This window comes from Cibotium barometz, chromosome 55 (genome assembly GCF_041138505.1).
Source record: "Cibotium barometz isolate CiBa-2024 chromosome 55, ASM4113850v1, whole genome shotgun sequence".
NCBI lineage: Eukaryota > Viridiplantae > Streptophyta > Polypodiopsida > Cyatheales > Cibotiaceae > Cibotium > Cibotium barometz.
The window spans coordinates 5,433,635-5,505,723 of record NC_141100.1 but is presented as its reverse complement, the minus strand read 5'-3'; the positions used below and the strand labels follow the sequence as shown (position 1 = coordinate 5,505,723).

Sequence of the window (72,089 nt, the reverse complement as noted above, 5' to 3'; positions counted from 1 at the left end):
CACTACTCTTGGATCCATGTTTCATAGTAATTTGCCATTTTATTTTATATTACATCTACACATTGGATTATCATACTCTTAAGTAGATAGTGTAACCAATACACAGTACTTTGCATAATACATAGTACACATTACTTTGCATAGTACATAGTACAAATTTCTTAAGTGGTAACTTCTATTGTGTTCGTGTTCATGGGTTTACTTTTCAAACTATCTATTCCCCTTTTGCATATTATCTATCATGGGTAACACAGTGTGACCAGTACATACTACACAGTACTTTGCATAGTACACAGTACACAATACACAATAGATAGTACATAGTGTGACCAATACACAGTAGTACACAATAGGTAGTACACACTATGACTAGTACACAATACATAATAGATAGTACATAGTGTGACCAATATTGTAAGATTCCTCCCCAGCCCCTAAAGATGTCCAGTTTCTTCCCCTGTAATCAATCCCCTTTTTAGAAAAATAAAAGATCTTGTTTTGACCTGTTTTGGCTTAGAGAGAGAAAATATTCTAGAGAGAGATAACTCAGTTTTTAGATATCTTTGGATGGAAAAAATATCTTTTCTTATTAAACTAAATTCGCCCAAAACTGAAGTTTAAAAAGAATTTCCTAAGGTGCATTAGAAATAAATTATAATCTGCTCAAAAGACCTTAGCTTAAGGGTCCAGATTTTCTAAAAATTTTGGATTAAGGTTCTGAGGGGCCAATAAGATTAATCCAAATGTGGGGAGGAGATAAATTGAAGAAATAAAGAAAAACCCCCCCAAAAATGAGTAAATACTCACATAAGATAAAGAGTGGCCAAAGAAAATAGTTAAAAAACTGATTTTTGACACCTCAGAGTGGGGATTCCCCCTCATGAAGGAGGCACCTTTTTTCTCATCATTGCTTTCCATTTTAAATCAATAAAATGAGATATTTTATCTCTCCTCTCTCCTATTTCATGTCTAGTTCCAAAAAGTAAGCTGAACTGACCCAAAAATGGTCAACAATTGACCAAACTGATCTGGAAAATTCTAGAATCAGTTTGATTGGTTTAAGGCTCACTTTTTCCTATAAATAGAAGCCTCCCCCTTTTTAAAAGCTTAATAGTGTTTATGTACTGTTACTCTACTCCTTCCCAGAGCCAATTACATTGAATTCACTTGATAATTCAATTGTTTTTGACTAAATCCTCTCCAAAAGAATTGGTGGCCACTCTTGATCCAAACAAGAGTAGAACCCTCAATCCCTCAAGCCAAAGGAAAGCTCACAAAACTCCATGTAAGCTAAAAAATCTGCTTTTTAATTTCTAATCTATGGTTTTCTGATTTCTTTGCTTTTTAATTTCTAATCTATGGTTTTCTGATTTCTTTGCTTTTTTTAGTTGATTAAAGTGAATCTTGATGTTATGCCTTGATGAAAAGGCTACCCCCTTCTCTTCCTTAAGAATTCAGACCTTATTTATCCTAAAATGAGTAACAAATAAATTGATTTAAACTTTTCTTATTGTTTACTCTTTAGAAAGTGAAAATTGAGTAGATTAGAGTACTTTACTTCAAATTGGGATTAATTTTAAATTGATATTAGAATGTAAAAATTGAGAAATGGTCAGCCATACAAAGGAGGTTATGGTAAAATTTTCTTAAATTTTGTGGAAAATAAAGTTTATCTTTATGTTAATCTAAAAGAGTAATTCCCACCGTTTGAAAAGAAATATTTTTATTTACTCCATGTACATATTCACCTATGAATATGCATGGATATCATTGATATTAATTATTAAAATTTAATTTCTATGCATAAAAAGATGCATATTGGAAGTCTTTTTATTATAAAAGTGTTGTTTTCATTAAATTTAATTTCTATGCATGGAAAGATGCATAATAGAAATTTTTTTAATTCTATGCATGGAAAGATGCATAATAGAGACTTTTTATTATAAATGTGTTATTTTCAGTGAATTTAAATTCTATGCATAGAAAGATGCATATTGGAAATTTTTTTATTATAAAAGTGTTATTTTCATTAGATTTAATTTCTATGGATGGAAAGATGCATAATAGAAAAAAGAAATATTATAAAAGTGTTATTTTCATTGAATTCAATTTCTATGCATGGAAAGATGCATAATAGAAATTTTTTATTATAAAAGCATTATTTTCATTGAATTCAATTTCTATGCATAGAAAGATGCATAATGAAAATTTTTTTCAATTATAAAAGTGTTATTTTCATTAAATTTAATTTCTATGCATAAAAAGATGCATAAAAAAATTCTTTTTATTTTAAAAGTGTTATTCCTCTTAAATTGATTCTATGCATAAATAGATGCATAAAAGGATTTTCTTTTATATAAAAGTGTTATTTCCATTAAGTTGGATTTTATGCATAAATAGATGCATAAAGAATTTTTATATCAAAATTGGATTATCTTTAATTCTATGTTTAATTTCCATGAGTATTTGATAAATGAATAAGTAAATACTCTAAGAGAGAAATTTCTATCGTTTCATATTCACTCAGATTGTAAAGAGAAAATTCAGAAAATCTGTCGAAGTCAGAATTTCAGATAAATGATTAATTTATTCCTCATCAGAATTCGTGATTAATTTGGAATCAGTTAAGTGAAGATTCAATGAATGAAATTTGGTAAATTAGTAATTGAAATATCACCCCCTTTTAGAGAAAGATAGTTCAGGAAGAAGAATCTTATCAAACTCGAACCCAGAATCAGACTATGACCAAGACCAAACTCTTTTGTCAAATTTGAGGAAAGACGATGTGACCAGTTCAGGAAAATACACTCAAATCTCCCACCAAATCTGAAACTAAGTTAAGACCCTTCGAATTGATCTCTGAGGATCAAGGTTACAGAATTCGAGGAATTCTGTTTTGAAATTCAGTATTACGATTATGAAGTTCTGGGACTAATGTAAGATATACTCATTGTATTCAAAAGAAAATCAAACTAAAAACTTGCATAGAAACCCTGTTTTCTTAAAGAACTGTCTTACGCCATAATGCTGGAGGAGCATTTGGTATGTGTTTTTCTAAGGGAAGTTCGGTTGCAACAGCTGGTGGGGAGTGTTTAAAGGATAGCTCACACGGCAAAGCCTGCCCAAGTTGCAACAGCTGGTGGGGAGTGCTCAAAGGACAGCTCACACGGCAAAGCCTACCCAAGTTGCAACAGCTGGTGGGGAGTGTTCAAAGGACAGCTCACACGGCAAAGCCTACCCAAGTTGCAACAGCTGCTGGTGGGGAGTGTTCAAAGGACAGCTCACGAGGTAAAGCCTGCCCAGGTTGCAACAGCTGGTGGGGAGTGTTCAAAGGACAGCTCGCGCGGCAAAGCCTGCTCAGGTCTTGACCAGCCTTCGTACGGTTAAAATGGTGTGCTTCCGGTAGTACGATGGACGAGGGCCGATGAAGCGGTCCCTGAGTGAAGTGTCAGGACACCTAAGGAGGATCCTGGAGGGTTCTGACCAGGCGATGCACGGGCTCGCGGTACCTAAGACACCCATGCGTATGTCATGGAAGATATTGTATGATGGACCAATGATTATTGTAATCTGTTACTGGATCTCGTTGTTGCTGACCAATTGGTCTCAATGGAGAGTCCAGAGTGATACTGTTTTTTTTTAAGAAACAAGGATTGGATGGAAATTTTGAGCTATGACATCTGTAATCAATAACTGTTTGTCAATGGATTGCTTTATAAGTTAAAGTTCAAAGAGGAGTGTGTGCGGTATCTGTATTCAAAAGCAAAAGTTAAGAAAGGCATTCAATTATGGGTGGGTGAGTAATTGTCTGGTTCTACCAATTCCAGTGGTTGGGCGGTGGCTAAACCATGGCTAGAATCAGTAGAGTTTTAATAATGAAATTGATTAATAGGAATACGCTTAGAACTCGAGTAGTTAATTAAAAACTTGAAGACTTCTCAAATGATTAGATCAACGACTGTGCCTAATTTCAGTTAGGAAAAAAGCGTTGATTTCTTCAAGTTAAGTCGGTACTAGTTTTCCTTCTATCTGGTTATTTTAGGTGAAGGATAGTTTAGTCCCTTGACCCCGTTAGAAAATTCGTTAAGGAAATCAAAAAGGTGGAATCGTCCCCGTTTTCCGGGCAAGGGAAATTTTCTCGATTTCGGTTTCGGAATGACCACCAGATTAGTCTCGTGTCTGGACATTCGAGGGCGAGGCCCCGAAGTGGGAAACCCTGCCCCGTGCAAGAGGAAGTTACTTTCACTGCTATCAATCGAGAATCCAGTGCATGGAGAGGGCAGTGGGATCTCACAAATATGCACAGTACACATTACTTTGAATAGTACACAATACACAATAGATTGTACACAGCACACATTTCTTAAGTGGCAAAGTACTATAAGGTGGAAAGCATATAAGTATGTCCATGAACAAACTACAAGAGGTGTAATAAAGAAGAGGGTCCAATTTGTTTACAAGGAGATGGATCCATCCATTATAATTTCACAATTCTAGCAACACCACTAATGATTAGAGTCTGAAGGCTTAAGGTTCAAGTGGCACTAGATTTCGTCAGATGGGTGATGCACCTCAATTCAAGGGAGCTCGCTCTTTTTACTTCATTGGGAGATAACACTTTCTATTCACTATTCCTCTTCTCTTAAGAATCTCTTTTGCCATTATACTTTGCCTTTAAATTGTGTTAGTGAGTACTTTCTTTCAAAGTGCAATACAAACATGATACCATTTTAGTACATACTTCACCGTAGAGTCATTAAGATATAGTTATATTTCATAGTACACACAGTACATAATCCACAGTACACAGTACAAAGAGGATAATAGACAGTACACAGCAATACACATTACCTAGTACAAAGAGGATAGGAGATTGCATAATACACAATATAAATAGGATGGCAAACTACACAGAACACAATACAAAGTTTGTGTTGCATAATACACAATATAAATAGGATGGCAAACTACATAGAACACAATACAAAGTTTGTTGTAATTTGAACATAGCACACACTTCTAAACTGGTAACACTTTCTAAATCTCTTATCTATTCAATTTTTTTGCTTTGGAAGGTACTTCTCTATAAATAGGTCTTTGCATGTGCTAGAATTTTTTCGGAAGTGGCCATGGCAAGAGTGAACATGATGGCACATGTGCTGTCATTAAGCATGCACTCACTATAGAGCAGCTTGATGTCAATGGCACAAAGCTACAAAATGCACATGACATTGTGAAGTGGTTGAATTGGAATATGGGTGTGATGATAGGATGAAGCAATGGATATTTGTTGAGGTGGAGGTTGAGGTGGACGATGTGATGAACAAGTGGGCATGCCAAATAGCCAAGGGATCATATACGATTCATTATGTACTTGGTTTTAGTAAGAAATATCCAACAGATATACTTTTTAGAAGACTCTCGTGCTTCTTTTCTTTCTTATGCTTCTATTCTTTTTGCATGGATGAGGTCTGGGAACAATGTATCACATTGGATCATACTGGGTTGTCTTGGAGTAGTTTAAAGAAGCTAGAACCTACCAAAGTGGAGAATTGTGCTCCCATTGACGAAGATGACATCTTATACTCCACGGAGAATGAGAAGTTGGTAGATATGGTGGAGTTGGGAGATATCAGAGTGCACCATCAAATGCAGACAACAAGTACTACTACATAGTCTTATGTAAGCAACCAAAAAGTGTCCTCACACAACAACTAAAAGATGATTGGGGTAATGTTTTCATTTTACAAATGATTAGTGCATGATCAAATGCAGACAACAAGGACTACTACATAGTCTTATGTGAGAAACCAAAAAGTTTCCTCATAGAGCAGCTAGAAGATGATTGGAGCAATGTTTTAACATCGATGAGTGTTGCATGGTGTGTATTACCAAAAACTGCTGTTAGGTATAGTAGTTGTGTTATGCTCAAAGATGCTCCAACTTCTATTGTACATGCTAATGCAGTGGTTGGAATAAAGTTTCCAATGATACAAGTAAAGCACAAGGTTAACGGGCATGAAATTCTATATCATGTGCCCCCAGAGGTTTACACTAGGATCCTAGAGAATTTATACTTTTAAGGGTTGAGGATTTAGGGAATACTCCTTTATCATCTTATTTTTAAAAGCACTCATGTGCTAGATTTTAAGACAATTTTATGGTTCTATGTATTGAATGAATGTTCTGGTGGCTATTTCATTACAACACATATATTACAACTTAGGTAGAGTGCTAAAAGACTCTACTCAGAACTCTAATTTTTACATGTTTGCATGTAAGGTGTTTCTTTCAAACACCAATATCTACATCATTCTAAACAACACAAGGAGAGAGTGACACATCTAAAAAAAATGGAAAAACAGCATTTAGCTAGACTAAATGCTATAGGGATTTATCCATTTCTATCTAGAACAAATGATAAATTGTATCCTTCCGATGCTAACAAGAAAGGCATTTAGCTGATGCAATATGTCACACGCACGTGTACACACATATTCATGACAACTCAAACTAAAAGAATATCTAAGATTCAATAAAAAATTATGAGTTCCAATTAGTCAAAAGGGTTATGTATTTTGTTACTATACTTGAATAATCTTTATATAGTAAAGAGAGGCTCATCCAAAAAAAAAGGACCAACTAGGGTTGAATCCCCTTCACCATATAGTATACTTTTGGAGATGCTACAAAGTATGTGAATGCCTGAACAAAAGATCCTAAGATAATGTTTAGTTACAATCAAGTGGTAAGTATGTGAACTGCTAAACAAAAAAGCCTAAGATAATGTTTAATTACAATGAAACGGTAAGTTCTTATAAAAAGGGTTCCTCTACCAAAGCATTCTCTTTCCTGCTCTGCTTCCAAAAGCATCTTCACTCTGGACTCGGATTCTAGCCAAGTACAGGGCATAGCCTCCACAAACTTTACCGCGAGACTTTCCTTTAGGAAAGGTTCCTTGTACTCTTTCAAGTTGTATATGACATCTTTCAATAACATGGTAGGACTACAAGATTTGGGTGTTGGAAATGTAGCAGATGTTGTAACCCCATTTTGCATAGATAAGAATGCAAAATAGTCACTATACCATACAGATTGCTACCCACCTCAAACATGTAGGACTTTTATGGTTTCATTCTTACAAACTCTAGGACCATGCCATCATATTCTAGTAGCTACATCAAGTATGGCAAGAGAAGGGTGAAGACTTCATCATTATCTTTCTCCCCTTCATAAATGTTAGACAATATGAAACTGTGTTTTGGGTTCAAAATTGTTTTCTCCATAGTGTCATCAACTAGCAGTGTGTGCATTAACGAATCAAAAGCAAAACCATGTTTCGTGATCACTGTGTAAGGTTTAAGAAACAAAAGCTTTGGTGGTGAGGACATGAAGGTGTGTGTGGCCTTTGAGCTGTGCACACTACTGCACTTGTGAGAAGTTAAATAAAAATGGTGGTTCCCTTCCCACCTACTAAGAAAACTCATTTTGGATGTGGTCCAAGAGGGGAAGAAGATTTTTATCCATCATTGATGTGACGACCAAGTCGCTACATCAAACCTTGTGAAGAGAGTTTCCAAGAATTGAATAAGGCCAAGCTTCAAGGACACCACATGATTTCCCACGTTTTGTAGTGGACCTTGATACTGCACTCTTGAACTAGCGTTTGACCAGTAATCTATTTAGGTCAAGGATCACCAGAGCTTCTTTACTTGTGACTTGGCACGTTCAACACCTATATGTAACCCAAGACTTGTAGATGATAGAACACATAAAAAGCTACAAAGAAAACTTAAATAACAATCTTCAAAAATAAATGTATCAAAAAATAAATAATGGTTGGCAAATGCATGACACTATGCAACAACAAAAAGTGAAGTCTTGTAATGCAACATCATTTTTTTCTTCGACCTAGTCTTTATAATGGTAGGGTGAGCATTTTCTTTCAACATAGTCTTTACAGAGCTAGGGGAAATCTAAGATTCCATACCAGTCTTGTACTAGTTACAAAGGGGAATTCTATCTTCATATAGTACCTCCTTTGATAGGCCTTGATTGTTTTGCATTCTTATCTATGCAAAATGGGGTTATAGCATCTGCTCCATTTCCAACACCCAAATCTTGTAACACTTCCTCCTTACTTCTGCGACGCGACTGATTGGCCAACCCCTCCACACTACTCAACACTTTCACCACTTTCCACCTTTAAGATTTTTAGTCTTGTGGGTGTAGCGAACATATCAACCTCCTTTCTTACACACAATATCTTTGTAGATCTACAGGGGTATAGCAAACATATCAACCCCATTGCTTGCACATAATATCTTCACTATCTTTATAGTATAATCTCCATGGTCTTCAACAAAAGCCATGTCATTTCGTTGTGATTTGTAGAACGTATCCTCACATGCTCCATATCAAGAGTTTCTATGCTCGAGTTTACCTATTTGGGCTTTGTTGTTGCAGTAAGTTCCATAATGCCCCACACCAACATCCTTTGCACCACCCAAGTCTGCATCATTCTCCATCTCAAGAGTTTCTATGCTCAAGTTCACCAAGTTCCACAATGCCCCACACGAACATCCTTTGCACCACCCAAGTCTCCATCATGCTCCATGTCAAGAGTTTCTATGCTCGAGTTCACCTATTTAGGCTCTATTGTTGCTGCAGTAAGTTCTACACTGCCAATAACTAAGTCTTCCTCTCTAACCATTTTATTGTCCTGTGCACCCAAGTCTTTCAAAGTCAAATTTTCAGCCAAGGCATCCCCACCACCTCGATGCATCGACAACTTGGTCGACTGGATCCACCACCTTCATGGATAACTCCACAACTTGCTCGACTTGATCTATCTCCTCGCTATCCTCCAAATTAGACAAGTGTTTCTCCTCATATTCTTTATGATCAACATGTGGAGCTAAACCTGACAAAGAAACAAATGATGCAACAAATAAATCTTGTAAACAAACAAATCACAACATGAAAAATAGTATATAGTACACACTTTTAAAGCATAGGAGACACATCTTTAAAGCATATGTAGCACATAGTGTAGGTAACTATACCTTCCCCCGTAAATTCCATGATGTTCTTTGCTTTGCTTACACTACCTTTCTTACTCTTGTATGGTGAGAACGAATAGTGGCACTCTTCTTTAACTTCTTTAGAGCTAGCCTTCACTTTATTTCAACTGACCCCACCTTGGTCAGAGCCACCTTCTTCTTTTCCCTGCCTTGTGATGTAGCTGCAAAAACAAGGCAAACACCACAGTTTAGAAGATCACCAAAACACATCTAAGGACAATTCACAATCAAAAATAGAAAATAGGTTTGAGTTGTGTACAAGCATCCTCTGTTTTCTCTAGTGTTTGCCACCAAGCCTAAGGGACCTGTAAACCAAGAAAACCAAGCTTCTTTAGTCTCTGCTTATTCATCTGCTGGTTGTTTCTTGATTTTTACAAGAATATCGTCTTCATCATATGCACTATCATCTCCATCAACCTCATCAAATGATTTCGCTGATGTCCCCTCTATTGATGTGCATGCACTTGCTTATTCACATCACTTGCTTATTCACATCGAGGATATGAACACTACTTGGAGTTTGCAGATTTGCACTAAATATTACAAGATGCATGTTTTCCAAGCATACTCTTTGGTTTTTTGTTGGACGAAATTGGACCTGCATAGTACTCCTCCATTGGTGAGACAAAAAAAATTATATAAAAGTTACAAGGTAGTAGAAACATATAAAACAATATAATGGAAAACACAAAGTAGGCTATAGTGACAAAGAGGGGATAAATAATTTGAAGTAGTTAAACAAATAGTACTATAATAGTACACAAACCATACATTAAGTCCTACTTTATGATTCTTAGTAAGCCATATAGTGCTATGTATAATATTTATCCCAAAAGTACCAAATATATTTACCAAGTATGCACAGTAATAACATGAACATGTGCAGAGTATCTTAATTCACTAGAAGTACTAAAAATTAATGCCCAAAAGGTACCAAATTCATAAAAAGTGATGAACATTACTACTTCTCACTACAAAGTTACATGAAGTATTTAATAGTCTTACAAAAATAGTACTAAATAGTATTCAATAGTATTACAAGAATAAGTACTAAATAATACACCTAGGAAGAAAATAAATTAAGAAGTAATACTTAACAATATTGCCCAAGTAATAACAAGGTTGCAAGAAGTTGTCAATAGTACTACCAGAATAAGTACTAAATAGTACATAGGAAAAAAAACCATATTAAGAAGCAGTATTAAATAGTATTGTCCATAACATAACAAAATTGCATGAAGTATTCAATAGTACTACATCTGAGAAGAAACCAAACTAAGTACTAAAAAAGTGCAACAATATAATGTAGGACCTCTTCATGTGGTTGGTCGCATAGTACTTAATTATTTTCAAAAAAGTACCAAACATAGTATGGGAAGAAACCAAACTAAGAATAATACTTTTTTAGTACTATCATAATAGTACTAAAAAGGTGTAACAATACAGTGCCAGACTTACTTCATGATTCTTCCTAAGCCAAATAGTTTTAGTACTTTTCAAATAGTACTTTTCAAAAAGTACCAAGCATAGTCTTTTACATGAGCAGTGGGCCAAATGCGTGTCCTATCCATGTGACTTGGATTCCCTATGAGAAGCAAAGTTGGCCAATCCACTTTCACTCCATGCTTATACGTTGATGCACGTGTTGTCACTATACCCACTTCATTGTTATACACATTATTAGTTTAGTATATGGAGGTATACAGATCCATAAACTCCCTTTTCCAAGACTCCTTTAATTTGTGGAGAACATAACCACCGCATTATCTCTTTTCACCTTGTCCCACGTGTCAACCTCAGGGGGTTTACTTCAAAACATGTAAGTCTACTATGTGAAATCAATAGGAGGAGTTTTTTAACGAAGATTTTGAGAATAAATTTATAGAAATCTATTTATATAAGGGGGTTTTAAATTGACATTTTGGAAAAAAAAACATAAGTTTATAAAGGAAAAGGGGTCATTTTATTAAGTCAAAATTCATAGAAAAGGGTATTTTTTAATACCCTTAAACACATGTTGTATATAGGTCTTCCTAAAAGCATAGCCCTGGAGGTGTCTACCATCCACACTCTCAGTGTAGGAATGTTCTTTAGCTTTTCCCTAGGTACGAAAATCCAATTGAGTGGACCAAAATCCTTGGGCCACAAGTTCTCCTCACTAGCCTTTGTGGCCTTCTTGTGTTGACCAGATTTTGGGGTGCCCGTGCTCATGCCTTCTTTGAGCCCCAAATCCAAACCCAAAATAGAGATTAATCAAACAACACATGTAATTTTAGATAAACATCAACCTTTCAATCAATTTGTAATAGTTAGTTTGAAGGAAATTATTTTGAGCCTGAATCGTTAACAATGAAGGTATGACATTGAATAAGAAACACAAGAAGCTCTCTCTCTCTCTCTCTCTCTCTCTCTCTCTCTCTCTCTCTCTCTCTCTCTCTCTCTCTCTCTCTCTGTGAAGCAAAGAACATCAACACAGACATGCAACAACTACCCTCCCACTTAGAGCATACATGCTAACACTACAAAACCCTTTTAAAAACTCTATCGGTCCACACACAAAAAACAAAACAATGGGAAAATTTTGAAGGCTTTCCTTGTAATAGAAGAGTAATATATGCAATTTGGAAGCCTATGGTAGTATAGAAGTAACATACAAGATTTTGTTTATATAGGAACAACACACATGTAGACAATTTGTAGCACCCTAAATCTACACACATGCACTAATTACATAAGATAGAATTTACATAAAACCCTAAACACATAATGAAAAAAAATTAGGAAAACTATGACACGAGTTGAATTGAGGTTGAATTATACATTAACATTGGGTGTGATGGTGAGAAGAATTTAGATAAAAGACTAAACACATGATGAAAACAAACCAAAAAAAAAAGTCGAGAGAGCTTGGTGATTGGGTGTCTTCTAAATGAATCGTTTACACTCAAGCGGTTGAATGAATTGCATCTCAAAAGTTGCAAAGCATGCAGTGTAAGAGAAGAGTCTCCCTTCACAACATCATGCACATAGAGTGGTACACTCACGCAAAAATTTGAAATGGATTGAGGGAATGAGTGGCGGTATCATACTATGTGACTAACTTGAGTAAAGGTTTGGTGGGAGAATCAACTTACTAGATATGCATGGGTTTTCACCTAGGAAAGTTACAAATTTAAGGTGTTAAGTATAGTATAACTTTTGCCAATAGTATATACACCCTTCCATGCTTACACCCTCCTCTTCAGCGCATATACTAGCAATGAGAGCATGATCCATAAAAGAATAAGATGTATGATAACCTACATGTGTCTTGCTACGTAAAGGAGTAGCTAATTTACTATCTTGCAATGTTTCCACACCAACCATTTTGGCATACCCTTGGATGCATGTACGGCTACCCTTTCCTCATCCATTGCATCATCCATAATCACCTCACTTATAGGTTAATCTATGGGCTGAAATTTGAGTTAATTTTCAGTCAGTATGGGCTATGATTTGCAACACCTTATTAAGCATTCATTTTCTCCACATATGAATGTGTTTAGGATTGTACAAAGGTAGCACAAAAGGTAGAAGCATATCAAAGATATCCTATGAGTATACATTTTTCTGTTTTTTTATATAAAAGCATGGGCTAAGCTGAGTTCTTAACAAACACAACATCTCTACCCGCCAAAATTTGCCTTATGGGCTAGATGGCAAAGTCTGTACCCTTTGCTTTCTAAGTTATATCCCAAAAAAATGCATTTTACTACCTTATTATCTAGCTTATTACATTGTTGCTCAGTCACACAAAAGCATAAGAAAGATAACCAAAAACATTCAAATGAGCTAGAGAGGGCTTCTTGCCATTCCAAACTTTATAAGGGGTAATTGTCTATAACACCTTGGTGGGGCATTTATTTAGCACATAAGGGGTATTTGTCTATAGCACCTTGGTGGGGCATCTATTTAGCACATAAGGGGTATTTGTCTATAGCACCTTGGTGGGGCATCTATTTAGCACATAAGTGGCACATATAACTACCTCTAAGAAAAAAACATGAGGTGAATCCTAGCCTTTAACCATGCATGAGATATGTGTTCTTCCTCTCAGCCACACCATTTTGTTGTTGAGGTGTGTAAAGCACCATGCATTGGTGTTTTATGCCATCTTTTAGTCTTATATGCATGAAACTCTTTTGACATATACCTCTCCCCTCAATCTTCATGAAGAATGCAAACTTTGCATATAGACATGACAACCCTAATTTTCAGGCTTAAAATGACCTTTTTTGTCTCATTTTGGCATTTTTTTACATTTTTAGTAGTCAATTAGGCTATTTTTAGCATTTAAAATAATTATTTTTAGAAAATTAGACCATTACCATTTGTGGGTGTCAATAGGTTTTCATACCTATTTTTAGGTGTGCCAACAATTTTTATTAAAATTTGATGTACTGTGAAAATTATTTTTTTTAATTATAAAAAATGTGAAAATGTGTTAATTTAGTGTGAAGGAGGCTTTGTTTTTCAAATGAAATGGTGGTTTGGGAGCATGAAAAACGTCGCCTACTTCCTGGGAGTTTGTAGAGCATTCCTGATTGATTTGGATCATTATTTAGGTATTATGCGCACTGTCGATTGCATTTCTACCTTCTTTCTCCATTTCCTATGAGTTTTCATCATCTTGCAAGAGGGTGGATTAGTGCAGTAATGAGGGACTGTTATTAGTCAATCTTTGGAGCAATTAGTGGTCTATTTGGAGCAAATGGATAGAGTTAGAAGATAAGGAGTTTTTTCTCTGGAGTCCCCAGTGCAGTAGCAATCTAAGCAACGACTCAAGCCGATCAAAATTATAGATTCTTTGAGGTATTCTTCTTATTTTATGCTTAAATGAATGCATAATTAAGGAATATTAAGTATTATACTGATAAATTATTGAAACTCTTAATATCAATGATGTAATAGAGTTTAATAAGCATATTTAAAGTATTAATTATAATGAGGTTAATGATTACTTTAATCTCTTTTATTATTTCTCTATGATATTCAAAAACTAGTTCAAAACACAGTTATAATATGTTTGGGAAAGCAAGTTTTCCCCCAACTGGCCACATCCAACTGGCCACATACTCCATTTCCCTTGCCAAAGACTAGAACTTTTTTCTGTGTCCAAATGGCCCTGTACATGATAAGCCAAGCAAGACAAGCTTTCTTAGGTTCCACATGTATGCCCCAAAGTGATTTGAAGAGGAAATATCACAGATAAGGTCAAGATTCTTCAGCTTCAAGAGAAGAGAGAATATCTTGTAAACGTGGATCTAAGCTATGTGCTGAAGCTCCAATACCTCTAGAGCCTAGGATAGAGACCCAGAGGGTCATTGCTCTTTGCTGATTGCCTAGGATAGTGAGAGAAGTCTCGGCCTGAAAATGGCCTCTATTTGATGTCAGCCCAACTTTTGTAACTTGTCTCGATTTTCTTCAATAATAAAAATGCCATTATTGAAAAAAATATGTTTGGGAAAGCTTAATTTATTTTTTTCCACAATTATTAAAACGTTTTTACTAATTAACATGATTAATTTTAAAATTTTAAATAACTATTAATAATTACTAAATAAACTTTTCTATTTACCAAAAAGTAAGAGAAGGTTTCTTTAATAAAATAGAAATTTTGTGAAGTGTTAAACCAAGGAAATTAATTTCTAATTTGTAATTATTGAATATTCTTAATATTTTGGTTAAATTTTTGATGAAAAATAATATCTCATTATGGTTAAGAAATCATGGAATGATATGAATTGAAAATCATGTATTTTTCAATGAGTTTTCTCTATGTAAAAGAAATTTTATAGTGGTTAAGTTTAATTTATATTTATAGTATTAAATGGGATTAATTAGCCATTTATTGGAGGGTTAATAAGTAAAGTTTGAGAAGGAATTTGTGAGTATTTTATGAAGATAAAATGCTTGTATGTGTTCTTTGAGCTTGTAAAGTCTAAGTTTGAATGATTTTGATTAGGGAGTAGTTGCTTTTTGTTAATGACTTAAATGATGAATCTTTAGAGGATTAATAAATCACTAATTAAAAGGAATTAGGCCATGATCACAAAAGAGAAAGTTAATATTTTGTTATGAGGAAAGGATTGTATAAAGTATGAAGTGTGATGGGATTTATTTGTTAGTGTTTCTTTGTTGAATTAAGTTGTTTTTATGAAGGAAAGTGGTTATTTGGGTTAACTATCATTAAAAGGAAGATCATTCATTCCATACGAGTAGGATGTGTATTATTTGAGTAGTATGGGGTCATCCTTAGTGTTTGAATGATAATGTTAGCATTATGATAACTATTTATAGTGAGAACTTTTTGACCAACTATTTTCCACATCTCCCTAATGATCTACAATTAGAAATATTGGATTTAGGTAGGGAGAGTTGGTCATAACAAAAGTGTGTGGAGAAACTTTAGAAGTGAATTTAGAGTATTTAAAGCATTGGGAACCCTTTGCAATAGAGCCTAGCCAGGTTTATACTTCATTAGTTACATACTTCTAATTAGCAAAGAGAGTGATTTATAACTTCGTGTACAAATATCTTATCATTATGATTGGGAATATTAGGGATGTATTACTCTTAGATTTTGAAGACATTAGCATGGCTAGCTATATGCAATAGGTTACCAATTAGTATTTGTCAAGACGTTGAAACTGCAGTTGAAGAGCTACGAGAAAAAGGAGAGAGAAATTATGCCATAGGTATGATATTTAGAAAATAATTAGGAAGGGATGGATCTATCCATTACATGGCTTGAATTACATGGAGTCATAGGGCCAATAGCATACTATAGAGGGCTTATAAATATTTTTTCTACTATAGTGGGACCTCTACAACAATTACTAGTAGTGAGTGAAGCCTCTACGTCCCTACCAACCATAAAAGAAGTGGTAAGATACTTAGATGAAGAGATAGAGTGGAGTTAAGAGGGACATTAGGAAAAAAGGGAGCTCATTTTGGGGCCTTTTAGAAAAGAGAGAAAATAGGCTCTCAACCAATCAGGAGTGGGCCAACGTTACATTGAGTGAAGATTCAACAAAAGAAGATGAAAATAAGAAAAAGAAATAGTACTGTATGTTCGTAGAAGCGTGTCACATTAATAAGGTGATCCAATTTGAATCTTTAAAAAAATTATTTTTTGTGCAAAATTTGGTGATTCTGACACCGCAGACGCGTCCGAAACGGTCCAAAACCCCAAAAACGGCACTAGAAACGCTGGAATCGGACAAGAAGGTACCAAATCGCGTTTATCTGCAAATCCACTTTTGGGGCCTTTTTTGGCCGTTTTCGGGCCTCCGGATGTCCGATTCTAGCGTTTCCAGTGCCGGGAAGAAGGTACCAAATCGCATTTATCTGCAAATCCACTTTTGGGCCTTTTTTGGCCGTTTTCGGGCCTCCGGATGTCCGATTCCAGCATTTCCAATACCGTTTTTGGGATTTTGGGCTGTTTCGGACGCGTTTGCGGTGTCAGAATCACCAAATTCTGTACAAAAAAGTGTTGCTCTTAACATTGAATGTAAAGCATGTGAAAGAATATATTTATTCCTTTTCACACTGACATTTCTGACGCAAGTATCCATATTTTCTTGCTTTTGTAGAGAGAGAGAAAAGAAAATAGTGAATTTCTTACAGGGCCCCAAAATGAGCTTCCATTTTTCCTAATGAATTAGTTAGAGATTAGATGGATGAGTGGTGAAGGTAGTAGAGAAGTTAGAAGAAGAGAAAGAGATGAGCGACAAAGATGGAGAGACGAGAGGCGTAGAAAGCGTATAGCAAAGCGGTTGGAAAGGTTGAACAAATTACTAGAGACAAGATTTAGAAGACATTCCTTGGCTAGTGTAAACTTAATCTACAAGGACGTATTACAGGGAGCACTCCCTCCAGCATAAGTGAGAATGATCCACATTATTGGGATCGAATAGTTTCAAGTCATGATAGTATAACGACATCGACTATATAAACCCAATCAAAGAGGAAGTAGAAAGTAGTGCAGAGAAAAGAGAGGAAGGTGAAAGTAGTGATCCAAATCAAGCATCCAGTGGTTTTGAAAACACTCTCACCGAATGGTTCAAAGCCAATCAATTGTATGTGGATGCAAATAGCTTATTGTATGTTGATTTTCCTTGCAAGTGGGCGTGCGAAATTTGGCTCTTTGCTCATGGACTAAAAGGAAAAGGGGAAATATGATCAGACGTATGTATAATGTTAGTCCGAAGTGCAGGTGAGCAATATTACTTACGGATGCTACTCACAATGTGCAAAGGAAGCAAATCTTTTGAGGATTTGCGAACAGTGAATGGACATTTGTATCCATATTTTAAGGCTGCATGTGAAGCCAGGGGGATGCTGGAGAGTGATGAGGAGTGGTACATGTGTCTCCATGAAGCTACAATTCAGAATACAGGATTCTAGTTGCGTCAATTGTTTGTCATTATTATAATGGTTTTTCGTGAGCCTATATACCCTAGGCAGCTTTGGGACGAATTCTCTGCCAAACTTTGAACACTTTGAAAAGATTTTTTCCATTTATTGCAGCAGAGAGGGTGTGTCAATGTTGGTGTTTGTCATTCTATAGCAAAGAATCAAGCTTTATTGCACATGCAAGATCTTTTACACCAGTATGGAAAGCGGTTAGCTGATTTTAAAGGGTTGCCTATTCGAGATAGATCAAGTGTTGCCACTGTCAACAATGGTTTACTGATGGAAGAGATGATGTTTGATTTTGTTCAGCAAGCTTATTTGTCTGTTTCCATGGAAAGGAGTCTTAATAGTTGTCAATCAAGAGCGTTTGGTACTATCCTTAGAGTTGTTTCTTTGAACCAGGGTGGTGTTTTTTTCCTTGATAGACCAGGTGAATCAGGCAAAACTTATCTTTACAATGCCTTGCTATCTCGATTGCGTGGAGAGAAACACGTTACCTTGGCATGTGCATCGTCTGGAATAGCCACATTGTTACTCTCAAATGGTCGTAGCTCACTCACGTTTCAAAATCCCATTGGTACTCAATGTTTCTAGCACATGTGGAATCAAAGCTAATAGCTCATTAGCGAAGGTGTTGAAGCTTGCAAGGTTAATAATTTGGGAGACGAGCTCCAATGATGTATAGGTACGCATATGAAGCACTGGACATGACATTGAAGGACATTATGCAAAGTGATACAGTGTTTGGTGGAAAAGTTATGCTCTTTGGTGGTGTGGTGACTTCAAGCAAATCTTACCAATTGTGCCAAAGGGATTGCGCAAGAATATTGTTTCAACGTTATGACGGTCACATATTTGGATATATATGAGTGTTTTAAAGCTCACCCAAAACATGCGGGTTAGACAGAGTGCTTATAATGGTATAGAACATGAATTTGTCAAATGGACTTTACAAATTGGGGATGGCACTATAGGTCAGCCAAACAATGAAGGCAGAGTGGTAATTCCACCACAAATGTTAATCCATGATGGCAACTCTATTTTGAGTTTGGTAGAATGGGTATACAAAGATCTTCAGAGAGTTGAGGATTATGCATGCTTCTTCAAAGACCGTGCTATTCTTGCACCACGAAATTTAGAGGTTGCTAAGATCAATGAACTAGCCTTGAGTTCATTGCCTGGTCTTGAAAGAGAATACCTCAGTGCAGATTCTGTTGTTTCTTACGAGAATGATGCAATAATGTATCCAATTAAGTACTTGAACAGTTTGAACTTAGTTGGTGGTTACCCTCCTCACCACACTTACTTCTAAAGATTAATGCCCCTATCATTCTGCTCTGCAATTTGGACCCTCGAGATGGGGACTTTGTAATGGTACCAGATTGATATGCAAGCAATTTAACTCAAAGGTGATAGAAGCATAAATAATTACAGGTACAAACATTAGAGACATAGTCTTTATTCCCAGGATAACATTTATGCATACTATGCTTCAATTGCCTTTTGACATGAGAAGGAGGCAATTTCCTGTCAGGTTAGCTTTTGGTATGTCAATAAATAATTCCCAAGGACAAACATTGAGTGTATTGGGACTTTATCTGGCCACACATGGACAATCGCACGCTGCTATGTCATGTGTTAAATCATCCGCCGATGCAATGAAAGTGTGTGTAAAGAATATTGTGGAATATGAAAACGGCACAAGAGGTTCAAATGAAGTCTTCACAACCAATGTTGTCTACAAGGAGGTTTTGCAAATGGCATGCCGAAGAATGTAAATGTAAATGACAGCTTGCAAATGTTAGAGACTACATTTGTACATATCTTTGTACAATGAAGTAAGCATTTGAATGGAGAATGTTTCCAAAGATGTGCAAGTGTAGTCTTTGTTTTCTTTTGGATTGCTTTTATATACAGTGCCATTATATTATTCGTTGCTTGGCTCAAGCTACTGAGCACACACACACATCCATATGTGTGTGTGTGTGTGTGTAGAGAGAGAGAGAAAGAGAGAGTGTGTGTGTGTGTGTAGAGAGAGAGAGAAAGAGAGAGTGTGTTATATTTGATATCAGGGGTATATTGCTTAGGATGGATGTGGCAAGGAGATCATTTTCGTTCGTTTATGGGGTGATGGACAAGTTTTTTAGACATTTTGCTATAATATAGGTATTATCGTTTTGCAAGATCTATTTAATATTCATGGCTGAATTGTAGACCCTCTATTTTGGGAAGGATAAGCAATAGCATCTCTAATTTATCGAACTATTAGAGAGCACTAGTGTTTTACGGCATATATAGAAACTTCCTTTTTATGTAGCTTTTGTGTTTTGTTTAATTGATTTATATTTTTATTGGAACATTCTTTATGCAACAGGGAATATCTTTACTTTTTAGAACCCAAATTGTTGTTGGGTTTGTATGGTCGAGACAATTACGAGACGAAAGCTTTGGGCTCCTTGGAATTTACAATCTAACATTGCAGAAGGTTGCAAATCAACTTCATGTACGTGTAATGTTTGTAGATTATGAAAAGCCTGATAAGTTATATTTTCAGTGCATAGGCACTGGACAATACAGAATTTTTCAATTTGCTGTTTACAAGCCTGTTCAAATGCCGTTCACCTCAAATATTGATCCACCAAATGAGTTTTTTAAGCTTTTATCCTTATCCTACTTTTTTTCGACGAGAATTATATCTTCAATGCTACTGTTTTTTTTGGCATACATTTTGCCAGATGGAGGCGCGGGGTATAGACTACCAAAGGAGAGAGAATCCAGTGGTCCGAAGATTATTTTAAAGCCGTGTTCAAGTGTGTTAAGATTGTCATCATTTTATGGGCTTGTAATGCTAGATGTATATTTATATGCCAAGCTTGGTGCTTTAGAAGCTTCTATATGGATATATATGGCAATCATGATGTGTTTAGATAGAAGGTTGGCAAGTTGAGAACAATGTATACATATATGTATGAGTGTGAACAATATCTATGGATATTATGGGTGCGTGCACATACACAGACACATATTTACATGTGTATGTGACATGCACACATGCGTTCATAGCCGTACACACACATACACATATCTTCTAGTTATAGCATGTATGGTTTCAATGGATTATACGTACACGTACACATGCGTACATGTATATACATACATATATCTTTATGCGTGTTTGTGTGTAACTCGATGTGCCTAGATTCTAAAAGGAAAGGAAGGGTGATTTTACACATATTTCTTTTGCCTATAACTACATGGAAATTGCTTCCTTGGAAATGTAAAATGCTTCCTGCCCGTCAGAGACGGGTCGTGACACTAGTGTAATAAAGCCTTGCAAGAAGCTTGTCCATGCCTATAAACAGCGCACAGCGCTAATGATTGTTTTTTTTTTAAGAAAAGAAATTTGTCTGTGTTGTCGCCATCGCAGAATTGAAAAGGAAAGAGAAAACTTCCACGCCCATATTGCTGAAATTGCAGCCGTTCGTAGGATGGTGGAGAGAAGGGGGAAAAAAACCAATTTCTTGATTTTTTTCCTTTGATTATAACTTTTTATCTTCTATTTTTCTACAATAAGGGCTTTTCTCTCAATTGATTTATAGCCAATTTCCCACCATTGATTATGGTCATAGCAATTCTCAGAATAGAATTTTCATCTCCTTATCTTGTTGATTCCATCCATACATATGGATTAGAGAGAGGATTACGATTCTTGAAGGTGGTTTGGAAGAGTGGTTTTTATTTTACAAAGGTGGTTTTGATTAAAAAGTGACATTCAACCTTACCCCTTGATCCCAATTTCCATCCAAGGGCTCGGAAAATTCCCATGCTTTTGTCCATGGGTTGTTCACTCTTTCACTACTCTACCCTTTGGGTTTGGGTTTTGGTGAGTTTCTCCCTATTCTCCAAATCAAAGTACCCTAAGCTCTGATACCACTTACACAAGATCTTGAAATACTCGTGAAGAAATAATCAAAACTCATAAATACTTCAAAAATATAACCATACAATTGATTTCAAATTGACTAGATTGTGCATAAAATAAAATAACAACAAGAGATAGAGTAGAAAGTACTTCACCACACAAGAGACAAATACTGGGTGCAATCTCTCCCCTCAAGCGTGTAGCTCCACTTCCACGACTTGATTATTTTATAGAATTGTATTCCATAAAAATAGTCCAAGAAGCTAATAATAGTTGTGCATACAATTTTTGGCTTACTTTTCCACTTTTGGGTTTTGCTTTACATATTAATAATCATATCAAGGTTTCTAAGGTTTGTACATATTAATAATCATATCAAGGTTTCTAAGGTTTGTACATATCAAAAACTTTTCCCAATGATAAATACTAATGGGCCTTTACACAAAATAATCTTGTGCACACTTGTACATAAAATAACCTAGCCACACGAAAGAATATAGATGACATTAAATAACCTAGTCACATGAAAGGCTATAAATTATTAATGAAATTCTTATATATGATTAGCAAATAATCTCCATCTTCACGCCACCACTCAATCCACCATCCATACGACACCTCAATCAGTACCCTCGTATACTGTGCCACCTCAATCAGTTCCCTCGTATGGTGCGACACCTAGATTGGTACCCTCGCACATCTCGGAACCTATATGCATAGACACAATCCACATTAGTTAAACAATTAATTGAACACATCAATTAATCCCAACGTCATCATGAGATATAAGCAACCATAATATCAAACTACACGTACCGAAACAGGCACGGCACACACAAGCATCCCCAATATAAAATAAGGAATATAATTCCCAGTATACAAGAGTAATTCTCATAACAACCCTACGGAGGGTTAGAAACTATGTTGAGCAAACTAGGCGGGTTAAGGAAGTATGTTAGGGGGGATAGCTCTGGGAGCTAATACAAAAAAAGGGGATTGTATCTTGATGATGAATTTGGAATAAGAACACACAAGGAGGTGGTATAGGAATGGTCGAAAAGAACCACCCAAGGAGGTGGTGATATAACAACTTATGATGAAACCTTTGGTGAGTTTACTAAAGTAAGAGAGAGGCTCAAATAGGACAAGGCTAACATGTTTTCCTCCCCAACAGGTTAAAAAAAATCTTGAGAAAATCTCCTAGAGAGGTGCACAATAATGAAGCCACCTAGAGAGGTGCACAATAATGAAGCCATCTAGAGAGGTGGAAATCAACATATTGAAGAGGGTTTTCCATAAAGGGTGCAAGCCAAGGTTAGGGAACCAAGGCTAGTGGTGGATCCTAACAACTGAGATCATGGATAGGAGGGAGATGAGTAGATAAAGTTCACCAGATTCTGTTTCTACCTTTCCCTGATTAGGGCTCCTTAGGGAGGGAGTTTCCTCCTTTTCCTCCTCAAGGGTTTTCTTTAAAGAGGAAATGGGGGAGGAGCTTGAACAAGGAATAAGGAGAACAAACTTCACACGATTACTAACTGAAAAAGTAAGGAAGTAATTTTTTATAAAGAAGCTTCCAAAGGTAGGGGGTGGGAATACTAAAATTCTATAGGAAGAACTAATGACTCTTACCCATGAAGGTAAGAACATAACAAATATTTTTCAAATCTTCAAATAATATTTTCCAATTGTTGAAAGGAGTCTTAGGGGGGCTCTTTGTGTACAATAGGGCCCAAAGGACCCATCATTGACAAGAAAGTAAGAATCTCGCTAGCATATGACTTGCTTCTTCCTTGATTTTACTAGGGGACATTGCCTATCAAGATTCCCATGGGGGACATTGCCTATCAAGATTCCCATGCGGGGGGGGCGGGGGAGGACTACTTCAATTGATATCCATTGATTAGGAAGGCATTTTCTAACTTGTCCATCACACTTGAATTTCCTGGGATCCATTGGGGCACACTTCCACTACCTTTTGAATAGTCACATCGATCTTTGTTGAAACTTGTCTGGGAGCTTACCATATTATAAGCAAGGAAAAGGTCAAGTTCTTTGAACACCTTTTGGCTTGACAAAACCATCATTATAAGATTTTCTTCTTAATTATGTGGCCTTTATATACATTGTAGGAACATCCTTGGAATCTCATCCAAACACTCTATCCAACTAAAAGAACTTACTATATCATAAGCAAGGAAAAGATCATCTTCTTTGAACACCTTTGGCTTGAGGAAACCATCATTGTTGTAAGCTTTTCTTCATAATTGTGTGGACTCTATTCATATTTCATAGACATCCTTGGAATCTCATCCAAACACTCTAAATGAACAAGTCATTAGGTCATTTAGAATCTTGCTCTTGTAGTCTTTTGAATAAAGCTACTCTAAGGGATGGCAACTCTAGCTCCACACTAGCAAGATTGCTTTTGTTATATCCATACACCGATTGGAAAGGGGCTTGGCATGTTATTACCTTGTGTGAAAAGTAATGCAGTAGGTTTTCAAAACGGTGTTCCTTCTTCCCAAAGATAAAAAATCATCTAAGTAAACCTCAATATGATGTAAGAAGGTCAGGAATGTAGCCACCATCACTCATCACTCTTTAGAAGGTTGTTGGGGGCCACATAATCCAAAAGGCATCATCTTATAAGAATAATTCCCCCATTTAGTGGTAAATGTGGTCTTGGCTCTATCGTGTTTGACTATGAAACTTGATTGCACCCACTAAACCCATACAAAAAGGAATACATCTCATGGGGCCAGAACCACCACTGTGTGTCTAAGAGTTGGTCCATGAAGGGAATAGGGAAGTGGTTTTGTTTTGTTTTAGAGGTAAGCTTCCTATTATTCGTCCCATTCTTCTTTGGCGCTACCACAATTGGTAAGACCTATGCTACATAGGATAAATGAACTCTACCTCTCGAAGAGCTTATGGAGTTATCAACTTTAATTAGCATGGAGTATTGTCCCAGCCTTACTAGCTTGGTATCAGGCTCTAAGTTGATGTGGTGTTGGTAGAGGGCTAGGAAAATTCCTCTCAAGTCCCCATATGACCAAGCAAACACATCATGTATCAAGCTCTATGTTAATATGGTGTTGGTAGAGAGAACCAATGAAAAAACATCATGTATCAAGCTCTAAGTTAATGTGGTGTTGGTAGGTGGCTAGGCATATTTCTCTCAAGTCCCCATATGACCAAGCAGACACATCAGGTACCCTTTCTAGTAACTCTGTGAATGCTTATATCTTTTTGGAAGTTATAGTCTGACCCACCCTTGAGGTTCGTTCTTTACCCTTCTTAGCCTTCAAAATCAGATCTTGATGTCCTTCCACTTCCTTAATAAAAGTACCTTTGAATAGTTGACATGTTCAAGAGGACCTTCTTACCTTCTGTTTGGGTGAAGGACCTTCTTTATCCATGGAATCCTAGCCTTTTTCTTTTCTTCTACTTGGTCCCTTCACTTGGCCTTTCTATGTTCCTTCTCCGAGACCTTCTTCATCCTGGAATCCTAGATTTTTCCTTGTCTTTCAGTTCGTCTCCTTCACTTGGCCTTCCTCTCTTCCTTTGACTGGCTAGTTCTCTTAACGTTGGCTCGGAGGTAAGTTATATTGGCAGGTCATTCTCTTTAGCTGACACGTGTGACTAATAGATGCCATATATAAAGTCAAAGGTTTGAGACCTTAGTAAAACAGAGTATTCTTTGTCATCTTGCCAGCCTTTGTCGCCTTTCTCTTGCTTTGTCTCTAATTCATTGGTTCATAACTATAACCTTGTGTCATTTTCTTTTTATTCCCAACAACCTTCTTTGCCTTACTCATAGGTGAGAATCTCTCTCATTCCACTAAGAAGGTTTAAAGGTACTCCAACTCTTGCTTATTCTCAAGGGAATATTCTATCTTCCTTCCACATCCTAGGTAGATATATCTTCCTTTCACTTCCCAACAAGAAATATTTCCAACCAAGTATTCATAGTGTACCTAGAGATGGTTGTGGTCAGTTAGGATCCTCTCCAGTATCTTATTCTTATTGAGCAAGTAGGGAAATGAATTGTTTCTAGCACTACCTTGTCCACTAAGTCCCAATAAGTTTTGCTAATTGGATGGCAAGAGGTAAGGATCATAATATTCCACGTATTTTCTAAGTTATACACATCTATACAAAAGACCCATTCACACTCCTTTGTAACCATAATACTTGTTTCTACTCTTATCTTATCTTTCTTTACTTTCTCCTTTTTTTTAAAAGTATACACTATAGGTCTCCTCTACTAACTTTTCCACAATTAATGATTTGATCAGGAAGGTCTACCCATCCAATAATGTCAATAGAACAAACTAGGCAAGATGAAGGAAATTCAAAGTCTTGTTTTCTTACCGGTTCCTTCAAGTAGTAAGAATTATTAATTTCTCCTTTCCTTTGAAGTACACACTATAGGTCTCCTCTATCAACTTTTCCACACTTGCTTTGATAAGTGAGATTCATCTAATAAGGTTAATAGAACATAATAAGAAAATTGGTAGTATGAAGGTCACCTAACCATGCAAGAATAAGGTCAATTGAACATAGGAAGCAACTTGGCAGAATGATGAAGGAAATTCGGATTCTTTTTTTCTCAATGCTTCTTATAAGGGAGCTACTAGGAGATGATAATTTGTAAACAAAAGTTTATAATATCTAAATTTACTCAAGAATGTAATCTATTCTTTCCATGACTGGGAAAACAGTGATCGTAACTAAGGAATCTATTCCCCCGACCCAAAGCAGGGTCCAATGGCATCCACACAAGTGCATGTGACTAATATCATATGCTCTAATCCTAGGATCTAAAACCTAATCCTCTCAAGGAATAGATAAGCAAGAAAATCACTCCACATAACAACTTTCTTGATAAGATCAAGTGCAAGATTTTCTTATCTTGGTGTCCTTCTCTCTTATGCCATAGGAGACTTCTATATTAGGGGAAGCAAGAATCTTACCCATGAAGATTGGTTTTCTTCTTTTCTTCTTTCTTTCTTTCTTACTAAGTGTGTTTCATTCTTGTCATCAAATCCTCCTTTGGGCAATTTTCTATCCACTCTTTCTTGATTATTCATTATAGTGTTTCCTTGGTTGCACACCAGAAATGGTACTCTTAACAAGAAACATTTAATTAGAGAATGTTTTTGCCAAAAAAAAATATCTTATGATAGATGATAAATCAAGAGAACATTTTAATGATAGATAGAATCAAAGAATGGACCACAATTAGCAATAATGCATCTGTCTTTTTTATTAGTTTACCCTCCCATGGGCTTACTTTATTAAATTAAATTTTGATAAGATATTCCATTTATTTGTGTTTGTATTTCTTTAGCTCATCCATGCTCATGCCCTTGACTAGGACTCTTGCTAGTGCTAGTTGCGCACTTAGTTGCTAAGGCTTTAGATGATGCATCCCGTATCTCTTGGTGAGGGGGGGGGGTGACTTCTACATCACTACCTTGCATATTGTCTACTAGTAGACCTATTGCCTCACTAAAACACTCATGAAAGATGGTCTCTAGACCTATAGAGAGATGTTCATGAAGCCAACTTATTCTTAGGAGATAAATAATCTAGCTTTCTATGGGGTTTGTATCTCTTATGGGCATAGTTAGTTCTAGTAATGTAGTCATGTCTGGTCTCACCTTCCTCTTGCTTGAGGTTGTAGATTTGTTGCAATGGGACTCCATTTGGCTCCACTAGGTGAGAATCCCACAATGACCTCATAGCTAGCCTTTTCAAGTGGACTTAGTGCCGTAAACCATGATCTTGATTTGCCTCACCTAGGGACTCTCCCCCTATGCAAGTGATGACATCTAGTGTGTGTGTGGAAGGTAGAGCCCCCGAAAGGTCAGTACCAAGCCAAAAAAAAAAAAAAAGGTGTAGCGGACCTACAACGAATTAAAGATTTTAGGATTTATATTTTCTATTTGAAAAGTTCCTAATCCCACAAAATGTCAAGCGATTGATGCTCAACTTTTCAACAAAGGTTTGCTCCTGAAGTTGCTTAAGCCACAGAGTCACTCAAAAAACTCCTTCACAAGGGCATTAAATGTATGTCTTCAAAGAGGCAAATTTAAAACCAATCCAGTTTTCAAAACCAATTCTACTTTGAACTGATGCTTCAAATCTGGGTTTAGGGACAGTGTTGTCACAACAGGATGAGATGGGTAGCTTTTGGGAAACCCAGAAAGCACTTACCATTGTGTGATATTTTCAGAAATTACACTCCCTACATTCTTGAAAAACGAACAAATTACCATCTGGAATGGACCTTACAGAGAGACTCAACAAAACCCTGAAGGACACTATTCTACTCTCTGTTCTGCCTATAGGTGTGTTGTGCAAGCCTGACAAGAATCAGCCCAACGAAGGCTTTGTACAACATGGATTCAATCAACCTTGCCTCCAGAGTTTACTCTCTATAGAGATAATCCCAAGTTCAAGGATGCTGTGGATTGGTATTATAATTCCTTTGCAGCAAGATCAATCCATTGTTTGTTCAGCTCTACTAACAAGCCTTTCCATAGCTCAGGCAAGACAATTATTAATTCGGCAAATCGCAAGGATTTTCATAAGCGCTGTAGCAAGCCGGTTCATCCACTTGGGATCCCAATAAAACCCTTCTAATTAAGGAGTAAAAGGGCACTAATTGGATTTGTGTGTCCATAACTAGCCTTACAGCCGACGGATAAATTGCAGTGCCAATCTACCCTCTTCACTGTATCTCAACACAGCAGAGAGCATGGAGCAACCAAGTTGGCCAAATTCAGGAGCTCAGCTCATTCCAACCTTCAGACAAGCTTCAGGTTGGCCCTTTGAAGCTTCATTTCCCCCACAACCTTTACAAACCAATCAATAACACATGGTATAAGACTGAGTGAGTATATTAAAGAAACGCCTTGAGACCAACTCAATGAAATTTACAGTCCACTTTATTGATGTGTAGTGAACATAAAGAATCAAAGATCAACTTGATATCGGAGGTGTACAAAATTGAGATCTGGTGGACTGTTACATCTCAGCTACACCATGGCTGATGCATGCTACATCATGAGTGTTCTTCAAGTTCTGTCAAAATCATGAACAGAAAGAGTGGGGAAACCTCCCTCTTAAGAGAGCTGATTGAACACATTGTAGAGATGGAGAATTGATAAAAACCCATGCCCCCATAGCCAACCACGTGATGATGAATTGATGAACACCCATGATGACACAAGCCAATGCCATGTAATGATGAACACACATCATCACACGAGCCAATGATTTTCCAGAACATGGGGAGATCTTCAAGGTTCCTGCAAACCTTGATGCATCCTTGAATGCGAGCAGGAGCTAGCCATGACAATACAAGGATCTCTCATGCGTCTGCTTCGTTTGTTGCAAAAGCAGGGAAGAAGCTATGCAAGGCACTCCTCAGGATTAGCATAGAAGTAGTCCTCTTCTTTTGGCCGGTCAGGAATCACATTTCGCCTCGTTGGGGTGCCCATTTGTTGGCTGTGATATTCTGTCACAGCCGAGGAGAAATCATCCCACGTCAAGTAACCACTCTGATATTGATCAACCAGCTCCACGAGCTTTCTGCGGTCCAATAGTATAGTTTTCTTATAGCCCAAGAATCTGTGGATGTACCCCACATGTTAGTGGCAGTATAAAGACATAAAGTGCACAATCAGGGCCCCAACAAACACTACAAAGAAGGCCATTCTTTTTACTACCTGCGATGGCCTTCCACAACCTTGGCCATGTTTCCATCATAGGTGGGCACAAACACGTCACTTTCAATTGCTACCAGATAATCCAGAGCAGCCATCTGAGAAGAATGGTTTTGGAAGGGCTTCAGATCTTCTGGACCCAAAATCATCTCTTTCCGAACCTACAAAAGCACATTACCTTGTAAATAGCAAGCAGCTTTGAAAACCTTGCTGGAATTCACCATAAAACAGCATGGAAACATATAAATAGAACCATCATGGTTAGTGTTAACCAAATTGTCGGCAATACATGACATAGACAGACAGGCTTATAGTGGAATGAGAATTAGGGATGCAGATAGACAGGTTAGGTGCACCCCTGTGATGGGTTCCAAGTCCTTACAGCAGTTGCTACGAGGACAACAAGCTGGGAGCACTGGGGCAAGTTTGGACAGCAGAGAGGGGGCAGACCCAGCATGATCATATGAACAGAAAAGGAGAGTTTGAACTTTGAGCACCCTTAGGCAGCCCCAGTCAGGCAGGCACCCAAAGCCTGGCCAGGACTGTGGGCATGTGAAAAAGACTTAAATGAGGGGCAAATAGGGTGTCTCTTCATTCTTCAGTCCTGAAGCAGGAACTGCTCCATGCAGCTCCCATGCCACGCAGGAGACACTTGGCATTAACCATTCTCTAGTGCACGTGTGCGTGCGTGCGTGAGAGGAGAGAAAACATACAATGTTTGGATAAGCTTCATACAACGGAGCCATCCTCCTCTCACTTCCATAAATCTCACCAGCTGCAATATATATCTGTGTGTTATTCTCGAACCCTAGTGCTTTTAGAATAAGCATGGTTTCCTCCGGGGTTAGAGGACATAAGCCATCCAATCTTTTCTGTTCAGAATCTATAACTTTCTCTTTCCACCAAGGATATGCATACCTGAAAGCACCACCACATGAAAATAAGGACACTATGTTCAAACCATTAACCCAACAGAATATAATGTGCATAAATGCAGACCTCATTTTTGTCAGCTCATCTGCCTCTGCATCAGTACACCCATGAGTGCAGCCGGAAAACGCCAGCATGTCCATCTCATACCGCAAATGGAGCACCAAAAAAGGCCCTTTGGCTTGCAGGAACTTCACTAGATTTTGACCCAACTCTTCAATACGAGGAGTGAACTTGAGAGCTTCAAAATTGACTTTACAACGGAGTTTCTGCATCTCTAAAGGCAGGCCACTATTGGCCAAGCGTGTATCCGTTTTGCTAAAACGGAGAACTTTCTGCTTCTTCACCAGGGGAAGTATCTGCAATATGGAGATTGTTAGAACCCAAGTTTGGTAGGCTCAACACACACCACCACATTAGTACAACTAACAGTTGTTGTAATTTATATTTTGTTCCAATGGCAAACATGTTCCGACTCATCCTCGGGTACACCGCCTTCACACAAACAATCAAACCCATCCAAGCACACATCCCTCAAAGTGCTCCCATCCTTACTAACCTGATTCAAGTAGTATGACTCATTGGACCAGCTAACTGGAGGCATGGACATTATGTCACCTGCCACAATTTTTTCATGAAATTTGGAGGGAAGCTGTTTGAGTATCCTCACTTCATCCCGTAGTGACTCTATAAAATGGCTGGTGTCAAAAATGTCTCCAAAATCACTGTCAAATCAAAAAGCTGGTTCAAGATATGAAGACATAATCAATTATGCACTCCAACAAAATAAGATTAGGTTAAAACGAATCTTGCATGCATCTCTCTCTCTCTCTCTCTCATTGGGGCTTAAAAACAATCCAACAAAATTAAGACACAACTAGACGGGAACTTGATAAGTCTGCATGCATTCTATCCAGATGTGTCAGTACCCTAAACTCGATTAAGCAGCAATCCATCTCCTTAAACATAACTGACAAATCTGTGGCAGCACCCTAAACTCAATTAGCTTACGATTTAATTTCTTCATTAAAACATAAACAATCAAACACAAGCTAACAAAGCTCTCCTTGGGGAGTGTGCAGTTCAGACTTCGAGAAGCCTGTCATTCACGAAGAGTTATTCTCTCTATTTAAGGCACCAAAATGCTCTTCAGGATTTATTAATTAATTTAAGTGGGCGTAAATTTAAGTGGCCGCCAAGTTCGGACTCCATTCCACGTGGCCTTTTGCATGTCTTTTTTTGTGGCGGTCGTCGTCGTTGCCCTTCTCGGAGGCACGTGCTGATGTTTGTCGTTGTTGGTCGATGGTGGTCCTGCAGAGGCGCATGCTCATACTTCTCGTTGCCGGTCGATGGTGTTCCAGCAGCTGCTTCTCGTTGTTGGTCGATGGTGGTCCATCATCTGCTCGGCTCCTCCAGATGCTTCTGATCATTTTCGTTGGGATGCTTTGTGCTGCTTGTCGCCTTCTCCCAATTTGTTCTCCGCTTCTGGATGGCACCCACTTTTCGAGGAGACGGCCTCCCCGTCCTCCCCTTTGTTCTTCCCTTGCTTTTCGTGGCGCCTGGCTAGCTTCTTGCACCTTCTACAATTGCCCATCTTTTGTTCTCCATGCAGCGTGGCCTCCGGATCGATGTTTCTTTTCTCGTGCTGTTAGTGGCTTCTAACAAACTTATTGAGGCCTCGATCACGATAGGCATTGGGAATGGTGACATTGACGTCTCGAATTAGGACCCTCTTTAAGAGTTTGTAGGCATGGAGTGCCTCAAAGAAATGTTCACATTGGAGAAAGGTGAAACACTCAACCACCTTCATTTCCAAATGGTGGTCACCATTTTTGAGAAGTATTGGCAAACTCATTAAAAGATATATGCAATGGGATTTCTTTAAACCACAAGGAGGATTAGTTATGTGTAGAGGATTGCGTCAAGTGCGCATGCATGCACACTTTCAAGGCATGTTGGGGTTCTGCATGAAAGATCTACACAAAAATCATTGAAAGTTCTTCTACCATAATGTTTCGTGTGAAGAAATTACTCATGCCTGGGAGTTGCCGAGATTGCAACAACCCAATGCCTCTATTATCCTGCACAAACTGTATGCCCAAATAGTAGTGTACGAGCCCCAAAATAGACATGTCAAATGTCTGTTGCAGTATCTCTTTAAAAGCTGCAATTTTGTCATCATTTGATCCCATGAGTAAGAGATCATCTACATAAAGACTGATGACCAGCAGATCTTTCTCTTCTTTCTTTACATACAAAGTGGCTTCAGATGGACTGTTCACAAATCCTTGAGTGAGTAGGAAAGCATCTATCTTTGCATACCAAGCTCGTGGAGCTTGTTTCAAACCATACAAGGCCTTTTTCAGCCTGCATACTTTCCCTTCATGATCATGTTCTGCAAAACCTATGGGCTGATATACATAAACTTCCTCCTCGAGGTCCCCATGTAGGAAAGCAGTCTTGATGTCCAACTGGTGAACAACCCAACCACGATGTGCAGCCAATGCAATGACACACCTTAGTGTCGACATACGGGATGTAGGAGCAAATGTCTCCTCATAATCAATGCCCTTCTTCTGTGCATAGCCCTTTGCAACTAGACGGGCTTTGTACCTGTCAATGGATCCATCTGCATGTCTTTTCAACTTATAGACCCACTTAGTACCAATGGCTTTCTTGCCTTTGGGCAGATCAACCAAATCCCATGTTTGATTCCTTTTAATAGAATCAAGCTCATCCTACATGGCTTTGTTCCAATGCACATTGTCTCGTGCATCCACAAATGAATCAGGCTCATCATCATCCTGTAAACTAGCTGCCATAACCATATTCAAATCCATGATGTGTGCATGCTCATTGGTCCGTGTCTCCCTACGAGTACGACCAGCAAGAGGACCCTCTAGATGGCTGTCCTGTAATGTCCTCAAATACCATCTAGGTATGTGTCTAACCTGTGGTGCCTGCTACCCCATATTTGGTTCAGCTTCTGGCTCAATTTGCTACTGAACTTCTGCACCACCTTCATGATTTGCTGGTTGTTCTGTACCCTCATGAGTTGGATCACCAACTGTGGAATGAAACTCCATAGGTAGTAGACCTTAAAACACATCATTTTCAGCCTGATTTGCATCATAACCAGCCATGGATATTTCTAATTTTTCATCAAAAATCACATTCCGACTAGTGAATATCTTCCTGGATAGTGGGTCATATAACCGGTAGCCCTTGCTCTCACGGCTATACCCAACAAAAATGCATTTTGTGGCTTTATCATCCAACTTCCTCCTCAATTCTTTTGGTATGTGTGCATATGCAAGACACCCAAAAGTACGAAAATGTGATACCGAAGGCTTGCGGCCATGCCAAGCCTCAAAAGGAGTAATGGAAACCAATGCCTTTGTGGGACATCGATTCAAAATATGACAAGCACACATGACAGCTTCCACTCAAAAGATATGTGGTAGCTTCTTTGCCTTTAGCATACATCTCGCCATCTCCATGAGTGACCGATTCTTCCTTTCTGCAACCCCATTCTGCTGTGGAGTATAAGGAGTAGTATACTGATGTTTTATACCTCTACTCTCAAGAAAGGAATTCAACATGTGTGACATATATCCCCCCCCCTCGGTCAGAACGGAGAGTCTTAACCTTGCATCCTGACTTTGTTTCAGCAAGTGCTACAAAGGCTAAAAATGCATCATATACCTGTGATTTCTATGTCAAAGGATAGACCCAGCATATACGAGAGAAGTCATCAATAAATGTAGCAAAATAGAAGCAACCTCCTAATGACTTCGTCTGCATGGGACCACAAAGATCACTGTGTATAAGCTGCAACTTTGCAGTTGCTCGTAGAGCCTGATCACGTGGGAAGGAAAACCGATGCATTTTTTCCAAAATACATCCTTCACAAATGTGATCTGGTGGCTTCTCCATAAGAGGTAGGTCTGTAAACATGTTATGTCGCTACATAAGCATAAGACTACCAAAATTTACATGCCCCATGTGAGCATGCCATAACTCCGCATCAACCATAGCTGGAGTAAGAGTGAATGCATTATAAGCAGACTGATCCATTGGCTGAAATGCATCCAGCTGATAAAGTCCATGACATAATGTACCAGTAAGCATCAAGGTCAAAGCATTAGCTTTGTCTCTGACCATGCATTTGTCATCATCAAAGTGGACTTGCATACCACAATGTGCTAAAGAAGAAATGGACAACAAATTCTTCTTTATCCCTGGTACATATAAGGCATCTGTGAGGCGAAGAATAGAGCCATCAATGGCTGTGAGCTGAATCTCCCCAATGCCACGAACTGGATATGAAGCATTGTTGGCACACTGAACACTTTTGCCAACAGGGGCAGGGCCAACATGACAAAACAAATCCCTACGAGATGTGATATGCTTTGAAGCACCACTATCAAAATACCAAGTACATGCATGCTCTGTCATACTGAGTGCCTGTGAAGACCAAGAGGCATCATAGCTGCATGTATAGAAACAGTAATCCCTGTCCTCAACAAAAGAAGCAGTCTCTCGAGGAGCTTTAGAGGCATCATTTACAGACATGCTAGATTCCTTTGCCTTCTCTTTGACAATCCTCTTTCTATACTCTGTGATGTAGTGACCTGGCTTCTTACAGTAATGACATTTGCCCTTCTTCTTGGGCTGTCCATCACCTTTCTTGGTATCTTGAGATGAACCACCATCACTTGAATTCTGATTTGAACTCTTTGGCTGAGATTTGCCTTTCCCCTTTTGACCTGTAAGTAAATGCTTGTTCAGTACTTGTGTTCATATTCATATTCTTCCTGATTTGCTCTTCTTGTAGCAAGAGAGCAACAAGTTCCTGATACTTAAGGGGTTCAACAGCATTCCTCATGCTGAGGTTCAAAGAGGTATGAAAAGCCAAGTAAGATCTTGGCAAAGAGTTCAAGATGGTGGACACAAGCTGTGTCTCAGGAATAATCTCATCCACATTGATGAGTTGCTCTCTCAAATCCTGCAGCCTGTTTAAGTGGCTAGACATATCATCTCCTTCATGCATTTTCTGATTTTCCAGCTCTCTTTTCAAAAACGAGATCCGAGCCTCATTACGAGCAGCATACATCTGCTCCAAAGTCACCCATGCATTCCGTGAAGAGCCAGCTGAACGAATATGAGGTATAATAGACCTCTGTAGTACTGACAATGCAATGAGTGACAAGGCTTGTACATCTCTGGCATCCCATGTCTTCTGAGCATTTGTTCTTTGAACAGGCAATGGCTGACCTGGTGCCTGTACCTGTTGTCCTCGTCCACGAGCACCCCCTTGGGGAGGAGTGTCTGGAGCGAATGGACCTGGACGTGGTTCATCACCACTAACAAAATCCCAAAGACCTTTTGCCACGAGCACATTTCTCAGCATAAAACTCCACAAGGAGTAGTTCGTGCCGAACAATTTGTCTTCCTTAGAAAAATACGTGAATACATCACTCTGCTGTTGATTTGCCATTATGCCAATGCACAATGTTGTACCTGTGTATCAAAAAACCCAATAGCAAGAACCTTGAAAGCAACTGTACTCCACTGAATACAGCTAACCCAAATCTCAATCCTCTAAATGTGCAAAACAATGCACCACTAACTGAGTAGAGTAGCACAAATGGCTTACACAATGCCAAAATGCCCAAAAAATGCCCAAAGTTACTGCACCCAAAACCTTGCAAGAAACCTGTAGAGATTTCTTTGCAAGAAAATCTGCTTGTATCTGCCAGAAGATTTTCACAGAGAAAAATGCCCAAATTTCAAAACTTGTAAAGCTTACCACAACTGTACGGAGCAGGTTCTGGTGTCCTGTAAGAAACAAGTACAGTCGACTGTACTGTGCAAGTACACAGCAATTGCACTCGTGGTACTGTACGGAAGTAGGTACCAGTGCTGTATGGAAGCAGGTACGGAAGCTGCAGTCGACTGTTGACTTCAAATATGCGCAGCAGGTACAGTCGACTGGTACTGAACAGGTACGCAAACAGGTCGCCTGTACGGAATGATGCACGTGCACGTCGCCTGTACGAACAGCTGTACGACTGTCTGTGCAAGACAGTACTACTGTCTGCGCAGGTGTGTACCGAGGTTGACGGCGCTGTCTGCGCAAGACAGTACTACTGTCTGCGCAGGTGTGTACCGAGGTTGACGGTGCTGTCTGCGCAAGACAGTACTACTGTCTGCGCAGGTGTGTACCGAGGTTGACGGCGCTGTCTACGCAGGTGTGAAACAGTACGGGCAGGCACAGTGTACAGAGCAGGACAGTAACCTGTACGGTGCTGTGTAGCTGTCGGCGAGCTTGTACGGACAGCTGCAGGGTACGGGCTGTTGCAGGCGAAGCTGTACGGGCAGTTGCAGGCGAAGCTAATGAAGATGGCCTGTACGGATGGTGGTGTGGAACAGTACGGGCAGGGCAAGGGGTTGCTCTGATACCAAATGAAGGCTTTCAGCTATTAGGGTTAGGGTTTGGAGGTACTGCAAACACAAACGTAGAGAGCAGAGAGAGAGAACACGACTCTTGTTGTATTCAGTATGATAATGTGAAGTACAATAGCCACATAATGAAGTGGCCTAAAAGATGTGTTCACATGTCCGGCCATAAAGTGTGCCGGGTGGACCAAAACACTTATAAACTGTTATAAGTGAAACTAAGCTAAACTGGGGGAAAAAACCTCCACTAATTGAAATAAAAAGTACCCCAGTAATCTACTGATGATCACTAGCACTCCTCTGGGTGCATACACAGCATAAAACCCAGCAATCGTGACAATGAAGAACATGAAGCAGGAACCAATCGTCAAAATCCAATTGTGATAGATGCTGAGGAAGGAGCGTCATGAAAAAGAAGGCTTCAGCAACACATACTTCTCAATGCAACAGAAAAACAGCGAGGTTCAAGCAAGCAATCATCAATGGCGATGACTATGTCCCTTTGTCACCTAATATTCGCAGATATACGGGTGTTCCAAGAGAAGATGCTTGTTTTGTCTAGATTAACAGTTTGTAGTGTGGCTTTCGATGTAAAAATGAACAGTCTATTTGTCTTGGAGTGCTCTTCTATCACTGTAAATCCAATTATGGATGTATATATAAATACACGTGCTCTTGTAGTCACAATACCTAACTTCTTCAAGTTGATATTCCTTCTTTTTCGTTCGAAAAGGCGTGTGGCTTCTAAAATTTAGGCTGCTCTTGGTAAATTATATTTGGTAATCATTTGTTGTACACTTAAACCTTTGTATAATAAGTGGTTCTCCACATGCCAAGAAATGCACACCAAATAAAAACATGAACATGCACACCAAACAAAATATTGTTTTGCATTTCCATTAAATATATTCTGTGAGTTTTTCAAGAATAAGAGTGTTTTTCCAAGGTTTTATTTTTGCATGTAATGATTAATGCTTGAAAAAGTTAAAGAACTGATGACCCTTGCCAATGAGGTGATAGTTCAAGTGGTGAAGGTGTTTGCCTACGACCAAGACGTCCTGGGTTCAAAACCTCCCTTGGTGCTTCCTCAGCGGCATCACCTACGGGTGGATAAATAAGCGCCTATGGGCAGTGAAATTTGATAACTATGGGAGAATCTTGGGCCAAAGGCTAGTTGAAAAAAAAAAACGATGACCTTCCTATAGTACAGTCGAGTCAAATTTTTATGAAAAGCATATAAATATATAATATAGGTCTTCAATGTTAATAATAAAATAATTTATGTCAGCGTTTAGTTTTTTTAATCAAATTTCCATAAATTAAATTTATATATATTAACATACAACGAACTACCTATCAAACAAATAGACGCTCTACTAACAATCTCTTGCAAGAGGTGATTGCTTTTGTAACTTCTTCTGTTTACTCTTTATATACAATTTATTTCTCAATAATAAATCTGTTTTAGTTTTGAAAAACTACACTCCTCAACGTCGGAAAAAAAAAAGATCGTAGGAAGAAGTCAACAATGGAAAGGTAGTTTTCCACGAAAAAAAATCAAGAAAAGACAAGTTCAAGAAATTACACCAAACAATCTATTAATATGTGTGTATATGTATATATATGTGTGCATATATATATGTGTGCATGTGTATATATATACACACACACACACATATATGTATGTGTATGTATATATGTATGTATGTGTATACATACATACATACATACATACATACATACATATATATATATATATATATATATATATATATATATATATGTATGTATGTATGTATGTATGTATGTATGTATGTATGTATGTATGTATATATATACAACTGTAATACGCGAAAGCTTCGGAGAAGGATCGGTACTTCAAAACTCAGAAATCAGCACTCTTTTCGCGACGGAATTAATGCACAAACTGAAAGGACATGTGCAAAAAATAGAGAGAGAAGAGGGAGATGGAAAGGACACAGTATTGGGTCCCAATTACCCTCTATAGGGCCCCCACCACGGATGGTGTATTTGCTTCATTAGAATGATGTAAATCTGAAAACAAATACAAGAAACTTGACCTTTTCTTGGCTGGAAAATCCTGCCCTTGACCTTCAGAAGTCCACCCCTTTGCTTGGCAATCTCCTTGGCTTGACTGGCCCTTGATTGGCTTGAGCACTGGTGAAAACTAAGATGAATGATGGAATTATGGCTCTCTTCTATTTATACTACCCTTCAGGGGCAGGCGGCCAGCATAAGGGCAGGCGGCCAGCATTAGTTATGTCCCATGACTGGATATTCAGCAATTAATGCTGAAAAATCCCAATAAATGCTGGAAAAATTCCCATAATTCCTGTGCATCACTTCCTCGGTGGCTGGACATCAAGCGCCTGCTTCTTAAGGGCTGGGCACATCTTTTGCCCATAATCCCAAAGCTGGGCAGCCTGTATGGGCTGCCCTATACCTGCCCTACAGCCATTTAAAGGCTGTATGCTCCTGAAAATAGCCTTATCTTTGCCCAAGGGCTGTCCCACAGCCCTTACATGGCTGGTGGGTCCAGCCTGGGCCTTCCTGGCCCTCATGGGGATGGTTTCACACCATTCCCATGCCCAAACTAATCTCCGGGGTAGCCCTATGGGCTGGCCCCTTGTCCTAAACATAATCTACTCAGTGATCTGGACCATACCAGATACACAGAACCACTGACATCATTCTAGAGGGAGACTCACAGAGCGGACTAGCACTGTTTCATGTGCACGACAGTGCACACCTGACCTTAGACTCTTGTGCAGGACAATGCACACCTAACCTCGGACATCTGAGATGGATCCCTGGCTAACTCGTCCCGGACTGGGCTCACATGGGACCAATTCACCATCCCAGGTCCTACACCTTCTGTACAGAAATGTCTACATGGCATCCAAGTGCGGGATGCACGTGACATCCTCTTCTGCTTAACTTGACGGAAGCTGCATAGCCTCTAAATAATCCGTTAATAATGCCGCATAGTCTTCGAAAAATTCTTTGTCGAGCCATACCGCTTCATGAGTTCCTCGGTCCTGAAACTTCGTGAGGAACTGTCGTAGTCTTCGGCCTGAGCCATACTTGAAACGGTGCAGAAGGATCTGTTCTGGAACCATTACTTCTGCTTCATCAACAATGTCTGGTTCCGCTTCGTCTTTGACCTCTGAAGGGGGTGGACCTGCATATGGCTTTAACCAACTGACATGAAATACATTGTGCATAGTCCAACTCAGAGGTAGCTTTAACTGCATAGACACCTCATTAATCTTTTTCCGGATGGGAAATGGTCCGAAGCTCCTGAAAGACAACTTTGGACATCGCTTGCCCACTTGCTTCAATCTTTGCTTCATAATCCGAAGATACACCCAATCCCCTTCCGAAAACTTCATGTCCCTTTGGTCTTTATTGGCCTGTCGAGCGTAGGCCTCTTGCGCTTTAGCCAATCTGTCTTTAACGGACTCTAGGATCTCCTGGTAAGACTCCGTCACTCTGTTCGCCTCCGGTACTGAAGACGAAGTCCAAGTTAACAACGACTGGAAAGGCCTTCCAAACGCTGCCTCATATGGAGTCCTGCCAATAGCTGAAGAAAAAGAGTCATTCAAAACAGCTTGAACTAAAGGCAAAAACGATTCCCACTTACCTTGCTGATCGTGGACATAACACTTCAGCACATCAAAGGCCAACTGGTTGTATATCTCTGTCTGGCCATCTGTCTGTGGGTGGAATGCACTGGAAAAATTCAGCTTAGTACCAAAATTATCAAACAATGCCCTCCAAAAATGACTGGTAAACTTGGCATCTCGGTCTGACAGTATGGTTCTAGGAATCCCGCCAATCGGGTACCAATGCCGAATGAATAACTGGATAACATTCTCGGCGGTCACATTGGCCGTGCTCACCACGAAAGCTGTGGAGGCGACGGCGGCCTTTGGAGGCTTCTTCGGACAATCCCGAGAAGTATGTCCATCTACCCTCCTTGTACTGAGAAAGCTCCTCAGCACTCAACTTGCCACCTGTCTTGCCTGCCTCCGCTTTCTGGTCTGGAGTAAGCTTAGACGCATTGTTCGAGTTCTTGGAGCCAGAGGCTCCCGGGCTCTGTCCTGGGGAAGATCCCGTCTGGTTCTAGCTTTTGCCCCCCAAGGCGTTAGCCTTGGGAGAAGCCGGCTCGGAAGTTTTGGGCTTGCCACCATTGTGTTTCATTTTTGCACTCTGCACAAGCGAGAGTGCGTCCTCAAAGGTGGCTGGCCTAAACATACGCACCTCCCATTGGATTTGCGTATCCAGGCCATGCAAAAACTGCCCTTTCTTGTCCGAATCAGATAAGCCTAATTGTAGACACAAGGTCGAAATTTTATTGGCAAACTGAAAGACTGGTTGCGCATTCTGACGCGCTCCCCTGAACTCGTCTTCGAGTCGCTCAAGGTAGTGGGGCGGTAGAAACCGCTGCTTAAGGTCGCGGACGAACTCGTCCCACACATAAGCTGCCATACCTGCTTTGGTGTGGGCATGAGCCCACTGAGTCCACCAAGGAATGGCCTCACCTTCCAAGTACCAACTAGCTAAGATCACTTTGTCAATATCTGTTTTCCTAACTGCGGCAAAGTAAGCTTCATATTGATGTAACCATGAATAAAGAGTTGTGGGATCGAGTTTACCATTATACTTACTGAAATTCATTTTCTCGAGAAAATGATTCGAGGGTGCCACCGGTGTAAATCTGGCGTCCAAAGCTCTGAGGTAACGCTCGTGTTCCACACATCGCAAGGCGTCGTCTTCTCATTGTCGGATCTCCAATGCACGCATCTGCATCTCAAGCAAGGAGTTTGGCTGCGGCTGTGACCCAGCGAGAGGGTCCTTGTGACGAGGATCTGGTATCTGGGATACGGAAGGAGAGGGAGGAGGAGATGGAAAACGCGACGCTAGAGAGCGAGAACGCTCCTCCAGAGCCAAGATCCGCGCCTTCTGCTCATCCAACTTGGCTGTCTGGTCTGCGATTGCTCGCATCATCTGCTGGAACATGTCTGTGACACTCAAGCCGGGTGCCCTGGCTGGGCTGCCTGGTGCACTCTGGTTCCATGGTTCTGGTTCTCTCTCGTCGTCGAAACTCGCCATAGCGGGAAAATGCAATTCCTTTCCAGAACGCAATCTGACCATCCACTATCTGTGTGGGAGACTTCCGGAGGCTTCCGGAGGCTAAAAACCAACCGTCCTTCGAGGGACAGGAGTCACTCCGAAAGGGGTAGTCCACCGGTGTCTAAAAACCAACCACACGAGCGAAAAAAATTTCTAGTTTTCTTTGCTGAATCTTTGTCCTTGAAGTAGGCTCTGATACCACTGTAATATGCGGAAGCTTTGGAGAAGGATCGGTACTTCAAAACTCAGAAATCAGCACTCTTTTCGCGACAGAATAAACGCACAATCTGAAAGGAGATGTGCAGAAAATAGAAAGAAGGGGGAGATGGAGAAGACACAGTATTGGGTCCCAATTACCCTCTATAGGGCCCCCACCACGGATGGTGTATTTGCTCTATTAGAATGATGTAAATCTAAAAACAAATACAAGAAACTTGACCTTTTCTTGGCTGGAAAATCCTGCCCTTGACCTTCAGAAGTCCACCCCTTTGCTTGGCAATCTCCTTGGCTTGACTGGCCCTTGATTGGCTTGAGCACTTGGTGAAAACTGAGATGAAAGATGGAATTATGGCTCTCTTCTATTTATACTACCCTTCAGAGGCAGTCGGCCAGTATAAGGGCAGGCGGCCAACATCAGTTATGTCCCACGACTGGATATTCAGCAATTAATGCTGAAAAATCCCATTAAATGCTGGAAAAATTCCCATAATTCCTGCGCATCACTTCCTCGGTGGCTGAACATCAAGCGCATGCTTCTTAAGGGCTGGGCACATCTTTTGCCCATAATCCCAAAGCTGGGCAGCCTGTATGGGCTGCCCCACACCTGCCCTACAGCCATTTAAAGGCTGTATGCTCCTGAAAATAGCCTTATCTTTGCCCAAGGGCTGTCCCACAGCCCTTACATGGCTGGTGGGTCCAGCCTGGGCCTTCCTGGCCCTCATGGGGATGGTTTCACACCATTCCTATGCCCATACTAATCTTCGGGGTAGCCCTATGGGCTGGCCCCTTGTCCTAAACATAATCTACTCAGTGATCCGGTACCATACCAGATACACAGAACCACTGACATCATTCTAGAGGGAGACTCACAGCGCGGACTGGCGCTGTTTCATGTGCAGGACAGTGCACACCTGACCTTAGACTCCTGTGCAAGACAATGCACACCTGACCTCGGACATCTGAGATGGATCCCTGGCTGACTCGTCCCGGACTGGGCTCACATGGGACCAGTTCACCATCCCAGGTCCTCAACCTTCTGTACAGAAATGTCTACGTGGCATCCAAGTGCGGGATGCACGTGACAACAACTTATGCAGAATGATCAAAAGACAAAGTACTTGATGCAAGAGAGATGGAGAACAATACTAAACCAAAGTTACAAACTCTCATCCATGAGCTCTGGCAAGGAGCTTTGATGTGGCAATCTAGGTGTCTAGACTCTAGGAGGATGTGATGCACAACAAGGGTACATCAAAGCTCCGGCAAGGAGCTTTGATGCCGGAGCTTTGATGCGGCGATCTAGGTAGACTTTTGAAGGAGGATGTGATGCACAACAAGGGTGCACAATGCAGTCTAATCACAATGACCTCAATATGACTAAGGCAGCTGCCGAACTTGCCTATATAAAGTACCCAGGGTCGGTCCAGCCCGAGGTATACATCGGATGTATTTCAACACCCCCATCCCAGTTGGTCATGTCCACTCCCGGCTAGTTTAGGTGTGAACACACCTTACTCACGGGCATTTTTCCCCTGTGACTAGACACGTTTTTTCCCCGTGTGAACACACTTATGTTTGTTGGGCCCTTTGCCCTAAGCTACTTTATGTACTTACTTGTACTTTCATTTTATCATTATTGAGTACATCTTTTCCAGCACTCGTGTTTCTCTGTGCTTGAGGTTGTGTGCGTGTGTGTGTTTGTGCGCGCGCGCGCGCAAGCTAGATGCCCTCCTACCCAACATTGGTCTCAAAGCACGGTGCTACAAGGGTTAGGATTACCCCCATTGCCCTTGAGCTTCTCCACTTGCTTGAGCCTATTGCACACATTAGAGAATTAGGGTTGGGATTTCTGAGCATTAGGGTTAGGGCTTCTCCCTGCATCCTGCATTAGGGCTTTTGAGCATTAGGGTTAGGGTTTTCCCTATTGCCCTCTGCATCAGCCCTCAGCTGCCCTGCCCCTGCCCTCAGATCCGTCATCGCCCCTGCGCCGCCCTGCATCGTACGACGCTGCCCAACGCCACCCGTCGCGCCTCCCAGTTTTGCTACAACCGCCTTGCGCCGACTTGTACTGCGCCGACTGCACCCTCAGAACTGCACCACCCAGTCCACTGTCACCGCCTACCTCAGATCCCTCATATCTACGCTGTCGCTGCCTTTACCTTCAATTCTGCGCTGCCTGCTGCAGCCTATACACTACGCCGCCTTGCAGCTGCTGTCCTGTACTGCCCAGTTGTCCTTCCTGCAATGTCTACGCCCAACAACCTGCCTTGCACAGTACAAATCTGCGATTGCTGTTCATCCTGCACGTGTACCTGCACACTACAAAATTTGGGGCATTTGAAATTTTTCAAAAATTTCAGCCCTTAGAGATTTCAGGTTTGTGGGATTTGCAAATTTTGACCTAAAATTGCTAAAAATTAGTAAATTAGTTGCATTAATTTTGGGGCTTTTGACCATTGAGCCTGCAATTGCAACATTGGCACACATTGGCATTGATTGCAACAGATTTGGTGCATAATTGCACTAGAAATTTGGGGATATTGCAAAAATTCGCACTATTTGCAAGCAATTTTGGGTGTTACAGGCACATTTACTTGGCATTGGGACATTTCTCCCAATTTTTTGGGCATTACAGCATTTGGTACAGGTGACAATTGCTTTAGCAAATTTACAGGTGCAAATCCGGTTCAGATTTGGTCTAATTGGCTGCCTAAAAATTGGGGCTTTTCTACATTGAGCCCATTTTTGCAACATTCAACTAATTTACCTTTGATTTTGCCAAGATTTGAACACTTGCAGCTTTTACAGGTGTCAGCTGATCGTGTTTTTCACGGCACGTATACATTTGTGGTTTGCTGCAGTATATGTATGCCATAGTGGACACTTTGACAGATTTGCATCATCATGCAATACTTGTTGCAAATTTGGGACATGCATATGTATTTCTTGTGGTGAAGGAGTTCCCTTTCAGTCCATTGATTATCTTGCTATTTATCTCCCGCATTCTTACACTTTTGCTGGACATTGCCTACTTGTGGTGACTTGTGACAGATTTGTTGTGTTGTCATGGCCAACAATAATAATGACCTCTTTGGAATGCTCTCTCAAGTGCGTGTGTGAGAGCATATCTTGATACAGAGTTCTACACTCACTATTGGGCACTGATGACGTTAATGGGGATGTCGTAGTATCTAGTCCATACTATGCATAATGGAGTTGATAGTTATATGTTGACTACCATGAGTATATAACATGCACGTTCCTAAAAGGTGAATTCGGGCATGTTCCTAGGTTCATCTAGGTATATAATTCAATCGTATTAGCGGACATGCAAATTTCACATTGTGAAGTTTTTGTCCAGGTTGCGGCCAGTTGATATTGTGCTAATTCTTTCCATCTTTAGTGGTGCATTTGCCCTATCAGCTACTTATTTGCTGTACTAATTCTTTCTATTTGCTACTTCCCTTAGTGCTAGGTTTCATTATGGTTGAGTCTGCCCTGCATCTCCGGAGGTTTGACAGAAACTCAGTACGAAGGGCTTTGTGTGAATATATGCTCTTCTGTGTGTGTGTGTGTGTGTGTGTGGAGTGTGTGTGTGAGAGCATATCTTGATACAACAGAGTTCTACACCCATTATTGGGCACTGATGACGTTAGTGGGGATGTCGTAGTATCTAATCCATACTATGCATAATGGAGTGGATAGTTATATAGTCTTGTGGGTTGACTATCATGAGTATATAACATGCACGTTCCTAAAAGGTGAATTTGGGTATGTTCCTAGATTCATCTAGGTATATATACATACATACATATATGTATGTATATGTATATACATTTATATGTATGTATATGTATATACCTATACATACATGTGTGTATATATATATATATATATATATATATATATACATACATACATACATACATACATACATACATACATACATACATACATACATACATACATACATACATACATACATACATACATACATACATACATACATACATACATACATACATACATACATACATACATACATATATATACGTATACATATATGTTGGAAATTAATGATCCACCCTTGTAATTGTAACTTTGCACATTACGACGTGCTCTATTTTGTGAGGTTTTCTTTATGAGGAATAGCTGTTTTAGTGAGCACATGAGCGTTCGATAATTTCTAGTTAAGCCGTTGGATATTGGCCATATATGGCTGGATGGTTAGGAGGCAACTTACGTAGACTTACGAAGTAGGATGTGCCAAAGTCATGCAACAACAGGAGCACGCACACCACCCTAGGGCACTCAACAACGTTGGTGGTTGGGCTCCCATCTCCTAGTCGTTGCTCCCTCCCAAAAACCCGGTTGGAGGAGATATCTACGACAAGGTGCCACCACACCCTATATATGGCTCTTCGACTGCCCATGCTCTTGCATATGGGATAATCCACCACAACTTCTAGTCATGCAATAACCCGAGAGTAGCTACGAGAATGGCCTCCTCCAACACCCTCCTCCAATTCAAGCACCTTGATCAAACAGAGGTTAGGACCACACAGCCCGAGCTGTGATACCATGTCAAAGTCACGCAGCAACATCACACACACCACTCTAGGGCACTGAGCAACGTCGGTGGTTGGGCTCCCATCTCCTAGCCATTGCTCCCTCCCAAAAACCTGGCCGGAGGAGATATATATGACAAGGTGCCACCACACCGTATATATGGCTCTTCGACTTCCCATGCTCTTGCATATGGGATAATCCACCACAACTTCTAGTCATGCGATAACCCGAGAGTAGCTACGAAAATTGCAACCTCCATTGTGGTACACGATCACAGTCCTTTATGTGGATGACCTCATTTTGATGAGGCATCAGGAGGAGAAGATCCAACAGATGAAGGAGATGTTGAGTTCAGAGTTTGAAATGACAGACCTTGGGCTTAGCATTTTTGTTAGGACTAAGATTTGGCAAGAGCTAGATTGCATCTTCATTTCTGAGTAGAAGTATGCCAGGAGAAATATAGAAGGCATTTGGTATGGCCAAGTGCAAGTGAGTGGGGACCCCTATGAGGTTGATGCGAAGTTGTCTACAGAAGACATTTTTGTACTCGTGAATGGAGTACAAAATGTTGGTGGGGAGTTTAATCTTCTTGTGTAATCCACGGATGTGCATCAGCTTTGTAGTTAGTATATTGAGAAGGTTCTGAATCAGCCTGGGAGAACCATGGAAAGGTAGGGATTGTTGGGTAGGAGGGCAGCTGGCCTGTGCACACACACACACACAACCTCAAGTAGAGAGAAACGTGAGTGCTGGAAAAGATGTACTCAATAATGATAAAATGAAAGTACAAGTGTACATAAAGTAGTGTAGGGCAAAGTGCCCAACACACATAAGTGTGTTCACAGGGGAAAAAAACCTGTCCAATCATGGAAAAAATGCCTGTGAGTAAGCTGTGTTCACACTTGAACCAGTCGGGAGTGGACATGACCAACAAACCCCCCTCAAGTGAACGGTGTGAACGGGAAGCATGGTAATAAAGCTGTGAATGCTGCCTTGCACTATGCTCCACATTAAGAGTGATCAAGAGAGATCACGATGGCAAAGATGAACTGCAATGCCAATGGGAAAAGCGAGCACTATATGACGGGGAAAAGGAGAATCCACAATGTCAGTGTGCTAATGCTAGAGCACATAGTACATAAATGCATCACCTGAAATGCATGTCAAAGATCATGTGCATCAAATCAAGAGGCATCGCATAATACCCCCCTGAAGGCAAGCATCCAAATGCCAAGCTGAACTACATGTAATCCACATCCATGACAACAAGAGAGCAAAGCATAGCTTTGTAACTGCACCAGTGATGAGCATAAGAAGAGGTAGCAGATATACGCATGTGTAAAGGCAACAGGATCTAGAAGTCATGCCTGTGAGACATGCAATGTAAGCTACAAGAGAAAAACTCATCAATGGAGGATCTGATGAGAAAAAAGCAATGGTAGGGCTGATAAAAGTAAAAATTCAGCAATGGAAAAAGCTGAAAATCGGGAGAAAAAGTGGGGGCTTGAGGCGGGCATAAGCCAATACTATGAGAGGATGGGTAAACTCTCAGCGATGCCATGATCAATGGCATGTATGGCAAGTGTAAAGATGCATAATCCCACAATGAATAATATACATTTGACATGTCAAATCCATGAGGACAAGCCAACACTGGCCAAGTGTGTAAAAGGCACTCCCAGTAAACATCACATGTGAGAAAGTGACAATGTCAACACTATAGAAACAATCCCACTGCAAGGGAAAAACAACATAAAAGGTAACTCCAATAGACATCACATAAGAGAAAGCGTCTAGCATAGACAAGCGTAAGGGTCAACAAGCATAAGTGACCACGAGGCATCACCAACTGCATGTGGGCAAGAAAATCCCCTTCGAAATGCATCTGGTAGACAATGCATACCAAGGAGTACAGACTATAGAGCATAGTTATAGAGCATACTCATCAAAAGCAATGGCATCAGAAGACATCTCTGCAGGTGATGAAGATGTAAGGGTCAAGGTTGATACATGTTTAGCCAAATTGGCCTGATTTGCACTCGTGGAAGAAGATGCCAGCTTCTTCTTTTTTTCACTCTCAATACGCTTCCTGCATTCCTCTATAACGTGCCCTGTTTTCTTGCAATAATTACAACGCTTTTTCTTTTCAGGCTTGTCCTCTGTCTTGGGAGAATCCGATGGGCTAGGTTTAGACCCAGATCTATTCCCACGAAAGGGAGCAGCCATTGTTGACTCAGCAGACATCATGTTGTTCCTATTGGAACGAGATTGCTCTTCACTGACCAAGAGAGTCACAAGGTTGTCAAAAGTGACCGCATTAGGTGCATTGCCAGCCAACAACGGCAAAGTGGTGCCAAATGTCTGCTAAGAGTCAGGCAAATTACGCAAAACTGTTTGAACAAGATAGCCACCTGTCAAGACTTCATCAATGTTAATGAGCTGCTCTCGTAGGTCTTTCACATGCGTAAGGTACTGATCGTCATTGCGACCTGAATACAATGCCACCAAGTTTCCTAGCACCCTTTGTAGTGGTGTAGGAACAAATGTGCGGAATGATATGCCCGTGGCATGAGAGAGCAATCAACGCATGGGCCCGAGCATCCCTAGCATCCCAAGTACGCTGCTGCTAAGTAGGAGGAGGACGAGGAGGTGGACTTGCAGGAGGGTGAGCGGGAATCACTTCACCTTCCACTGGAGCAAGTGCAAGAGGACGCTCCTCAGTGCATGCATGTATGTATGTATGTATGTATGTATGTATATATAATCACATTACCTATAAGACTTTAGACAGTTACAATTGATAAACCTAAGGTAAAGTTTGATATTACACATTTTCCACAAAACACTAACCACAAGACTACCATCCAGGCTTAACCCCTCTTTGTTGAGTATCTAACCTCTCATAGTTGGGACAAGTCAAGAGTCAACTCCTAGAAGGTCTTTAGGTTATCACCAAAGGTCACATAGATTTGTACAGTCATCTTTGACACTTTTTGTACTATATAATATACTAAAAATATAGCTATCTCTCTCTATCTTTGTTGGTGATTTGCATCAAGGTTCCTATTCGATTGCTTAGGACAAAAAGAAACAAATAGAGCTTCCGTCCATGTGACTGTATCTCTACTTGTGCATTTGTATGTGTGTTGCTACCTTTGTCTCCACTCCAACAATTAGTATTACAACAAGTTCTCTTGGCTTTTGCCAAAGTCATTTGCTCTCGTCATCACCTCCTCGAGCTACTCTTCTGATTGAGCTATTCTCTTAGGTGGAGAAGGCGTACCTCTTGGCTTTTGCCAAAGTCGTTTACTCTCATCATCACGTCCTCAAGCTACTCTTTTGATTGAGCTATTCTCTTAGGTGAAGAAGGCGTACCCTTGAGACTATTGTTAACAATAACAATTTTTGCAACTTTCGAACTATTTTAGGTGCGATCCGAGACCTATTTCCTTATTGTGTAAGGTTTCTACAGATATTCCGCGGGAGTGTCAATTAAAACTATCTTTGTTCGATTTTAGATTTTCTATAGTGTAGCAGCATAAATTTGGTGTCCAGACATTGTGTGCATATGCCATAAGTGTTACAAGGCCCTCATCGCTACTTTCTCCGTCTCGTCGTCGATATCGTATCTTCGAGCTCATTATCAATAGCTTCATCAACATCATCATCATTATCATCGACATTTCTATACTCTACACTGTCATTTTTCACACTTCGAAGATCTTGTCATCACATCAATGATTTGTTGGCAACCATCTTGGTTGCATTTAGTGAGCATTGATAGTACTGGCAGGTTGTTGAGATATTTAATTTTGTGTCAAAGATTCATTATTAGCAAGATGAAATGATAGTAGACAGTGATGTATTTGGGATGCTTTCCGCTAAGGATAAGCTTGATGGGACAAACTACCCGTTGTGGTCCTATATGATGCATAATGTATTGGTTGTCAAAGGGATTTGAAATGTTGTTATTGGCATTGAGCCATGCCTTGTCTCGCCTCCGCACCTCTCACTCACAATGGAACAAGGTAGCTAGGATGGCAAGGATGCACAGGCACATGCATTGGTAGCACTTTCTATAAAAAGTAGCATTATTCCTCATTTTTCCTCGTTTAAAACTGCCAAGCAGGCTAGGGATGTGCTTGATGTGCTTTACCAAGTGTGTAACAAGACACGTGTGGCCTACTTGTGTACGCAGTTAGAGTCTGAGCATATGAATGAGGGACTCCATGGATGGGTTTCTCACAAGAATTGAAGATCTCAGAGAACAGCTTGCATGTGTTGATGAGGCCTATCCGGATAGTTCATTGATGTCTATTGTTCTCACAGCTTTACTGAATTCATACTATGGTTTTGCATCCACACTTTGGCCTATAATGAGGCCTATCCGCACAATTCACTAGCGTCTATTGTCCTCACAACTTTACCGGATTTATATCATGGTTTTGCATCCACACTTCAGCTTTACTGGATTCATACCATGGTTTTGCATCCTAATGCCCTTACGTTTGGTAAGGTTGTTGCAGTGCTCTTGGTTTTTGTTTTGGATTTTAAGTTTTTTGTTTTTTGAATTTTGCATGATTTTTCTCTTAGGTTTGGCATCGCATTGCATGTATTTAAGTAACCAAGTTATCCACAATAAGAGACCGTCTTTTGCATCATCTTCTATCACGATTATGATTTTGTTGCACTCTCATGTATGCTCTCATAGCTAGGTTCTTTAGTTCCAACATGTATAAGCTAATGTCAAAAGAGAAATCCCAACAAAATGAACTAGTGTGTGTGTAGGAGATTAGGCATTCGCTGCTAGTCAAAAAGTTAAAGGTAAAGCTTTCTCTCAGCGTGACTACAAGATAAAGACAGAATCAGCCCAATCTTCTGGCAAGGATGCCGAGAAAAGGAATAATAAGCCTAAGAAGAAAGGTAAATGCAACTATTGTCAAAAGCCAAGCCATTATATCAATGAATGCAAAAAAAAAAGGCTAGAAAAGAAGAAGAAAAGATCCTGCATGGCTATGGCTGACGCATCAACACCAAGTGTTGAAAAGAAGGAGTCGGTGAACTATGCACATGATGATTGAGTATTCATTGCGCATTGTAGTTATGACCCTTCTATCCATAATGTAGACATGTCATCGACGGATCACCATGTCTAGTATTTTAATAGATGCTCGCAAACACATTACTTCTCAGCGTGGCTTAATTTTCTTCCTTGAGTATGGTCCTTACATGTGCAAACAACTCCTCGTATCGAGTGAAAGAAGTTGGTATAGTTATACTCCCTACTGCAAATGGTGGAACAATCACTCTCTCAAAAGCCCTGTTTATGCCAAGCATTAAAAAGGACTTGATGTTAGTCTCTACCATTACTAGGGCAAGCCTAGTGGTCATATTTGTTGATAATAGGTCTATAGTTCATGAACGGAGTGATGGAGACATCACTTTGGTATCGGATACTCTAAGCCATGGGCTTTACACATTAGACAAGTATACGAGGTTGGTACATAATGCTTGTTCAATTACTCCTACACGTACTATAAGTACCGTGAAGCTATGGCATGCCTACTTTGGCCACTGGCTACAATTTGGTATATTATTGCATTGGTAGTGCATCATGGATAAAAAGTACATTAGTTGTATCAAGACTACCTTCTTAAATAGTGATTTGCATAAGGAGATTTATGTATCTCAACCTCGAGGTTTTGTTTAGAAGGGACAAGAGTCCAAAGTATGCAAGGTAAGAAAAGCTTTTTTTATTGGTCATCGTTTTATATGTTGATGACATGTTGCTCACAAGCCCTAATAAGGAGAAGATTTTAGCCTTCAAGGCTAAATTACATGTATCATTTGAGATGATAGGTTTGGACAATCAAAGTATATGCAAAGACTACTTACATGGTTTGGTCTTAGAGACCGTAAGCATGTTGCTATACCAGTACAGACAGGTGCTCAACTCAGTCTCCAAGATGAGTTGAACCATTTGGTGCATCACTTTATTAGCAAACCGACAATGGCCACTTTGAGCTATAAAGCTAAGAATAGAAAAACTTTTACAACAATTTTGGAGAGTGTGTGGCAACTCACATGCCTTTTAACAAATCTTAGTATTGAACAGCAATCTCCAATCTCCATCTTCATTGACAACCAAAAAGCATTGGATGTTACAAGTAACCTAGTGTTTCATGCTCGTACAAAGCAAATTGAGGTACGTTAGCATTATGTCAAAGAGTAAGAAAGATTAGCTTGACTTATGTCTTTACACACGACATTGTGGCAAAAATGTTCACGAGGCTCTCTCATAAGAGATCAAAAGCTTTTTCCAAAGCCTTGGGCTTCTTGCCATTCGGAGATCAATTAGTCACATGATACTTGTACATGTTCACATCATCACTAAAGGAGGATCTGTAGCCATTTATATGGTAGTGGTGTGTGGACATAGGCTAATACTGAGCCGGGACACTTTTATCCTCCTTATGAGGTTTTTTCCTCGAGCATTTTTATACACTCATGAGTATGTGTAAGTGACTTTATCATGTCACTTCACTTATTCTCATCAATCCACTTTGAGTGTCGTGGTCTTTAGTATCTCATGCTCCTTAGTATCTCTACTCATTACTAGATCCGTGTGTTGCTACCTTTGTCTCCACTCCTATATATATATATCCTTCAATGAATTGACCTTATGCCTTCTCTCTACACGTTAAAGACTATTGTATGGTGCTGTCGGGTTCACTTGATATTATAATATAAGGAATCTTTCAAAACACTAATTGCGGCTTCAAATTGCAATTCCATTTGCTTGGTTGCGATGGTTGGTTCACACAGGTCTAAGAGCCACTCCCCACCCAGGGGGGACGATGGAGAGAAAAGGGGGAAAGGGAGTCCCCCGCACCCCCGATGCTAGTGGGGGAAGAAATGGTTCCGGCTGAATTTGTGGAGCATTATTTAGTTTTTCACTGGTGCAGACCTTCAAATCACTCGCAACTCCCACTAAACCTTCATATTTCTGAGGTTTAGTGGGGGCTTCCAAAATTCTAGGAAAAAGGGTACTCTCTCCATATTTGGGAGGAAATTCAACCCCAGTGACCCTGCAAAGCCATGGTGGGACGTGGCTCTAAAACTGAAGTTCTATTAAGTGAGCTATACGACTGTTCATGAGTTGTCGATCCTTCCCTAGGAGCAAGAGAGTTTATTATTACTCTAGAAATGCAAGAGAGGTTAGATAGGACATCGGGTGGGGTACCTTCGTTTATTGATGAGAAATGAATAGTTTTTAATTAATCTGTAACTCTGCATGAAAGGAGACGATGATGAGACCACTCCTCATAATTCTGTTTTTTTATGCTGACAGGATGATCTCCTTGGAAGAAAGTCCACACAGCCTTTAGACTTAGATACAGACTAGCAGAATATTGGGACCCCTACCATTTGGCACGTTTGGAGGTCACATTATACAGAGACCAACTGGGAAGGGATTTGCAACTTATTAATTCCCAATGTCGCAGGTCACTCTGAACAAATCTGTTTTTAATGTTGTTTCAACCATCTGAAAGATGGTTTTCATCGATGACTGCTGCAATGTGCCTTTAACCAGCACAAGGAAGCCCTAGCTTGGACGATGACTATTACGTATGAGTAGATCCTGTATTGACATGGTATAATAGGAAGTGCATGAAAAGCATCAACAATAGCATTCGATCAGAAGCTTACCTTGGGTCTGCCCAGAATGAAGCTTTGTCGAGCTCTGGTACAACCAATGTCAAATTGAGATGCCTGGCGATGGCAACCATGTCACATATCTGCCAACCAGATAAGAGAGGGTAAGGTGGGAGTGAAGTAGCGATGCACGATGGGTATGCGGGAGGGAATACGAAAGCTTACTGCGGCACGCATCTGGTTGAGCCCTCCGTTGCAAGAGACGAGCAAGTAGCCATTGTTTTTGTACATTCCTGATAGCAATGCAGGTCAAGAAATTCATTACAGCAGTGACGAGAGAGGTGAAGAAAAGGGCTTTAATCAAGGTGCAGAGGTTCACCTAAGCAAATGGGGATTAATTAATTCAGCAGAAATGCAAAGGTTGGGGGGGATTTGATCAGAAAATTTGCTTACTGGGAAGGCGCGGGGGGGCGAGATCGGAGGTGAGGATGGAGGGTGCTGTTGTAGAAGAGAAATCGGAAGAAGCGAGACGGTGGTGGTTGTTGTTGAAGTCGCGGCTGTTGAGGCAAGGCGGCCAAGCCTTGAGGAGGAGGAGGGGATGCCATAGCTGTGCGAGGGCCATGAGCTGGATGAGACAAGTCCAGAGAAGAATGCTGGTGCTCAGCCTAATCAGCCAAACGTGCAGCCGCGAGCGTGGCAGCCTCCCGCCCACCCTGCCACCTGTTGCCGCGGCTACGTTCAGCTGGCCTTCCAGGGCGTGCAAATCCACCTCTTGTAGCCACTCCCAGGGCGACGCTTTGCCGTGGTGAGCGAGAGGAGGATGTTTGGCGTGAATCATGCTGATGAAGAGGAAGCGGGAAGGGAGATGGTGAGGCGGGCGGGACAGGCTTATGAACTAAAAGAGCAAAGCAACGCAAGCGTCACACGGTCTCTCTCTCTCTCTCTCTCTCTCTCTCTCTTTCTCAGGGCCGTGAGCTTCAATCCCTCCCCTTGCTCTTGCTTCACCCCATCCTGTGTTGCTTCTCTCTCTCTCTCTCTCTCTCTCTCTCTCTCTCTCTCTGTCTGCGCGTTGTGGCTTCGCGTGACCGGTCGACGGATCGGTTACCTGTCGAAATGGATGCCAACAAACTATTCGAGAATCAGTTATTCGCAGCGCCAACAAACTTCGACGGATTCACCACACACAGGCACCTCTCTCTCTCTCTCTCTCTCTCTCTCTCTCTCTCTCTAGCCTGGCGTAATCAGCCTATCTCTGCACCCGCGCGCGCGGGCTCCTTTCTTGAATGCGCCGTTCTTTGCCTCGCCCCTTTCTTGGCTTGCGCCGGAAGAATCTGCTCAGTCCACCCCGGCCGCTCAGAACGCAATGACGCGTGAAGAAGCCGGCGAGGCAAGACTTACAAGACCAGTTGAGTTTTTTTCTCCCTTTCTCTTTGACAAAGGGCCGCGCTACGCCAATCACAAACGATGCCGTAGTGTCGGCCGGTTGAAATGCAGGTTCGCAGATGCGAGAGAGAGGGGGAGGAGAGGCTAAGGCGACGGCGATGGCCTCGCCTCCTCTTAGCGTTCTGTGCACCAAGCACACTCCTTCCTAGCTATCTATGTGTGAGCTTTTTCCACAAAATGGAGGCCGGGTCTCTCCCCCTGAGCTCTTCCTGTCTCTGGTAAACGTTTTCCCGTTTCTCTCAATCCCCAATGCTATCCCCTTTATTTTTCTTTTCATAGGTTTGTTTCCACAACGTCTCACCCCTTTCGCAATCGCCAGCACAGGACTCTCTCTGTCTTTCTCTCTCTTGCATAGATCCACGTGGACATTTTACCCATCTACCATTACATTTTACCTATCCAAAGAAAGGAACCTCGCAACCCAAAGCATCCCCACGTCTCACAAATTAAAACCAAAGCCAACCCACGTCTCACAAAATCATGCTAAAAGTTTATCAAAGGATATTTTCATCGCTTCTAGGATTCAACCTAGTTGCCTGGCAGATGCATTGTGTGATGCAGTGGCGCTGGAACGAGTGGAAGAAAGGAAAAACTCAAAACTGTCCTCCGTGGCAGGGACCACAGACGGCAGAGCAAGCCTTCCTTCAGCTCTGCTCATCATCCGTTCTTTTCTACCAGCTGTTATAACCTCTGCATTTCAACCCCTTTTTTGTGAAGAAAACTAGGTGCTTTTCATTACTTCTAATCTAATCTAATAACAATAAACCCTAATATAAATAAGAATAAGAATATAGTATATCTTCATAGGAATCATAGCGCCTAATAGACAGCAATCATAAACTTAAGTCCCCTCGAATCAATGGTGGGTGAATTTCTCGTCAAAAGTTGAGTTTTGTGAGTGCGCGGCACTTTAGGTACAGACTACAGTTGTACACAGTAAAATTAATAAACTTCTCCTCTACTTGTCATGCAATCAACATCTCACCGTGCAGATTTGAGAACAGTTCACTGTGGCCACCAGCACCAGGGCCATCGCACCGCCCCAGTCCCACCAGCGGGTCCATGCCAGAAAAGACTTGGCCACCACACCGTTATAAAGAAAGGCCACCACCCCACGTCCCACTACCACACATGCACAGGGCCCCCGGGCACACTGTAAAAAGTCCAGCGTCCACGTAGGCTTCCGAAGCGTGGTATTTCAATGCTGCGTGCCAAGCTGCCAACATTGCAAACACGTCATCGCCTTCTTGACTTTAGAGCCCTGCTCGTTGTCCACGTCCCCACACGCTATCCGTACCACGGTCATGATGGCCGGGCCCCGCGCGTACCAAAAATGGATCTATTCCAATTTTCTTTCATCATTATTGTAATTTCACTTGACGAATTTCCCATCACCGCCCCAGTGTCAGAAATAAACTCTCTTTTTTTCACCAGTTGAGTGCAAAATGAAACTCAACCGGTTTTTATTGAAAAAAAATGTATGGGTTAATCGTCTTAAAATTTCAAATTTTGAAATTTAATCTTAAATTTTAACGTTGCCCAAAATTACGACGGTTTTTTTCGTGACCGCCCCTCTCTTTCGCATGTGAATAAACTTACCTATATTTTTTCCAAAAGTTCACCCACCAGATCCGGCACACGAACTGAGTTAAGACTAATTTGCGTCACGCCGTCTCATGCATGCCATCATGCTCTCTTTCCAAACCACCGCGGCACCGCCCCCGCCCTCTCTTCATCACCGCTTTCACACGGCCTCTATTTCAATGTCCCGACGACCCTTGCTTTTCGCACGAAAATGATTACGTCTGCACACAAATCCCCATTTTTTATAAATTAAAAACCCCACGCGTTTCCTTTTTTTTATCGCCCCCTTTTAAGTTATTTCTCAAAACATATATATATATATATCATTGTCTAATTATTCCTTGTAGCTAGGACTATTATAAAACTAGTTAAAAATTCAAGATGGCCTGCCTTTTGCCATGAAGAGAATGGCAAAACAATGGAAGAAGAAAGGCAAAATTTGAAGCTAGAAAGCGAAAGAAGAAAAGGATGCAACAAAGCGCCAGAAGTTTGCTTCTAATATGAGGTGAGTGCACACGCTGTGAGGAACAACTGTCCGTCGGACGGCAATGCAGCTGGAAAGGTATTCGATTACAAGACTTGAATTTACAGGTTTAAACATTTGATGTGCTGACCTGAATTGTTCAATAGCCTCGTCCACGATAAAAAAAATAACACCGATTGCATCAACAACAAAAAGAAAAACACTTGGAGAGCAGTTAAAGTTTGTGGGGATGAAGGATGTTTGGGGGGGGGGAGGGAGGGAAAAGGGCAATGATGAGTGTTACAAATTTTTTAATTAGGAATTGGAAGGACAACAATACTTGAGACAGAGACAAAAGGTTATTTATATTATGAGGTAAATATATAGTACATGTACATGTTGAAGTGGTATCTTTTCTTGAGATGGAGGAATGGGGGGGAAGGGGGAGGGGGCAGGGGGCAGGGGGCATAAAACACCACTTAAAACAAATGACACAAACAATCTTAAAAGAAAATGAATAAGAACAGCACCTCTCTTTTTGTTATCTGGAAAGAGATTTCTAGCTACAAACACTTTCCCCTCATCACCAGTTTGCTTTTGACCATATAAATGGGAAGGAAAACCCACAACAGTCAGTGTCTCAATAGCAAGGGGGTGACAAGGGTAGGATCTTCAAAGCCACAAAGATCAGATCGCCTAAGTAGCGCAGAAGCCGATGCCCCAACTTAAAAGGAGCCATTAGGAAAAAGTTCTTGTGGAGACTTTAACGGCTTACAATTATCAAAGCTGGATGATCCTTCATCAGCAACATTGTCTATTCATAAAGATTATAAGAGTAAGGTATAAGATATAAGATTTCGGTCATAGATTTCTTTTCAACTCAAGAGAAGACAATTGCCTTGGTCATGTTCCATTAATAAGGCCATAGTTAAACTATACCACTTAACGACGAGAAGACAAGTTCTTAGTTACACAGGAAATGAGTGGGTTTGCAGAAGGAGAAATCTGTAGAGCTAGGAAAAAACAGCAGAGCCAGGGAACCATTAGATTTACAAAGCGAGAAATCTGTAGAGCAGGGAAAAAAACAACGCTTTCTAGTTTTACAGAGGACTGTCCAAAAGCAACACTCAATAACGCATAACATTTTTAACCCTCTTATACCTTATATAGTTTTATTCAGCTTCACAACTAAGCATAAAAAAAAATAAAACAAACGTTCAAGAGATGACTAAACAAATCAAACATATCTAGGAAAAAAAAAGCGCCATACATATAATAACAAAGCATTCTGGAAAATGGGAAAAGACCCATACATATATTAAGCATTCTAGAAAAAAAAATAAAAAAATATACTCAAAAAATAATTTCAATATACCAAAGAATTTATATTAAAAAACAATAAAATAATCAAAGGACAAATTTAAAAAAAAGAATCAAAAAATAATATATTATAATAATAATAAGTGATACTTGTTATAAACTATTCAAAAATCAATTATCAAATAAACTATTCAAAAATCAATTATCAAATAAATAGTATAAACCTCTTAAGTCTATAATCAACGAGTTAAATACCAAAGCATTTTGGAAATAAAACAAGAAACAAAATCATGAAAATAAATAAAATAATGAGAGCGACAGAAGCCACATATTCATTCAAAAAAATAGACCACAAAAATCAGAAAACAGCACAAAATATTAAACGAGCATCATTCTGGAAAAAAAAACCAGAAAGAAAAATCAAAATCATAGAAGGATATAAGAGGAAAAAAATACCTCTTAAAGAAAAAAAAATATTTCTTAAGGGAAAAAAGAAAGAAAGAAACATCAGGGAAAGAAAGCAACAAGGCAAAAAGAAAATCAGAAAATATTTGGCAAAGAAATCACAATACTGAAAGCCATTTTTTAAAAAGCGCAGAAAACTATGCTTAAAGAAATTCACACAAGAGAATGAGATCAAAAGTCACAAAACTATGCTTAAAGAAATCAGAAAATATTTGCCACATATAAATCGTAGATCTGAAAACCATTAATCAAAAAGCCTAGAAAACTATGCTTGAAGAAATTCAAACAAGACAAATAAGAAACATCATGAAAAAACAACGGCAAGGCCAAAAAAAAAAATATCAAAAAATATTTAGCACATGAGGACGTTGATCTGGAAGCCATTCAAAGCCTAGAAACTTGCGCCTTAAAAGATGAAAAGATATTCAGCTCTACGCTTCAGAGCAACATCATGACACAGAGCAACAAATAATTAAACCAAACTTCAACGAAATAAAAAAACAATGAAGGAAATACACAGAAAGAAATAGCAAAAGAAAGCAGCCGGAAATCCCATACAAGAGAAAATAAATAAAGAAATCCCATACACAGAAAGAAATAGCAAAAGAAAGCAGCCAGAAATCCCATACAAGAGAAAATAAATAAATAACAATGTAACATTCAATATCCCTATACATGAAATTATCCTAGTGCTATGCGAGATGACAGAAATCTAACGCAATCAAGCATACTCTATCAAATAATCCAAGAAATTACACTAGAGCTACAAATTTGGACCAACCTTGGGAGTGTGTGTGTGTGTGTGTGTGTGTGTGTGTGTGTGTGTGTGAGAGAGAGAGAGAGAGAGAGAGAGAGAGAGAGAGAGAGAGAGAAAGCATGCTTAGGGTGGGCGTCCTAGGGGCTAAAAATCATACAATACATATGAATTCTGTGTGTGTGTGTGTGTGTGTGTGTGTGTGTGTGTGTGAGAGAGAGAGAGAGAGAGAGAGAGAGAGAGAGAGAGAGAGAGAGAGAGAGAGAGAAAGCATGGTTAGGGTGGGCGTGGAAATATGTTAAAATCAAAATTATTGAAATAATAGGGTCTGATATCAAAGTCCATTTTCATTAATTAACACGCCTGAAAATTAACAACGTGCGCTGTCTATTAAAACAGGAATCGGATCTAAGCCATCATTTTGCCCATTTCTTTGGCAGCAGCACTAACAGCTTGCATGCAAAAACTAATCATTCTTGCACTCTGCACTCTGTAAAAAAAGGAAAAATGTGTGCTTTGGAACTAGCAATTTCAATCATTGATTTAGTGCATGCTTTCAACACCATGAAACGTTTGCCATTAATCACAAATAACAAAAGACAAACCCTCAAAATCACAGCAGTGAATGAGGCATCCTTAGCATCATGAAAAGGCCAAGGGAGCATCATCACGGCTCTCTCTTCAAATACCCTCAGCTCGCAGCTTAGGCAGCTTAGCATCACAGGGTGTGAAAGAGGGAGATCATCACAGGGTATGCGAGATAAAGAAGCGAGCCGTAGCCCAAGGAAATGAGTGGCTTTCCCTTCTTTTATAAAGAACCCTAAATCTTGCTAATGAATTATTAAATGCCATGTGTACACTGTATGATAACCCTTACCCTCCCATCATTAAACTTTTCATAAGAGAAAAAAATTTGCCCCAATGCTATGCCCTTCCCTTCGGCAGGCCAACAAATGTTCATCACTTTAGATAAGAAGGCAACAGAGATTTCTCCCTCTCTTTTTTGGAATAAATGTGTGTGTGTGTGTGTGTGTGTATATATATATATATATATATATTGCCCCCTTTCCAATGTAATGGTTACGTGGGCAGTGGGGCTTAGCACGACCTCCTCATTGTCAATGCGCTGAAGCTTGAGCCCTCCATCATTTTATTTTTTTATTTTTGGATCAATAATAAGTATAATATATAAACTTAAAAGGGCCAAATACACTTTATGACAAAAAAAAGATCTAAGTTTCTCCTAGAGTCCCTTAAACTTCACATTTAACTTCACTTAAGAATTTACACATAAATCCCATCTCTCCTCCCCTCCAACAAGAAATTGGAGTGCTCCCAAGAGATCTGATAACTTAGCATGATATAAGCTTCCATCATAGCTTCTGTAGTGCAGCCTCTAGGGGATTGTTTTTCCAAATTTCCCCCTCTTTGAAAGATCCCTGTCCCCTCCACGCAACGAATTCTGGGGTGCTAACAGCAGAAGTAGCACTTCTTGCGTGGGACAGGGTCCTTTACTTGGGGCCTCACCCACGTATATCCGGACAAGAGACTAATCCCTCGGTTCTTCCAAAACCAAACCCGAAAAAACTTCCCCCCTCGCCCGAAACGCACGGGCAATTCCTCCAGGATATTTTTACTCTAACGTAGTCAAGAGCCTTAACTAACTGAACTGATCTGACCGAACCCTTAAGTCCCATAGTCAGATCAAGGAAAAGACTTGCACTTGGATCATAAAGACCAATGCTTTTTTACTCATTGAGACGCACAGTCGTTGATTCTTTTCCATAGAACAATTTTTATCCAAGATTTATATCATCTATCGTACCATAACAGAATTGAGTCTCATTTTAGGGATCCATCGGTCCAACCTAACCCCATCCAGTCCTGTGGGTTAACCAACTGCCCAACCACTGTAGTGATGGGATCCATTTAAGAATTTGGTTAGGTTTTGACCCGGGTACCAGGGAAAAGCGTTCCCAGGTCCCCTATAGCCAGATATCCATACAAACTTAAAACTAGTCACACCACTTACACACCCAATATGAAATTACCTTTTCATAGATTTAGCTGTCTTTAAAACAATCTTTTAATGAAACTATAGTATCACTGATCATAATCCTCCAAAATATCCGGTTAATTCCTAATTTCAAATTTTTCCTTCATCAGTGTACCTATGGCATCATTGGCAACCAGAACGCTCACCACCTGTCCACTCAAGGGCCTTTTCGATAGTTCCTAGCTCATAGTACCCAGCAATATATTCACTTATAAAAATCAAAATGGAATCTCCGTTGAAGATCAGTAAGATCAACCAACAGATCCATATAAAAGAGCCATGGACTCATCCGTTGAGGACCAGCAAGGTCAATCAACCAGATCCATGCCCGAATTCAGAAAACAACTCTTACTCCTTGATCCAATATCTTCCCCGACGCACGTGTGGGTATCTTCAACGACCCAGAGCCCGAGCACCGTATGGTCAGCACCCTCTAGGATCCTTCGCTCGCAGGTCACCTAGCACTTCACTCATAGGCCGCTTCTTTAGTCCCTCATCCTCTGTACCGGAAGCTCACCATTTAAATCGAACCGACGCTGGTCTCAAGACCTCGGCCGACCTTGTTACGCGAGACGTTCTCCATTGACTCTCCGTTAGCAGCTGTTGCAACTTTATCAGTTAGGTCTCCACGACCTCATTCACAAGACGATCAAAATGCTTCCCCAACATTCTTGACATAAAACAGTCATTTAAAAACAGGTCATAAATACAGTTTCTATAACGAACTCTCGTCTTTCCACATTCTTCCACATCAATCCACATCCATTTTATATGTATTCCCATTCTCATCCAATCACATCATTTTTATATGTATTCCCATTCTCATCCAATCACATCATTTTCATATGTATTCCCATTCTCATCCAATCACATCATTTTCATATGTATTCCCATTCTCATCCATTTCATATGTATTCCCATTCTCATCCAATCACATCATTTTCATCTCATCACATCTTTCCTATCCTCATCAGATCTCATCCACTCGCATCTACCCATATTCACATCAGATCACATCACATTCATTCACATCTCATCCATTCATATCTACCCCGATCCACATCACATCACATCTCATTCATTCACATCTATCTCGATTCACATCCCATCACATCTCATCCATTCACATCACATCTCATTCATTCACATCTATCCCGTTTCACATCACATCACATCACATTCATTCACATCACATATCATCCATTCACGTCTATCCCAATTTACATCACATCCATTTCACATCACATCTCATTCATTCACATCCCGATTCACATCACATCACATCTCATCCATTCACATCCCATATCATTCATTCACATCTCGATTCACATGACATCACATTCACTCACATCTATCCATTTCACATCACATCACCTCCATCCATTCACATCCATCACATCACCTCCATCCATTCACATCCATCACATCACATTCATGTTGAGATATCGAGCTCATCTAGTGAGGCGGTGGACACACTGATGACCCGCCGGGGGGATAGGCCCCACACTTACACCACTGGCATGGTTGGTGAGATCATGGGTGATATGCGGCCAGTGGGATGACAGGCTGTGTTACAGCCATTCTAAAGGCATAGTTATAGCGCCAGCTCATTTAGTTGGGTTCACACTATGGAGAACCCTAGTATGTATTTGGTTGAGTACCTTTTTATATTGTGTGTACTCTTATCTTTGTATATGGTGTGCTGAGTGTTGTGTGAAGGAAAGAAGATTTTCAGCTTCTCACTTGTGTGTTCTCTTTTTTTAGGGTTTTGTGAGTGTGTGTGTGCTTGCAAGAGCTCAAGCTCTCTTCTCCCCTACATCTTTTCATGGTATCAGAGCCTGGTTCATGCTAAGGGATGAGCTGCAAGCAAGAGAAGCACAGGAAGCGGTACGAGGCTAAGAGCTTCATCTACTCTTCCCTATTTGTGTTGGCGCGCGACTACACCCTTGTCGGGAGCTCTACGAGAGGCATCGGCAAACGATCTCTGATTGAGGAGCTTTCTTCGCGGGAGTAAAGCTATAGGGCAGAAAAATTTCTTCGCGGGAGTAAAACTATCGGATGAAATTTTTCAGGCCGAAAACGCGTTTCGGGCGCGTTAGGACCTCTGTTTTTTGGAAAGCAGGCGATTTCGAGCACTGCGCAGGTAAGTCATCGATTCTATGCAGAACTCTGTTTTAAGAACTGCAGGAAGACAGATTGGTTGTGCAGACATTGTGTGTGCTGCAAGGAGGTCAACAGTTGCCATTGGGTGTATGTATGCATATTGAGGTCACTGGTTGTGACATTTGAGTGTAGTACAGTACCGCTGCAGAAAATACAGCAATTTGTGCAGGACAAACTAGAGTGCTGTTTCTGGTAAATTTGTGTGTCTGGCAAATGATGGCATAAACCAGATTGTTGCTGAGAAGCTTGACAAGAACAACTTCCATGCTTGGAGGTTCACATTGACAAATTTCTTCATGGGAAAGGGTTACTGGGACTACATAGAAGGTGAGCATGAAGAGGCACCGGAGATACCGGAGATCAATCCATCTGCCTGCAGATGTGAAAGAGTTCAAGGATTAGAACCAAGGAGCCAGAAAAGTTATGTATTGGATCTCTATCAGTATACACACAGGACACCATGATTGGGCACATACAGGATGCCAAGTCCCCCAAGGAGGCGTGGGACACCTTGGTAAAACTCTATGAAACGAATACCAAGGCACGAAAGATACAGTTGAAGAATGAACTTCATACTGTGGAGAAAAAGAGTATGTCTGTGAATGACTATGCATTGAAGATCAAGGGTATTGTGGAATCCCTTGCATCTATTGGTGTTTTAGTAGATGATGATGATAAGGTGGAAGTCTGTCTATGTGGTCTCAGGCCACAATACAAGGCGTTCAAGACGTAAATTTAGACTCAGGAAAACATTCCCAATTTCACAAATTTGGTGTCTATGTTGATTATATAAGAGAAGAGCTTGGGTGAAGACCAACAGTCTTCACAAAATAAAAACAGTTCAGAGCAACAGGCCTTCTACACAAGTTCAGGAAGAGGACGAGATAGAGGAGACCGTGGACGCGGCCAAGGAGGTGGCTGAACAGGTAATGAGAATTATGGCCAGCAGCAGCAGCAACAACAGTCCCAGAATTCACAACAACAATAACACACAGGTGGAAGAGGCCAATTCAGAGGCAGGGGGAGTCAAAGAGGTCGTGGAAATTGGCAAAGGCAGTATAATGATACACGTGGATGCTTTTATTGTGGTAAGCCTGGACATGTGCAGGCAGATTGTTATAAGAAGCAGGCTGACATGCAAAATGGGAAGTTGCAGCAAAATATCTATGCATCCTCGAGTAGAAACAATGAAGATAATGAAAGGTTGTTTGTTATGCAGCATGTCGTTAATGCCATGTCTGAAAATGTTGAAGCAGCATATAAAGATGATGTATGGTACGTTGATTCAGGTGCTTGAACCACATGACAAGTCATGGGGAGTGGTTCAAGGAGATGAAAAACCTTGAAAGACCAGGTTTTGTGAAAATAGGGGATGAAAAACCTTGAAAGACCAGGTTTTGTGGAAATAGGGGATGACACTCCTCATCCAATTGCCCATGTTGGAGATGTGCCATTGTCTATGCAGGATGGCAAAGTGAAGTACCTTGCAGATGTACTTCATGTTCCAAACATAACAAAGAATCTGGTTTCAGTTGGCCAAATGATTGAGCAGGGTTTGCAGGTTCAGTTTAACCCTGATGGTTGTTATGTTGAAGACTTTAAAGACAAGTGCAGGTTGGTTGCAAAAGGCAACAAAGTGGGCAGAATGTTTACATTGAATGTAAACATGCCTGAAGTGAGTGCTGTGATGTTTGCAAATGATTCAGGAATTGTTGCAGACACAGACATTTGGCATAAAAGAATTGGACATGTGAATGTGCAGAGAATGAATATATGCAGACTAAAGGAATTGTGATAGGGCTGCCAAAGTTTGAAATTGAAGGTATGCAGAAAATATGTGAAGCATGCCAATTTGGAAAGCAAACAAAGCATGTATTTCTACGTGATAGAAATGTGAGCAGAAATGCACTAGATGTTGTGCATTCAGATGTATGGGGTCCTACGAAGACCATGTCTATGGGAGACTGCAGGTATTATATGACATTTATTGATGACCACACAAGGAAAGTGTGGGTATACTTCATGAAGGAGAAGAGTGAAGTGTTCACTCATTTTCAGAATTTCAGAGTTATGGTTGAAAAGCAAACAGGAAAACATGTAAAGTGCCTAAGGTCAGATGGAGGGGGAGAGTATTTCTCCAATGAGTTCTCTAAATATTTGCAGAAGAATGGTTTACATGCAGATACACTCCGCAGCAAAATGGAGTTGCTGAGTAGAAAAACAAGCACATTGCTGAGATTGCATGAGCATTGATGGGAGAGAAGAATATGCCACATAGCTATTGGGCTGAGGCTGTTTCTACAACAGTTTACATCATGAACAGGACTCCAACTGCAGCCATACATGATGTAACTCCAGAGGAGAGGTTTACTGGCATAAAACCTGATTTGTCTCATCTGAAAGTCTTTGGATGCATTGCATATGTGCATGTGCCAGATGAGCTGAGAACTAAGCTGGATCCAAAAGCTGAAAAATGTGTGTTTATTTGGTATTCCCTTGAGCAAAAGGGATACAGGTGTTATAACCCTGCTACACGTGAGTTGAGGGTAAGTAGGGATGTTGTCTTTGATGAGATGAGCAGCTGGTATACTGTTGAAAAAGAAGCTGTTGGGGCTGATGTGAGTGGAAATGTGGTTGCACAGAATGCAAGTCAGTAATCACAGTCTTTGAGTGTACTAGGAGAGTCCTCATCTAGTGGTTCAGTTGATAGACCATGGAGTGGCAGGCTGCGTCATAATACCAGTCCTGCAAATGTGATTAGTACATCACATAAAGGCAAAGAGAAAGTGATTGAGCCCCTTAGTATGCCTGACATTTCTGCAGGGCATTCTCATGTTGATGGAGAGTCTTGATGAGGATCTTGGGATACCAACTATGAGAACACCTGGTGTAAAGAAGGCTATGGAAGCCATGAATGCAAAGCTGCGAAGATCTGGGAGTGAAGAATCCTGTGCAGAGGTTTACCTATGATGGTTATGTGGCACATCACTATGCATACATGGTAAAAGTTATGCAGGTTGTAGATCCCACATGCATTGATGAGGCTGTTGGAAATGTGTGCTGGGAGAAAGCTATGGATGAGGAGATGGATGCACTATATGGAAATGAGACTTGGGATTTAGTGCAATTGCCTAAAGGCAAGAAAGCCATTGGATGCAAGTGGGTGTACAAAGTAAAACATAACAGTGATGGAAGCATAAGTAGGTACAATGCTAGATTGGTAGCCAAAGGATATGCGTAGACATATGGCATTAATTATGAGGAAACTTTCAGCCCAGCTGCTAAGATGGCAACAGTGAGAGTTGTGATAGCAGTGGCTGCGTCAAAGCAATGGTCTTTACATCAAATGGATGTAAAGAATGCATTCTTGCATGAGGATTTGCAGGAAGAGGTGTATATGTTGCAGCCACATGGTTATGAGGATGTGAGTCACCCCGAGCATGTTTGCAGGTTGAAGAAAGCCTTGTATGGCTTAAAACAAGCACCAAGAGCATGGTCTGACAAGATTTCTGAATATATTGTCACTATTGGCTTTCATGTAGCCAATGCAGATTTCTCGTTGTATGTGAGACACAGTGATAGAGGGGTTGTGCTTGTTGTCATCTATGTAGATGACCTGATCATTACGGGTGACCATGATGCAGAGATCTTTGATGTAAAGATCTTGCTTAGACAGAAGTTTGAGATGAAGGATCTGGGGGAGCTTAGATATTTCTTGGGCATCGAGACGATTAGGTCACCACATGGTATTAGATTACTGCAGAGGCAGTATGGCTTGGACATGTTGTCCAAGTATGGTATGACAGGCTGTAAGCCTATCTCAGTGCCATTGGATCAAAATGGCAAGTTGTGTGCAGATTCAGGAGAGATTTTGGAGGATCCTACTATGTATAGGCGTATAGTAGGAAGCTTGATCTGCACTCAACTTGCCATTGGATCAGAATGGCAAGTTGAGTGCAGATTCAGGAGAGATTTTGGAGGATCCTACTATGTATAGGCGCATAGTAGGAAGCTTGATCTACATGACGATCACCAGGCCAGATTTGAGCTATGTTGTTGGGTTGGTGAGTTAGTTTATGCAGGTTCCTCAAAAGCCGCATTTGGATGCATTGAGATGCATACTGAGGTATGTGAGATCTACTTTGCATTGTGGACTATTTTTATGAAACTGGGACACAGAGATATGTGTACATGGGTACACAGATGCTGATTGGGCTGGTAGTATCTCAGATAGAAGATCTACTAGTGGCTTCATGTTTTCTTTGGGGAGTACTGCTATGACTTGGAGCAGCAAGAAGCAGCCTACGGTTGCTCTATCTAGTATAGAGGCCGAGTACAGAGGTGCTGCTATGGCAGCATGTGAGGTAGCTTGGTTGAGAAAGCTACTTGCAGATTTGGGTCTATCAGTGGATAGACAAGTTGTCATTTTCTGTGACAACATTAGCAGTATACAGTTGGCCAGGACCCAGTTTTTCATGCTCGCACGAAGCATATAGAGGTCCACTACCATTTTTTTAGAGAGAAGGTTTTGGCAGGAGACATTAAGGCCGAGTACATAGGTGCTGCTATGGCAGCATGTGAGGTAACTTGGTTGAAAAAGCTACTTGCAGATTTGGGTCTATCAGTGGATAGACAAGTTATCATTTTCTGTGACAACATTAGCAGTATACAGTTGGCCAGGAACCCAGTTTTTCATGCTCGCATGAAGCAGTATACAGTTGGCCAGGAACCTAGTTTTTCATGCTCACACGAAGCATATAGAGGTCCACTACCATTTTGTTAGAGAGAAGGTTTTGGCAAGAGACATTGACCTTGTTTATGTCAGCACACAGGATGAGGTCGCTGACATCTTCACCAAAGCATTGGGTACAGAGAGAAGCTCCACAGATTCAGGGCTTCGCTTGGTGTACATGAGATGGAGTTTAGCTCAAGGGGGAGTGTTGAGATATCAAGCTCATCTAGTGAGGCGATGGACACTAATGACCCGCCTGGGGGATAGGCCCCATACTTACACCACTGGCATGGTTGGTGAGATCATGGGTGATATGCGGCCAGTGGGATGACAGGCTGTGTGACAGCCATTCTAGAGTCTGGCATAGTTATAGCGCCAGCTCATTTAGTTGGGTTCACACTATAGAGAACCCTAGTATGTATTTGGTTGAGTACCTTTTTATATTGTGTGTACTCTTATCTTTGTATATGGTGTGTTGAGTGTTGTGTGAAGGAGAAGAAGATTTTTAGCCTCTCACTTTGTGTGTTCTCTTTTTTAGGGTTTTGTGAGTGTGTGTGTGCTTGCAAGAGCTCAAGCTCTCTTCTCCTCTGCATCTTTTCAATTCATTCATATCCATCACATTCATTCTCATCACCCTCCCATCACATACATTCTATCCAGATATAACATCACATCACATCTATCCACATCATATCTCATTCATACATGTTGAGAAAACATGGTGCTCATGCTAGATCAAGTGTGTGGAGGAAAAGAGCTCACAAAATACAAGAACAATATCTTGCTTATGTTGTTTATGAATACAACTAGGCCTTGCTCAATACAAAATGCCTCATAGCTCCACCTTTAAATAGGTGAGCTAGTGGACCTTAAGTCCATTCACACTCACACCCTTCTCTTCCCCTTCTACATAACCTTAGTCTCTTAATACCTCCCCTCAATACCAACTATGAAAGAATGGAATAGGTGGTATTGGACATAGGATGCCTTTATAAAATTAGGCGTACAAGGTTTGGAATATAGGTGTGATTATCTAGGATTTACAAGTATGTTCCTAGAGCCTTAGAGGCTAATACAATGATGCCATCTAAGTCTTTATTTGTTGTCGATGAAGATGTACAGCTCAATGATGGTGCACCCCACTCTTTGTGTTTGCTTGACTTCTTGTAGATGACATGCTTGAGACATACATGCCATTGCTTCCACCACATGCTTTCCACCTTGACCATTCTCACATAATGATCAAAACAAGGCTGCCACCCTTGTTTAAGTGGTTTGCTTATAGATGTTCCTTCAACATATGGGAAAGGGAAAGGGAGGGTCTTACCACTTGCCTTATGAATTGGTCAAGTGCAGTGTCTACTCCACAATTACAACAACTTTTGTGCATGTTGGTTACATGATACCCATTACGGTTTGAAGGTACAAGCTTAATGAAAGTGAGTAAGTGGTTGAGGTAAATGCTCAAACCAATAAGGTTCATCATCCTTGGCTCAAGAAGGAGAGGGCATGGCTCATAATTTTGCCAATACCTCTTACAAAAACAATGCCAAAAGATGCTTAAAATCATGAGACAAACAACAAGGTAGAGCACTTAGTGATGCTATGCTCAACCTTACAACTCATCTTAGACGATGAAAAAGTTGAATATGCAGCGGAATAACATGCCTTGGGCTTGGGAAACGAGAGAATATGGCTTATGACATGCCTATGCCTCTTACAAACAAGAGCCTCAAGGGTAATACACAACACCATTGAAGATGAACACTTAGTGTACATGTGTTCAGCTTTAAACCACTCAAATATTGAGTTTGTTGATGAAAAAACCAAAAATCTTCAACCTCTTTGGCTTATGAGATGAAGACAATTGGTTCCATGGTTGCACCATTTCTCCTTGGAAGAAACGGGTTGACGATGAAGACTTGTAATGTCGCACTTATGGTGTGTGCCCGGCCTCCAATGTTGATGAAGAAGAGCCTCCTTAGTGTAAAAGACCTCCTCCTTTGATGGTTAAGACCACCTTAGTGTTAAGCAACTCTTTGGTTGGTGATTAAGATCACCATTAGTGTGTAGAAAACACAATTACTGCTTAAAAGCACATTTTTAGTATCAAATAACACTTATTTTTGGTGATTAGTTCACCATTAGTATTTAATAACACTATTAGTGTTTAAGAACACTTTATAATTACTTCCTTTTGCTGGATTAATAGCTTAATTAGTGTTAAACAACACAATTAGTGATTAAAAGCACACTTTGAACACTTTGAAAGCTTGAAAGTTGATGTTGATGATGAAGCTTGTTGAGAGAGGTTTATGAATACCTCAAGAGGTTGGCCACTCTTCAAAATCAAGATGAAGGTTCAGCAACACACATTCACAACATCACTTGAGTGATTAAAGCAAGGGAAGAGATGATTTGAGCAAGAAAAAATCAAAGTTGAAGCTTTAATGGTGGAAAGCGTCCATGGAGGAAGAGAGAGGCGACTGGTTTTTTGACTGTAGAGCAGACGATTCAGTGCATCAAATGAGCTCAGATTTGAGCTGTGGAGTCCTCGAGCAAATGAGCTCAGATTTGAGCTGTGGAGAGAGGCGACTGGTTTTTTGACTGTGGAGCAGACGATTCAGTGCATCAAATGAGCTCAGATTTGAGCTGTGGAGTCCTCATTTAGTGGACTACCAAAGCCCTCAAGCAACTTGACTAACGATGGCTTACAGTCGACGTATGGCTGTACGGCCAGCGCTGCACAGAAAAAACGACACCGACTTGTTGTGCAGAGGTAATGCCGCGGCGGATGAGCGACGAATCAGCTAATTAGCCGTACGATCAGAAGCGCCCGGGTGTCCTCTACATCTTCCTTGAAGGAATCTCCACAAGAAACAGCCTCTACAAGCTGGTAGAAGGCCTCCACCAGCAGA

The 72,089-nt window shown here is 40.4% G+C and overlaps 1 protein-coding gene across 1 annotated transcript; it reads right to left on the bottom strand.

Annotated features, from left to right (window-relative positions):
• Positions 1-28,396: 28,396 nt before the first annotated feature.
• On the bottom strand, positions 28,397-56,316 carry LOC147607280 (rhamnogalacturonan I rhamnosyltransferase 1-like). Its single transcript, XM_086790826.1, has 8 exons — positions 54,645-56,316; positions 54,417-54,484; positions 54,246-54,334; positions 30,688-30,853; positions 30,198-30,487; positions 29,912-30,116; positions 29,202-29,359; positions 28,397-29,103 (listed from the first exon to the last, which is right to left on the bottom strand). The coding sequence occupies exons 1-8, from the start codon at positions 55,027-55,029 to the stop codon at positions 28,884-28,886; spliced, it is 1,581 nt and encodes a 526-aa protein (XP_086646952.1). The 5' UTR covers positions 55,030-56,316; the 3' UTR covers positions 28,397-28,883.
• Positions 56,317-72,089: the final 15,773 nt, after the last annotated feature.

Coding starts and splice junctions, on each gene's coding strand:
- LOC147607280 (XM_086790826.1), bottom strand. CDS start 55,029: ATGATTCACGCCAAACATCCTCCTCTCGCTCACCACGGCAAAGCGTCG. Junction 54,485..54,644: donor CGCCCCCCCGCGCCTTCCCA/GTAAGCAAATTT, acceptor CATTGCTATCAG/GAATGTACAAAAACAATGGC. Junction 30,488..30,687: donor AGTCATACTACTTGAATCAG/GTTAGTAAGGAT, acceptor TCCATATTGCAG/ATACTTCCCCTGGTGAAGAA.